Source organism: Bidens hawaiensis, unplaced genomic scaffold, assembly GCF_021521415.1.
Source record: "Bidens hawaiensis isolate Kalapana, Puna unplaced genomic scaffold, B.hawaiensis_p1.1 tig00002759_1, whole genome shotgun sequence".
Lineage (NCBI taxonomy): Eukaryota > Viridiplantae > Streptophyta > Magnoliopsida > Asterales > Asteraceae > Bidens > Bidens hawaiensis.
In genome coordinates, this window is record NW_027491149.1 from 745,713 (window position 1) to 817,801 (window position 72,089).

The 72,089-nt window shown below is 37.6% G+C and overlaps 1 protein-coding gene and 1 long non-coding RNA gene across 3 annotated transcripts; both read left to right on the forward strand.

Moving 5' to 3' along the window:
- Positions 1–16,280: 16,280 nt before the first annotated feature.
- LOC143620999 (alcohol acyltransferase 9-like) lies at positions 16,281–37,016 on the forward strand. The gene is made up of 2 exons (XM_077092540.1): positions 16,281–16,748; positions 36,066–37,016. Exons 1-2 carry the CDS (start codon positions 16,281–16,283, stop codon positions 36,999–37,001), a joined length of 1,404 nt encoding a protein of 467 aa, XP_076948655.1. The 3' UTR covers positions 37,002–37,016.
- A 3,128-nt stretch (positions 37,017–40,144) lies between these two features.
- On the forward strand, positions 40,145–42,183 carry LOC143621000 (uncharacterized). Of its 2 annotated transcripts, none has more exons than XR_013151435.1 (3): positions 40,145–40,467; positions 41,143–41,232; positions 42,149–42,183. It is a non-coding gene; the product is annotated as an uncharacterized LOC143621000 (long non-coding RNA). The 2 variants fall into 2 exon arrangements; XR_013151436.1 differs by lacking the exon at positions 40,145–40,467 and adding an exon at positions 40,812–40,862.
- Positions 42,184–72,089: the final 29,906 nt, after the last annotated feature.

The following is a 72,089-nucleotide window of genomic DNA, read 5'->3' on the forward strand; positions in this document are numbered from 1 at the left end:
TCGGTTTATGAGTTATATGGTTTGGTTATGATTTTAAAAACTAAAAACCATTACTAACGGTTTGGTCCGTGGTTTAAACCAAAAACCACGAAAACCAGAAGATGAGCACCCATAAATGGAACGCATGACCACTTACTAAGTGTGCACATTAGATTTTGTCACTTGTTAAACTGTGGGGAGTGGTTAAGGGGAGAAGGGGAATGATGTCCTATGTGGACAAAATGATGTAGAATGGTAGTGGTGGTAAATGGGTTGTGTTGGGTCGAAACGGGTTAGGGTCGAAACAAGTTAAGGTCAGAATAGGTCAATTAAAAAAATGGTTGTTTTGGTTCGGGTCGGAATGAGTTAGGTCAACAGGTTTGGGTCAAAACTGGTCCGGGTCGAAACGAGTCAAAGTGGGTTTCGAATCTTTTTTATTGAAAGAAGACAATAGACGAAACATTAATTTTTTTTATATATTTTGTATTATGATTTTTTTATTAGATTTTTTTAAAAAATATTTTGAGGGTTTTATTAAAATCAGAAACCCCTCAAAAAAAATTTCAAAAAAAAAACAATAAAAAAATCATAACTCAAAATTTAAATAAAAATAAAAAAAAACTAAAATGTTTCCTCCGTTGTCCTTGTTCATGAAAAAAAATCATGTGAAATTAACTGAAAACGAAAAGTCAACGAAAACGAAGCAAAAAAACCAAAACTAAACCAAATTGATCGAAATTGAAAATTGATCAAACCGAAACTAAAAAACTGAAACCGAGCAGAAATGAAACTGAAAAACCCGACCAAAACGAAACAAAAAACCTAAAACAAATCCAAAATCGACCCGTCCGGTGCGAAAATTTGAAAGAAACCGAAACTCAACCCGTCTTGTGCGAAAACTCGTGTCGGCACGAAACCTAATCTGAGCCAAAACCTAAACCGATCGCGTTCCAATCCAAAACCCGTTTCAACCCGAACCTGCCACTTTTACGTAAGACACTAACCAATGTCGATCCATATCTTTTAATTTGTATACCTATTTTGACCCGAAAATAAGAATGTGGAATTTCAAGGACCCATACAGTTAAAACCTATAACCCAAATCAAAACATATAATTTCTAAAACAACCTAAATTGATCCATTTGAAATGGTTTGGGTCAAAAGTGTCACCCCTAGAGAATGGTATCATGGAAGATACCCCCCCCCCCCCTCCCCTCTCATCACCCTTTCACGTGTGACATGATAGACCTGATCACCATCATGTACACCTTTCCCATCTTCTTATCGTTATGTAAACACTAGAAGTTAAAAACAAATTAATTCACATGTATTACACGTGCGCGCGCGCACACACAAATATATATAAACAACTCTCAATGGCACCAAACCATTCTATACCATTCAAAAATCTTTCAATGTTCTTACAAAAATCAATTATGGATGGAATTAACGTTCGAGTTATATTCATCCGATGACACAAATTTGTTTCTTCATTCGACAACACAAATTTTTTCATCACATAATGGAATTAACGTTCTAGTTATTATTTGATGATGAGTAAACATCGCGGCGTAGAAAAAGAAAAGCTCGTTTAAATTGAGATCGTAAGAGTGCACACCAGCGTTTGGTTACCTACTATTTTACCGAAAACGCAACTTTCACTGATGAACACTTTTTCAACATTTTCGAATGAGTATACGGTTGTTTTAAGGATGGTCGAATATATAGAGAGTACAAATTCATGGTTTGAATTAAGTATGGATGCGAGAGGGAGAAGAGGTTTTACTTCTCTACAAAAGTGTACCACGACGCTTCGACATATGGCATTCGGGGTGGTATATGATGCTCTTGACGAGTATCTTCAAATGTCCGAATGAATGGTCTGTGATAGTGTTTATAAATTTTGCAAAACTATAATTAAGCTGTATAGCAAGAGATACATGCGTAGTCCAAGTAGGAGTGATATTTAAAAACTTTATGATTGTCATGAAACGTAACATGGATTCCCGAGAATGCTTTGTAACGTTGATTGCATGCATTGGGAGTGAGCAAATTGTCCCAATGCTTGGCCGAGTCAGTACTTGCAAGGTGATCATGCACACCCAAGTATGTCACTACAAGTAGTTGGTTAACAGAATTTATGGATTTCGCGTGCCTTCTTTAGTGTTGCCAGGACAAATAATGATTTACCTTTAATTTCCTCCATCAGTTGGGTTCCCTAAATGACATTCTAGAAGGTATGGATCAAGACTCTACTTTTCAAGTTTCAGGAGTAGAATGCAAACATGGTTATTACCTATGTGACGGTATATATCCCGAGTGGTCCTTGTTTGTTAAATAATTCACATGTCCACATGTGATAAACTAAAGAAATTTAAGGTGGCTTAAGAGGCGGAAAAAGGACATCTAATGCACTTTCGGTGTCCTAAAGTCAAAGTGACACGTAGTGAGCTATCCCAACAAGAGCATGGTAACCCAAAACAATTAGATAAATGATGTTTGCAATAGTAATAACACAAAACATGATTATTAAAGATAAGGGAAATGCAGTTTGTGAGTACAACAAGGATGATATAAACATTGAATATGAACCGGTCGACGGAACACATATAGAGAATATAGGTCGGCTTTGGAGAACAAAGAAACGCATGATGCATGATGTTCTGATTTGTTCGAACGTATATGGAGTCTACCGCTTCCGTCCAACGTAGAATAAAAACTTTAATATTTTTAGGTTTAATTTTTAAGTTTTAATGTATTTTTTATTTTAATTTTTATATACTTCTTATTTATTATCCAAAATTAAATATAATTCAATTTATAAAAAAAGAGAGAGAAAATGGTGAACGATAGAGATTGGTCCACACCCTTTAAAAAATTAATTTGAGTGACGGAGTTAAATAATGGATAAAAAATGTTGAGTAGCGCTGATATAACAAATGATGGTAAATGATTATACAGAACCATACCGCACCACATTCATTCTTAGCATTTTCTATTACACCTAGTATGTTTTGAATTTCTATTACGATTGTTAATAACTTTTAGAATAATCACATTACATTTAGATTATTAACTCTACTCATTTATGGTATATTCAAAGTTTTCAAATAAATATTAAAACATTTTTTTAACAATTATAACTTATTAAATTTTGAAAATTTTAAAGAAATATTCTTTCATTATTTATGAATAACACATACAATCTCTGCCAGGATCCCGAATCTTGTTAAGTTATTACGTTTAATGAAGGATAATACTTGTGTTTCTATGAATTGAATGAATGCTTCTACTTCAAACCATTTGGACAAATAGTTTGTCATTGCTAAAATAAATACTTTTCCTTCTAGAGCCTTTAGTAGTTTTCCTACTATATCTATTCCTCACTTCATGAAAGGCCATTGCGAGATAAACGGATGCACGGGCCCCGGTGGTTGCTGCAGGATGTTGCTATGTCTTTGACATGCATCACATTTTTTAGCATAAATCATTGCGTCTTTACTCATAGTTGGCTAGTAGTAACCAGTTCTGAGAATCTTAAAGAACAACGATCTGCCCCCGGTTTGATTCCCGCAATCACCTTCGTGGATATCCTTCAGTACATCTTGGGCTTCAAGATCCTCTAAGCATCGTAAGTATGGACCTGCAATAGATTCCCTCTACAGAATTTTCACACCCCAACCTAAGGCAGAAATGTCGGGGCACGAGCTTTGGTTAACCGCTCACAACGTACTATCATGCAATATTAAAGGTAAAAATATCTATTTATTTAATCTAATAATAAATAACTTACAGGTACATCAAGTACAAAGAATTTACAAAATAGAATCAGACAGTCTTGTATGTGTTTTTGTTGCACTAGGCTTATTAGTTGGTTTACAATTGGTCTTATTGGGCCAAATATATGTATATGTAACACCGAAAACATCTTGTCTTCGGTGGGCTTATGTTTTGGGCTTGGGCTTTAGTATGTAGCCTATATACACACACACACACACATATATATATATACTCTATATCAGGTCATTAGTAGGGGTCAATCATTAACAAAGTGTGTGGTAGTTAGTAGGTTACAGGGGTTTGCATTCCAATCATATTGTAATCGTTTATTTGAGGGCTTAAGCACTCAACGTTAATATAATGTGTGTTTTGAAGCATATCGTGTGTTAATTGGTGTTTATTCTTTATTATTCTTGAATCACTTTGTTGTTAGTTTCCGCCTAACAATGAATTTGTTGATATCACATTGAAAGATCATGATTTGGGACTTACAATTGGTATCAGAGCCTATAGACCTATTATAGGCTCGGTTTGGTGATATCAAAGATTCAAGATCGTATTTTGGTTGATAATCAGTGGGAATTTTCCAGAAATCAAGATTACGGGTATTCTTGTGTTCTTCGAGTTCTTCGAGTTCTTTAGGAAAAGTTAACACATTAGGGATAAAATCGTTTCAAAACTTGAAAAATTTTTAAATCCCTGACTTTCCGGGATAAAATTTGTAACTAAGTTTACCAAGTCAAAGATCAAGAGTTCTTAAGCAACAATTAGGGTTCTCGTCAACAATTGATCGTTCTCGAGCAACAATTAGGGTTCTCGGCAAACATTTGATCGTTCTTGGGCAACAATTCAGGGATTTCGGCAATAAGTCAAAGTTCTCGGGTTTAATTTAGTGATCTTTTTCTTGGGTTCTCGGCTACCATTGTTCTCAGATTCAGGGTTCTCAGTATCAATCTAGTGTTTTCTGGTCTTGGGTTCTCGGCTACTGAGTTCTCGGCTACCATTGTTCTCATGTTTTTCAGGTTGATTTTGGGCCTTGATATATTGGGCAGTGTTGATTGGATTATTATTTGAACTCTTGATTGAAATGGACCAGTTAAGAAACATATCATCCAATGTTGCATTACATCAAGAGTTGGATTCCATTATGGGAACTGCCACTCGTGTACCTCGTCTACTGTCTGATGAGGGGTTTGCTGAGTGGAAGTTCAGGTTCGAAAAGTACGTGAAGATGAAGGATGCATAGATTTGGAGAAACATTTTCAGGGGTCCCCAACCTATCACGTATGAGATTGAAAATGGTGAAGTGGCTGTAAAGCCCGTCTAAATGTACTGCGACAAGGAATTTGAAAAGATTGAGTAGGATAAGAAGGCTCTTTCCACTCTAACAATGGCACTTTCACCTGAAATCGCTCAAGGATTCAGACAACTACAGTCTGCAAAAAGGTTGTGGGAAGCCCTTATTGAGGTATATGAGGGAAATGAGGATATGAGAAGGAGTCGACAGCATCTGTTGCGACAAAATTTTAACATGTTCAATCATGATATGGGAGAGTCTTTTGAGACACAGCTTCAAAGATTTGTTACTTTGGTCATTAAGATGCGAGCTAAAAATATTAATCCGGCTCTTATTGAGACAAATAACAAGCTTGCCAAATCTCTGCCTCAAAGCTGAGACATGAATGTTGCAGTGATCAAAAAGACAAAGGCCCAAGCCAGATAAACTTTGTCAGAGGTGATGGCAATCAATAAGTCATGTGACATTGATGACAAGCAACATGCCATTAATCATGCTAACTCCTACAATGCGGCTTGCTAGTTTTCAATGTTTAACTCATCTCAAGGTTAGTACGGCTTGCTACAGTACTGCTTATAAGTAAATCCAACGTAAAAGTAGGGCACCGGGACTAGGACCATACATATTTGATCTCATATTCCTCAAATTTGCATTTCTTCTTCTGTGTTTCTTGATTTATTGTACACATTAATAACCTGAAACATGTAACATTAATATGTATAGTTTCCAGTACGGATACGTGTCGCTAGTACACATCGTATTGCTGTTGGTACACATATGATTTTGAACTCAGTCACATATATTTATCTCAGTTCTTTTTCTGTTATATATTTTTTTGTTTATTTTGAGGCTGCATATATGCATCTAAGTTCTTTTCTCTACATTTTTTTTTATTTTGAGGTCACATATATGTAACTTGATAGTTGATACAGAGATCTCTATCTTTATGTACCCTAAATAAAAAATCCAACTCATGCATACATGTAAGTATTAGAATTGTTTTTGTATATTCATTACATTAACAATATCTATTGTTGGTACAATATGAACGAATGTGATACACATACGTAACTTATTTGTCAAACATGAAATAGTTTTTTTAGTTCATTTGTTTACAATTTATTTTAGATTGTAATATTAGGTTTAGATTTAACATCATCTGCTAGAAATTATATGATTTTTTTCTTTTGAAAATGTTGGATTGTAGGAAAAAGTAGAGTAATTCTAAAAATTATAGGAGAGAGAAGAGATTGAAATGATTTTATATACCAGAATTGCCCTTTTACCTATTAATTAACTCTATTTAATTACAAGATTGTTATTGTGATCGTCACCATTGATTTATATAATCAATGGTCAATATTTAGTTGGATGGTTTTAAAGAAAATCATGGTTCTCATTTATATATATATATATATATATATATATATATATATACTTAAAAGAAATAGTTTCCTAGGAAGACTGGAATAAATCATAGTTATTGGATCATGTTAATCAGTGGTTGAGATTTAAAATTACCAAAAACCGACATAGTTTCCTATAATTACTCTTTCACCACTATAACCGACGTAGTTTCTTAGAATTGTTCTTTCACCATATATTGTAATGCCACTAGTCAAAAATCTATTGGTTCTTACCATTCTTATGAAACTCTTTCTTTTTTATTTGAACCATTTTCTATATATATATATATATGGTGAGTTTATTCTAAAAATTTAAGAGCGTCCAAAAAGTGTAGAAAGAAATCTGAAGCATTGGATCTTAGCAATCAATGGTTATGATGGAAAGTTGAAATAATTGGGGGTGTGTTTAATTTTAAAGGCCATGAAAGATTTGATAAAGGGCATAATAGTCTCATGAGTTATATTATATATGGAAATATTTATTAAAACTTCAATTATCATATTTTCATCCAAATTTAAAACCTAATACTAAGAACATCAATGAACTACATCATGACACCAATAATTAACACAGTTACATGAATACACACTATACATGAACCTTAATAAATTTCCAGTAAAACATATGATGTAAAACACACTAAAACATCAAGAACACATAACGTAAAGCCTTGCTGAATTACAGTGTGTTTTTAAACAGAACACCAAATTTTAGTCCACATTTACAAAAAAAAACACCAAGAATTCAAGAATAAAAACACACTATGTTATATTTTATTTTGAAATAACACCAATAACAGAAATACACCAATAATAAACACCAACATATTTTACATAATATAATACCAATAACATAAACACGTCAATAACAACAAAAAAAAAACAATAACGAAGTTAACACATCACTGTCTATCCACATGAACTAAAACACGCCTTGAACAACGTTATGTTACAAAAGCTATACACTCTATTAATTAGTAAGATAATTATATAACACATTGAGACGAAAACAAAGAGTGTTCATAATACGAAACATTTATGTATGTTTTAAGTAATGGTTATAATTGATATGACGCAATCACCCTGCAATACAAAGCAATGGAATAATTATAAAAGAGAAGAAGATTGATTTATTGCATATAGCAAATGATTAAAATTTTTTGATTGATTTACTACATAGTATGTAAAAGAAGAAAAAGAAAAAAATATTACAAACAAATAATTCATGCATATTGATGGGTTAATGGATTCATAATGCGATCAGTTTTTAATATTACTAGCAAAAGTGTCCGCACGTTGTTGCGGGTTCACGCATGTTATCGACTCGTACTGGTTTGTGGCGTTTGGCGTGGTGTGTAACGGGTTATCAGTGCGAGCGAGCCGCCACCACATGTGATTATGGTTTGTTAGATGTTTTTTTGTTTTTTATTGGTGTGGGGTGTCGGGGGGTTCACACAAAAGTATTAACATATGCATATATATATATATATATATATATATTGGATACACCGTGTTTTGTGATATATTTGTTGATAAAGTACGTTTGTGGGTTATGTAAATTTCAATCAAAAAAAAGAATTAATGTGTGTTATTTAGTGAGTAGTTATGGGTGAAATTTGATAAGGAGATGAAAGAAATGCTTAAACTAAATCCAATAAGTGTTATGAATTGTAAAAAAGGTAAAACGGTGGGCATACATGACTTGATTTTGCACATGCATAGTCGCGTACGCATATATATTGGATCGATGGTGTTATGAAGTATCTGGTACTTAACTTGAAGAAACAAAAAGTTTTTATTTGGGGCATTACAAACTGACAAGTACGAATTAGACTTAAATAGCAGAAGAGACATTATCGATGATGAAGCACTGAATGTGTGTTTAATTCTGGAATAATGACTGGCCTTACACGAAGTATGCGTTGAGTATGGTGTACATAGATTTATAGTGAGATTTATATTGGATTTCTATTGCAAAAGTTGTGTCGAATTCGGTTGTTTATTTTTTTATGTACATAAAGCATTGAATTGATGTGTTAGTGAGAAGTAAGAACATTTTTTAGCAATTGATCATGTGATGATTCTATTTTATGAGTTCCATGTAGGTTGTATATAATTAAAAATCTGAATGTCTTGGAATCATAGAAGTAATAGTAATGACGTGTTAGGTATATTTATTGGTTCGGATCAACTATAAAGATAACAAAATAGATTGCATCTGTCACACCCCAACCTACGGCGGAAATGCCGGAGCGAACTGATTGCTCACAGCTTTTCAAATGTTACTATCATGCAATATTAAATGTGACAATATCTATTAAATTTAATTAAATAATCAAGTACATCAAACTTATAAATAAACAAGTACAACAAACATTCAACATTAAATTCTTGTATCTTCTTCTCTAATATGCATCCTAAGTTGCTTTAAACAATCTTGATAATCACGTCACACGATAACCTGCATAGGTGTTAAAAATACAAATAGGTTTTATCAACACAAGGTTGAGTGAGTAAATCACCAGATTTAAGACACTATATAATAATAAGTAAAAGTGCAAACTGTTCCTGTGAGATATACAGATAAGCCATAGCACATAACAGTCAAACAATTATAAAGAAAGCTAACCATAAAGAAAGAAACCATAAAGAAAGGGCTCAACCAATCCATATAAATGGACATTGGTTACCAAGTAAGGACTAAACCGTGCCATAAAAATGGACATTGGTTGCCGAAATAAGCAATAGCATACAAATAAAGCAAGTAAGCAAATAGCAAGTTAGGCAAACTGATAAACACACAAGGATAAACAGTTGCGGTTGAACACTATATAATATAAAAATATATACGAACGCATATGCCCCCAAAATGGTTAAAATAAGTAAAAGAGGGGAGTGAAATACTCACCTTAGTAATGAGTGAGAGTAAAAGTAAGCAATAGGAATGATGGTATAATAGACGTCAAGCACGTTGAGACGTAACAAGGACAAATCCTAACAAGTAATAACGAAGAATACGGCAAGTCAAAGAATAAACTAATAATGAAACGAGATGTGAACGAGTTTTAAGGATGCAAAGTAATTTATTTAAAGTTTATTATTAATAAGGTTTCTTATAAATTATTATTGTAGAAAAATATAATTGTTTATAAATATTTGAACTTATACTATTTAAATATATATAAATATTTATAAAAATTACCATTGGTTCATAAAATTGTTTATAATAATAATAATAAGGCATATGTTTTTATTTTAATTGTGAATTTTAAATAAACAAAACCTTCTTAAATGTTTATTATATAACCTTTTAAAAATAAGAACCTTTATCAATTTTTATATAACTAATATACATATACATATACATATACATAAAGATATATATGGCTTTAACCAAGATTGGGAAAACGGACTACTTTAAATGTCGGTTTTAATAAAATACAAATTAATTATGAGTTTATATATATTTACAATATTATTCAATGTTAAAAAATTATGATTAGAGAAATAAATAAAAAAATGTTTCTAAAAAAAAGGGCCTGGCCGGGACTCGAACCCGCACCAGTGGCCAGCTCGCAAGGAAAGCACACACCCCTAGCCAACTGGGCTAGAGGTTTAGTTGGTTAAAAGCTGCAACAATTAAAACAAAACACACCGTTGCGAATCACATCTAAACCAAGAACCCTAGATCCAACAATCCGTCAAAAAGATTGTTAATTGGACAATAGAACATAGGGTTAATGACGAGTGAGACCAGACGAACATAACTATATACCTCTAACAACGCAGATTGAAGGGTTAATTGCTCGATATAGTGGACGACGACGGGCAGACGAAGAACTTGCATCAAACTGTTAAATTAACACAATTGTTTATAGGACTTCGGTTGGCGATGATGGTGTAATGCTCCAGACGCGTCTAATTGAATTATAAAGCTCGTTAAAAAAGAAGTGTCGGCTTAGCTTAATTAGGAAAACGAATCAATTTGATTGTTATAACTTAATTGAAAACATCAGTGAACCGAAAATGGTAAGAATAGTACAATCTATGATTCAATTGCCAAATTTGGTGCGAGAATTATGGTCCAAGTCACGAATTTGTATAAACGGGTATCACAAACGGGTCACGGGTTTGGATTAGGTGAAAAGGATCTGGGAATGGGTTATGGTTAAAGGGTTATGATCTCAATTTGCACTTTAGTCCCTATAAATTGAGGGTGGAAACATAATAAGGTAAGAGTTTGGTTTGGGGTTAAAATTGTCATACTTTTAAAGTTATAAGCATATGTTATATAAATATTTAAGCAATAATATTATAATGGGTCGGGTATTTAATAAAAATATTGATTCGGAAAACCATAGTTGTTACAGCATCCGTCATTAAACCAAGTAAAACATATAAAACAAAAAAGAAATGAAAAATAGAGGGATAATTTGAGAACACAAAGTTCTAAGTTTGCATGATTAAAATAAAGGGGATGATAAAGCTAGAAAGTCAAAGTTTGTAAGGAAATAAAATCTTAATTATGGGGTTGCTAGAGTCTCGGCATAAATAATGACGTGTTGTCCTTGATAGTACAGCAAAGGATAGTACAATTCGTCGCCATTCTTACTCGTGTATATCTCATTAGTAAATCCATCATCTAATACGACCATAAACATGCCGATTGTATTGATTTATGTTATGGTTAACCCTAATAGTATAGGAATTATCGGGGTGGGGGGGTTAGTCATATTTTTGTCCATGTGTGACGTGTCATCTTCTATAAATCTAAGGTTTAATACGATAAACTGTGAGTAACATATATGTGGAGGTCGTTGTGAATGACAACCAAGAGTCCATCCGAGGGTTTTGTTGGAAGTTTTAGGAAGGTCGTGTTAATAAACTTCTCTGTGTGAGTATCAAAAGCCAACAGCTGAACACGTCACCTTAAATATGTGGTTTCATAACAATGTACATAACTCCGTTATTGAAAGTTTCACTTTTTCATTGATGGTCCTTTGTTGCCAATTGATATTTGTTTCGGTACCAACTATTTTCAAGATCCATGGTTTTGATAAGTGCTTGTATAATTTTATTTTCTCATGGTCGCGCTTCACATGTAGGAGGGTATATTCATTTAAATGTTGTAAGTACAATCAAATATCGTTAGATCGTGTGTGTGTGTGTGTGTGTGTGTGCGTGCACTAGTTAAGGGGTTCTAGACAACCAAGTTTCCAGTATTGCGACAGAAAAAACATATGAGGCCATTAAGAGTTGTATGAATGTTGAATTCATGAGGATTTGCCTCTCATGGTAGTGGAACGATAGTATCTGACGTAGGATCCGGGTATGCTGAAGTAAGCGGATAGACTATGGTTTGCCACGGTCTGAGCACTATGATTTTTTATTTTGTAAATTCATTAAAAGTGGTGACAATGCGTTGTGCTAAATTCTTTTTTTGTTGCAAGTAGTGAGAGCCATTTTTTGCATACGCTTTTACATTGGCCTACACGCCTAGCCTTAATAATATGTCGGACAAAAGTATATATGTATGGGCATCTTGAATCGAAGTCTTACAGGGTCTGTACGTAGCTTTAGTACATGTTTTTGCACTTTTAGGCATGCCTTCCATGGAGATTTGTATTTACATCACAATGTGTTATACATGAGTCATTTAGAATAAGAAGTTTTTAAAAAGCAATGTGAAACATCATTTAATCGATATGTGTATGATGTAGTTATATTATGAGCCGTATGTTACATACAAAGTATGATAGGAAATGACAAGTGTTTGGAAGGGTGTTGGGGTGATGCACAAAAATAAACATTAGACTTTATGTCGGCTTAAGTCGCGTGAAGGGAAAAAAAGGAGATAAGAAAATTAGATGTTAATTTTTCAGCTAACATTCATAATAATTTTCTAAGAATGAAGCCTTCAACAAAATATATGAATAAAAAAATGGTTTCATTTTGTGCATATTACAACTCCAATGTGCATTCCTTAAAAGGATTGTATAGATATCGGGCAGATCTCTTTCATTAAGAATAATCACAAGCCAACTGAGTTAGTGAAAAAAGGTCAAAGGGTGGCTATTAAGATATGAAGCTTCACCTAAAACCATGTAACCTAAACATGATCCCTTTAATTAAATTATATAAATGTGGAAACAACGTTGACGAGTTGGCAGATAATAACCAAGTTGTAAACATATGAATCTAGTTTGTGAGTTGTAAACCAACAGGTTAAATGGGTCATAAGCGGATTAGCGGTTTGTCGTGTTGAACCCAAACAGGTCAACATGAGCACGTCGGGTTATGCAGGTTAAATAGGTCATAAGAAGCTTTGTGTCGTGTAGTTTTAGCCATGCTTCATTTCTTGTACATAATAATGCCACGTACTTTGACATAGACAATATTTTATGAAAATAATCTTACGTTTTCTAAATATGTTTATGTATTAAGTTTCTCATCATTCTTTAAATAATTTAATTTATATATTTTATTTAAATAACAATTTATTTATCATATGAGATGGATGCAGGCCTGAACAACAATCTTGAATGACCCAACTGAAAATCCACAATGGCCATGACAACTACCAGTGGCGGATCCAAGAATTTTTTCGGGTGGTGCACTACTTTAGATGTTTCAATTTCATAAAGTCGGGTAAAAAATTTCCGGGTCCGTTTGAGGTTCGGGTCGGTTCGATGGTTCGGGAAAAAATTCATTACATAACAAAAATACGATAAAATAATAAAAGAAACTAACAAAAACTAACAAACTAACAAATTAAAACCAACAATCTAACAAACTAAAACTAAATTTAGCAAATAACTTAACAATTAAGTAGTTAACACTTAACAATTAAGAACAGTTAACATTTAACAATGAATCATGAATGTAAATTTACCTTCAAAGTGGGAGGATAAGAGGATTCGAGTAAGAGTAGGCAATGGCAGGAGGACGGGGACGGCTGAGTGGCAGACAGAGACGAGGTTGACGGCGTTCCGCGATGGTAGGAGTGACGGGGACGAGTGGCTGACCTGACGGAGTGAGGCTGTCGGCGGTCAGGGGTTGAAGAGGTTCAGGGACTGGGGCGGACTGTGGAGGCTGGAGAGGGGCTCTAATTGTGGACTGGTTATGTTTGAAACCCTAACTGATGTTTGGGTAAATTATTAAAAAAAAAGAAAAAAAAAGTTTCAAAACCGGAATCGAACCTGCGACCTCTGGGTTACAAAACCAACATGTTACCATCTAGACATGCGCTTCAAATGTTTATAGAGTGGTTCTTTTCTAATTTATAAGGTGGTTCCTTTATTATGTTCTATATATAACTACACTATTATTTCAAACCTCGGGTGGTTCCAAGGAACCACACGTTAACACCGTAGATCCGCCCCTGACAACTACTCATATTATTTAGAAACTAATATGAATGAAACTACATGCATATCAGTATGCATATTGGGTTAATCATCAATTGAAATTCAAAAAGAATATTTGAAACTAATTAACTCATAAGATGTAAGAGAAAATAAAAAAAAGATTATTATTATAATTTAGTTACCCGGTGTGAAAATGAAACTAACCTGGTCATCTCGTTTCTGGTTTAGACTCGCACAACAGAAATTGTACTGAAATTCATTTTTTAGATATATATAGCAACTACATTGGATATGCATATTATCATAGTGTATAGAGAGCATGAGAAGTAGAGAATAGGAGGTTATTATTCATTGGTATGTATGTATGTATGTATGTCTAATACAAGTAGACAAAGCCACTATATATAGGCTAATAGAGTTAATACAAACATAATGAAATATGAGAGTTAAGAAATGTGAATAGTCATCATAATAACATATTTATAGCCATAATTAACATTATGTAATGAAAATAAAATAGGTTTTAAAGAAATGATGGATTAGACAATGTTCTTCTAAAATACTTCTTTGTTACAAAATGTCACCAAAACACTCAAGAAGAGTCTTATTCTAAATAGAGCAAAAATAATATGCCCAAATGTTTTATAGAGAAACAATTACAATATAATATAAGGTATACTTAAATATCTTCAATTGAAAAACATAAAGTAAATGTGAAAATTTAATCAAATATTTAGTAAAAACAAGTGTCATAACTCTGTAAGTTGGTTTATTAAATAATACTGAGAATCATTTATGGTTGATTTTGGTACACGAATTTGATAAGAGTTATTATAAAAATAAAATGGAAAAAGTAAATCCGCAAAAGGAGAATATATTATATTGTCATCCATCTACAACAAAGAGTCGCAACACGAACTGGTCTGTATACTAAACTTTTTGCAATCTTTACGTAACGCAAAAAACCATTATTTGAGACATATATGCATAGTATTACTAACAACCACATGAAAGCTAAAAATTAAATTTTATCGCATATGCTTGAAATATAAAAAAACAAAGAAAAAAGAGAGTAATAAAACAAGACATCATATGACATGATTAACATGTGAGGAATGATTATGATAAGAACAATTTATTTTTTCATTAATTTGTTCACAAGATACTTACTCCAGTTGAAACCAATAACCCTTAGGTGTAGGTGTTAGAAGAGACATTATTGCATCCGCATTGGAAACCGCAGTTGATGATGTCGACGATCTTCACCATATTTTTAATTTTACGTCGCCTCTCGACAAAACATTTACCCGCATAAAGTTTTTTTTTCCTTGTAAAAAAGCAACCTAGTCCTTATTAGTTATTAGTCAAATGGTAAAACTCATTATTTTCAATATTAAACATCGCCTTGGAGATTTCAAATGTTTTAATAATATTTATCCACTCAAGGCTTCCTTAACCCCCTAGCTAGACATCATTATAATCAAAAGCATATAAACAAATATATTTTATGAAATTAGACCTTCGGTGTGCTTTTGTGATTTATCTAATTTATGGCATATATATGTAGTTAATGTAGTTAATGTAGTTAAGAATGGTTAAAGGATATATGAGTAATTTAATAAAATATGAAGTTTCATCAAGTTGTACTGAAAGCTTTAAAAACGGGTGGAGACAATGGTAAATTACTTTTCTTGCCCAATTAGGTAATGACTATTTTGTCTTTGTCATGTAATTATGAAATTACTTTGTTACCCATCACTCTTCATTTATATATTAAATAGATATAGATAATTAAATCAAGCAAAAAAAAAGGAGTAAGTATTAATACAATTTTATTTCTAAAATTAAAGAATTTCAAGTTTAACTATAATACCCCTATGTGTTATATTAAATTCAATAGTCAATATTATTTCTTACACTCTTTATAAAATAATGTTTTTTTATTCTAATTTTGTTATATATATATATATATATATATATATTAAAGTATACGAGGAGGAAAGAAAGATGATTTTAAATAATTTTAAGAGTTAATTAGTTATAACATTTGAAAAAGATGATACATTCATTTTAAAAAGATTGTTGACTTTTAAATCAATTTTCTTCATGATTTTTAAACGGCCATAGTATTTTCATACGCTAAATGTTTTTATAAAAATACACTATAAAACGAGTATTTTATTCTCTGTAATTTGAGTATTATGTTTTTATAGTATTTTTTTTTAAATTTAAAAACAAATAACATTTTACGTGATTACCAATATCTATGTTTTCAGTTGTATCATATGTTTTCGGTTGTATTGTGTGTGCATCCTCTAGTTTATACATATATACACACACATATGTATATACATACATGTGTATTTCTATATATAAACTCTGCCGCTCTCTCCCCCTCTGGTGTTCTCTCTCTCTAGTGTCTGTGAAAGAGAGAGATTTGAAGAGGAAGTATGCAAAGCTCATGGGATGAAGAACTCCCAGATTGTTGCTACGAACATAAGCAACCAAGCTTGATCAAGTCCTGTAGTCCCACCCCAAATCACACACTTTATCTCTCCAATCTTGATGATCAAAAGTTCCTTAGATTCTCAATCAAATATCTTTATCTTTTTCAAAAGTGTGTGCCCATCATTCTCCTGAAACATTCTCTCTCTAGGGTTCTTGTTGATTACTATCCATTAGCAGGGAGACTTAAAAACCTGCAATCATGTCATGACGATGATACTAACAATAACAATAATGATGATAAGCTTCAGGTTGACTGTAACGGTGAAGGTGCTGTGTTTGCGGAAGCATTCATGGATCTAAGTGCTCAAGAGTTTCTTCAGGTTTCCAAGAAGCCATGTAAGTCATGGAGGAAACTGCTTTTTAAGGTTGATGCTCCTGCTTTTGTAGATACTCCTCCTCTTGTTGTTCAAGTAAGTTCCCTTTTATTTCTAGTAATATCAAGAATTATGAAATATCATAACTCAAATCTGTGAAAATATTTTTATTAAACTTCATTTCAATTTAAGTTTCATACAAGAAAACATTGAAAGTTAATTTTTCTTTTTGATTCATTTAGTTTGGGAATTTGAAAGGAATTTCGTTTAAATCCTTACGAATTTTTTTAACAGCCAACTAAAACTCATTTGTATATATACACATATATATAACTGGTCATCTCAACCAACTTTACAGACCATCATAACACCAAAACACCTCAAACACCAAGTTTTACAAGATTACACATTAAAACCACACCAACACTTCCATGATAGACCGAGTATTGGATGTTACCTATATTATTATATATTTTTAATTATTATAATTATAATTATATTTTAAAACTGGTATTACATATTTAAGCCACATGCTGTTCAAAAAGAAAAAAATAAAAACATATTTAAGCCAAAATATATATATTTAAGCCACAATAAAGTAACAATTGATAAACTTCTATAGAGCTTTTTTCATAGTGACACCTTGTACATAAATATATATATTCCTTTTGTTGTAATAGGAAAATTTTGTACATTTTTGTATTTTTTTTTTCATTTAGTACCTGTTTTGGTATTTGATCAGTTCTTCAATAAAGAGGCAAAGGTCAAGTTATTTTATAAATGAGGACAAAAATAAAAAGATTTGTATGCACATAGAAAACCTCTTCAAAAAAATAAAAAAAATTAATAAAATATTATAACTCAAAATTTAATAAATAAACGAAAAAAGTAAAAACATAAAAATATTTGCACCGTATTTCTCATTCTAAAAAACCAATGTTGAGTGTAAAAAGTTATTGTGTCTTTTTGTTTATCATTGTATTTTATGTTTATTTTCGTCATTATTGTGTCTTTTTTATTTATGTTGTGTTATATTAATCAACATTGTGTTATATTGTGTTTGGCGTTATGTTATATTTTGCTATCTATTGTGTATTTTTAAGTTACAATTGTCTCTTTTATTCATTTTTGTAATTGTGTCTTTAATCTCGACATTGTGTCTTTTCGTCAAATATTTTTCATTTGTTTTTTGAACAGGAATGTTGGCGGAAATATTTTAGTTATTTAAATTTTTTTGTTTTTATTTATATTTTGAGTTATGATTTTTTTATTATGTTTTTTAATTTTTTAAGGGGTTTTGTATGTGGTCAAAAATTCTTCTCACATTTTTCATTTGTATTTTAACTTTACCTTAAGAGGCAATGTTATTATTTTTAAATTAACTTCATCGGTAATATCATTAAACAAATTATTTTTAATCATATATACTCTTTTATGATACGAAAAGAAAACACCTAGCTATTGGGGTTATGGTCCAATGGTAGAGGTAAAGCTTCTAATACAGTAAAATTTGGAGAGGTTGTGGGTACTTCCAACAAGGATTAAGAAATTCATGTTTCATAAAAAAAAAGTAAAGAAAACACCTTCGTATATACGTGCAAGAAAAACGATGATCGCACGAAACCCAATGCCGTTATTCTTTTTGCAAAATGTTCTTTTTACCTGCATTGATCATGTGCATTTTAACTAGATTACTATTTCTTTTTTCCACAAATAATATTTTTTTATTTTTTAAAACGATTAAACAAAATTATCATTAAACACCGAAACACAACCAGCAAAAAGCTGGAAATATACACCCTCCAAATTAAAATATAAAATGCCTCAATCAAATAAAAGAAGGATTACAAATTAATTGAACATATTAGCCAATTCTTCCAATTGAAAGTTTTCTTCTTCGATATATTCTTCACCCAATAATACACTTGACTTTTTGTTTCCTCCACTAATCCATTCAAACGAACTGGTTTGCCTTCGAATACCAACTAATTCCTTGTCTTCCACAAACATTAAATTGACACCAAGATAATCACATGGAGCTTCTTTACCTTCTCTTCAGGAAATTTAGAGTATTTGTGTAGGTCCAAACTATCACGTAAGCATAAAACAAAGAAGTTCAGCAACTTACACCATTGCGAAATGATTCACCTCAAGGTTTGGGCCAGCCCAAATAAAACGACCAGATGTTTACAGTGACGGATTAGAAATTTTTTTCACAAAAGTTAGAAATTTTTGGGTTAGCACTAAGTTATATAAAAAAAATTGTTCTAGTACGACCATTCAGGTCGGGTCAAATCGGTATACAATTTTTTTTTGTCCGTTTCAGCCGTTTCGTTTGACTCAAGGCATACAAAAAAACTATATATGTAAAATATAATTCCTACTTTGATAAATGTATATATAACATTTATTTTTTTCGTTGATATGCAACCACTTGACCGATTTAAGCTGCTAACTCTAAACTAAATATTTATACCAATCAATATTTATTATAAGGTTCTTTTAATGAAGTAAGCTATATAAAAGATATATATCATCTAACAAATAGAAAAGATGATAAATGAAAGTTAAATAAAATGTAAACAATAAAGAACCAATGGAATTAATATATTTTAATACTAGATCAAACAACATAATAAATAAATAAGTTATAGTTAAAGAGTTCTTATATATATATATATATATATATATATATATATATATATATATATATATATATATATATATATATGGAGAGGATCATGAGAGAACTTCATTTTATGGAGAGAACTAAAGAAATAATAATGAAGTATTTTTAATTTAATTAAAAAAATATTTTTAAATTTTTTTTTCTTTCATCCTTCTTATATGTTGTTATTCTTCATCACAAAAAAAATAAAACTAAAAAAAATAATAAATAAATAAAAAATTAACGAGTAATGCATATATGCAATACACCGACTTTTTTTATAATGCATATGTACAATAGTGTGCATTTTGATATTTGAAATAGTGTTGAATAGCATATATATAGTTGTTTGTATTGTTTATTTGCAATAGTGTTATATTATATACAAAAATTAAAAAAAAAATCGATATAGTGCATATGTGCATTAGTGTTGTATTACATATATGCGATAATGTGTTTTGCATAAAATTATTAGTGTCGTATTTGCATATATTCAATAGTGTGTATTGGATAATGCAATTGTGTTGTATTATATGCAATAAAACACTATTGTATATATGCAATAGGCATTAGTGCACATATGCACTACAGTACTACACCGACAAGTTTTTTTTTTTTTTAGTATCAATATCATCTTATTAGAATGAGGGAAGAAAATAAATCACAAAATAATTTTTTTAAAATAGTTAAAAATAATTTTTTACTAGTTCTCTATTTCTCTCTTTAAAATGAGTTCTCTCTAAATCTCACCCCTATATATATATATATATATATATATATATATATATATATATATATATATATATGTTAAGTTTGCACAAAGAAAAAGAAAGGAAGATGAAGACCCAAATAAACCCTCCATTGCTACTTTGAATAAATTAGAGTTCTTTTGTTAGTTTTTTTAACTAGGCCACAATTAAATCTTAGTTTTTTTTACTGGGTCATAAAGTAAATCTTAAAAAGCCCATAAAAGTTAGAAAGAACTAGGACATAAACACTTAGCAGGGTTCTCTTTCTTCATCTTCTTCTTTAAACAATCACTGCCACACCAGATGGAGTTTTTCTAATCATGTTACATTCTTTCTTTCTAATTTTTCTTTCATTGCTCTTTGGATTTCAAAATTTCACAAGGGTCGATGTCAAAATCTCACAAGGGTTGGTTAAGATTTTGACACTATACTAACACTAATTTTAGTTTTTTCATAGGGGACGGACGACCCTCGCACCATATGGGTAGGTCCGCCCCTGGATGTTTAGCCGACTCATCCATCTCCCCGCAAATTGGGCACGAAATAATCGGACCGCCCACGTTTAGCTGCCAAAGCAACCTGGGTAGGAAGCCTTTTCAGTTCCGCCCGCCAAGCAACAAAAGACATTTTAAATGGAACCCAATTATTCCCTAAATAACAAACAAAATATTCTTTTTAATTTAATTATTTAACTTTCCTTGAAGAAAGTTTGATCTATCATTATTTTTTTAGTCTTCTAATTATCCTATTTTTGGTTCGTATAATTTTCATACTCAATTTAAACAAAACACGCAGACACAAACATATCTTTATATTTGTTGTGTTTATAAACCAGACGTCTAAGGCTCCAATGCTGGTGTCCTACACTGGACGTTGGATTTACTCATAAACGCGGTTCTATATATCAGAGTTAATAAAAACTTTCGCGGAATATTATAACTTTCATTAAACATTACATAATAATTCATAACTTGCCTTTAACAAACATTTCGTCTTTCAAGTTAAACATCAATAAACATAAAACATCTTGAGTCTTCAGATGCCAGCCTCTTATTCACCTGCCATGTGCCTTGCTCAAGCTAGCTGCCTCATCTTACGCACCTGCGTGCATACTAAAAGTCAGCTACGCTGAGTGAGTTCTAGTTAATCATACATCATACAATACATACACTTACCTTCATATATGCATCCGAAGATACACATTAAGTACTTTACTTATTACTTTCATTTCATACATTCATACATACGTTCATGCTTTCGTACTTTTATACTATATACTTATTATCTTTTCTATCTCAAATATTATTAGAGTCTAATCCTTTCCTTTTCTATCTCAGATATTATTATGGTCTGATCCCTCTCCTTTTCTATCTCAGATATTATTAGGGTCTGATCCCTCTTTCCTTGTCTATCTAAGATATTTTTAGGCTCTGATCCATTTCCTCTCTATCTCAGATATTATTAGGGTATGATCCCTTTCTTCTTCCACATTCATGCATACTTTCTTTACATACCCATATCATAGTGTACCTTTATATATATATATATATATATATATATATATATATATATATATATATATATACTTCCTTTAACATTCATACATACTCGCATGTCATACATATACCTTTCATACACATTCATATTTCATATACTTACCTTCCTTGTTAATACGTGCAATATCAGAAGATCGTTCACGCACCGACAAGCTTTCGTTCAAATTCAATATATATTATATATCACATAAATCATACACGGCATACACTTACCATTTAAGGTAAGCGTATTAACTATCACATCGAATATGCACATAGCCCGAAAACATAACAATGAGATGGCGCTAGAAACTCACCTGAACTCGGTTACGTTCATCGTTAATGGTTATTCCTTTCTTTAGTTACGCGCGACTAACTGTATAACAATTATACATATAAATTTATAACTATTAATACCCAAGTTGTATTTCTAGTTATTATAACCCTCGACGAACAGGGGTCCGGGGACAGCGCCCTTGACAGCAGGGTTCTAGGGGCGGCAGCCCCTAGTAGGGTCCAAGGGGTAGAGCTCCTGCCTCGGGTCGAGCTACCAGGTCAGCTTGGAAAAATTTTATTTCCATTACTGTCTTAACACATTTTTCATTAGGATTTTAAATTATTATCTAATTCGCTAACTCATTCGCTATAACGAGTGGCTTGATTCATTATCCGATTCGTTATCTTATAATAACCTGATTCGTTATCTGATTCGTTATCTTATCTTATCATACCCTGATTCGTTATCTTATCATAACGAATGGGGAAGTAACGAATGACCTGATTCGTTATCTTATCTTATCATAACCTGATTCGTTATCTTATCTTATCATAACCTGATGCGTTATCTTATCATAACGAATGGGCATATAACGAACGAGAAGGGTTCATTCGTTATGAAGACACGCGAATGTATCCAACTAGCAATGGTTTTCTAACGAATGACCAGCGATAATGAATGAGCAACTGTTCTTATCCAATACTTTGACTCAAAGGTCAAAGTCAAAATCAATAAGAACACAGAACAGTCAACAGGTATTGGATTTCCAATTAATCCTCATTTCGTGATGAAACAACACAAATTTTGTGTCATTGGGTTCGTATACCCAGCGCCTACAAACCCCAATCAATCAAACATCCAAACATCGGGTTTTAAAAGGCGTATTTAGCCGATACATAGCTAAGACTAACCCTTGATTAATTAACCCTGCAGTTGTTGACGAATTTCAACTAGATTCATTACTTTTTGATTCGTTTTTACCATTCGTATACAAATCTAAGATTACTTGAACAAATCCGGACCTAAATGAACAAGTTTCTATATAAACGTACCTTAAACGAGTCGGTTTACGAACACAAGCTAGTCTTGATGTAGGTTTGGCTCGTTACGACGTTCTAGCACCAACAATCTCCGGTTTTCACCTACGGATCTTGGTTCGGGATATAGGATGGTGTGTGTGTGTGTTTTGGAAGGTGTAGGCTATGGTGTAGATATGGATAAAAATGGAAAAGTTTAAGGTTTAAGGGGTATTTATACTCCCTTAAGCCCATGGACCTAAGGCTCATTCCATCATATATTCCATCTTTTAAAATCCAAGCCCACCTTCTTATAGATTATTATCTAAATCGATACACGGTATTTTTTTGAATAAACGAAATTCTCTTTTGTTATTATAACCGAAAGTAGGATGTTACAAGACGTGTAGTTAGCGACTAAGATACGGCATGCAGTTTAGTGCTTGAAAATATATCCGTCATGATAGATCATAGTACGCACATAGTTAAGTAATTACATCCAATACTACACAACATATATAAATAGTTATATAAAATATTACATAGTGCATATAATAATTATTCAGCGTCTATAAAAATACATAAAATATTATCTAATATCTTTATGCAGTACTTATGCAAAGTATATAAATAATTACGTACACAATGCACTTATATTTATGCACAATTACGTATTTAAAAATACGAACTGTTCATTAATTTGTTATTTTTTTTATAGAAGTGTGGTTTTTATATATGGAAGAAAATATAATATTTAATTAGTTTATCCTGAAATTATTAAAGACAATCAAATTCTTGACGCATAACATAATTAATCTAAATAAAATAAAGCAGATAAAGAATTATTCAAGTTTATAATTGCGGAAATAATTGACATATTTCTAATTTTACTTTTTCATTTCAACGGTACTAATGTGTTGGAAATAGTTACCTGTCTAAGTGGTGATGGCTTCAGTCCCAATGTAAGTAAATTGTGAGATTTAATATTAGGTTTAAGGGTATGTGAGTTTGTTTTTCGAAAAAAAGGTCCTGATTACATGCGACATTTTGAGGTTAAAATCTGTGTGTGTTTCTTTATTTCATCTTACTCATCTTTGTGGCTTTGTGTAATTGTGTGTCCTTGAATTCAAAGGCCAATCAATAACGAGGTTAGCTAGTTATGTATTTACTTTAACTCGATAGGGGAGTGACCCCAAGTCCTAACCAATTGGGTGATCAGAATTCAGAAGTTTACTCACTTCTAGCATGTACTTTTCCTTATTATTGATACATTCTCAAAAGATAACACAAATGACATGTTACTCCATGTGTCAAATATTCTAAGCACACAAAATTTTTTTAAATATGTGAACATTTGCCCTTTCACATTCTCACATTATAAGTAAATCATGCATGCGCTCGTGCATGCGCTCGTGCATGCCGGCAAACTTATCCAACGACACCCCTAAATGGTTGCCTTTAAAAGTACGAGCGACAAACATTTTAACCTATCACAAGCAAACATTTATTTTTTTGTTAAAAAATGTGTTGCCCCACACCATAGAGAACAATTTTATAATCCAATTTCAGCCTCTAGTAACCCCAAATGAAGCATGTAACAACCACGATATCATGTCACCCCACTTAACAATCCCCAAATTATGATCTTTGAAGAAACACTAACCGGACCCCGGACGGATTACTGGTAACCTGGGGGTTGGAGAGATGTTTCCCACGAGGGGTTAGACCCTTGGAAGATGGTTCTTCTGATAACCTGCAAAACAGACACCGTGAGCTCGTCACTGAGAAGGGGGGGGTTCCTCCTTGTGACCACCCTCCGGCGTGAGAATCAGACTAGATTGCTCTTTAAATATAAAAGTATATTAAGAGATTGCTAGAGCAGATATCAGGTATAATATGATGATAATGTAGTAAGATATGATAAAATGAGATGGTCATACCATTTGTGGTATTTATAGCCGAAGGTAGGTTTCCAAAGAGGTATGGCCGGCTGCAACAGTGTTCCTGTTCCACCAACAGTAGCCTACGCACGTGCCCTGCTGGTAGTTGGTGGGTAGGTAGCGGCTGATAGTGACCAGGCCTGCTGTATACTATTCCTGTTCCACCAACTGACGGCTACGCACGTGGTATGGCAGTAGTTGGTGAGTAGGCAGCGGCTAATAGTGACATACAGTGCAGGAGCATGCTGCTCGCCATACTGTTGTCAATAAGCTGTCGTATCTTTAGTCAGATCTTTTTCCCATACCTCGTCAGGTACAGTACAGAAGATCTTCCTGTATCGTACGGACTGGCTTATTTGGGCGGGAGTATTCCCCCTCCCGCCCTTGTGCGGGATAGTTCCCGGCTTCACTCATTCCTTCAGGTGACACTGAGTGATTGAGAGCTAAGTGCCTTGTGCGTGTAGCCCTGCTGCGCGGGTGGCCTTCCCTGATGGCTTGTATCCGAGGCTGCGGGGACAGGCGGAGTCCTTCACCATCGGGAGGCATATCCTGCGGGACCAGCTTGCGTACTGCGCGTAAGGACGTCACGTCTCTGAGCATGGTTGGTCCTGCGGATCCAGTTGGTTTCTGCGCAGACGTCCCTCTTCAAGGTGAGTCTTGCGGGTCCAACTAGGCTCTGCTGGGACCTACCTCTTCAAGTCCCCCCAGTCCAATGTTCTTCTCATGAGTGTTTAATAAAGTGAGGTGAACTTTTGGACTTTAAGCAGAGGGTTTTGAAAAGGGTTTTTTAAGGTTTTCCATGGGGATTCTTCCCGCGGAAGTCCTTGTCACTTGCAGAAATTCCCGAGTTTCCTGCTTGGTCTTTGGGTATGATGCGGGTAGGCTGTAACCTCCTCGCAAGTCAGGAGCGTTGAGTCCCACTTGTGTGGATTCTCCATGAGGTTTTGGTAGTTTTGAACATAGTGATCAATTATGTTAAAACCACCAATTCCATCCTGGAGCTTCAAACAACGTAGTTCTCGACGTTCCCGCTATGCGGGGATGTTATTTCCGTTTCCGCAAGCATTGCCCAGAAGATCCTTCTTGGTTTCAATTCCCAGCGGAGCGCTAGGTATGTGAAGGGTTTTGCCTTAACACTGTACCTGCGCTCGTCTTACGGTTACTTTACTTCCAAGGTATTCCTGGCGTCAATTCCCTGCGGGTGCTAGGTATGTGAAGGGTTTTGCCTTTACACTGTACCCGCACCCGTCTTATAGTTACTTGGTTGCCGAGGTACTTGGCTTCAATTCCCTGCGGGTGCTAGGTATGTGAAGGGTTTTGCCTTAACACTGTACCCGCATCCGTCTTACGGTTACTTGTTCGACAAGGTTTTCTTGGCTTCAATTCCCTGCGGGTGCTAGGTATGTGAAGGGTTTTGCCTTTACACTGTACCCGCATTCGTCTTACGGTTACTTGTTTGCCAAGGTTTACTTGGCTTCAATTCCCTGCGGGTGCTAGGTATGTGAAGGATTTTGCCTTAACACTGTACCCGCATCCGTCTTACGGTTACTTGTTTGCCAAGGTAAGGGGGTATTTTCCCGCTTACTTTTTAATATTTTTAAATTTTGAATTTTGAAATTCGAAAGGTTGGTGGAAAGATAGGAACAGTCCAAACCTCTGAAACGTCGTGCGACAGTTTCTTCTGACTGTGTCAGGACGTGCAGGAAGTTATGGTGACGTGACATTATATGGTCATTCCAGACGCTTTTTACGGCGCGTGGGCGCGATTTTTCGGGCGCGTGGCCGCGAAATTACTGGCACACGTCCTGTCAACAGCTGTTGCCAGCCTGCTTTTTGCCAAGTGTCATAGTTTCATTGCACCTTCGATTTCTCTCTCCTCCGCATTAAATTCACCGCATTAATTGCGATTAGTATATAAAGGGGGAGAGGCCTCTGTAATCCACACTTTCACCTTTCTTCTTCTTCTTAGTGATTTCCGGCAAATACTCCCCTTTTCAGGCAAGCATTTTCCCGAAATCACTTTCTTCTTTCTGCAAAATGTCTTCCCATGATGCTGAAGCTGTAGCCGATGATAGGAGTACTGCTGGCGAGTGCCAGTGTGCTCTACCTGTCGATCAGTACCAGTACATCGTCAGGAAGTTCATGCTTGAGTCTCTTGAGCCTGAGTTTCCTGAATCCCACCAGACTGTGTACGATGCCCCCAGTGGCAAGATCGGGGTATATGCTGCATTCTTTGTCTATGGGAACCTTAGGTTTCCTTTGACAAAGTTTATGTACCGTGTCCTGGAGAGGCACGGTGTGCACCTGACCGAGGTGCATCCGATGGCGATTGCCAAGATCCGACACTTCGAGTGGGTGTGCCGGATTCTGGGTATTGAGCCCTACGTGGACCGCCTGATGACCTTCTATACTTGGAGGTGCGTCCAGGGGTGGTACACCCTGACAACCCGTATTAAGGGTTTGAAGATCTGCGTGACCGAGCGCAGTCTCCGATCGTGGAAGCGGGAGTTCTTCTACATCTCTGCCCGCGCCATCCCCATTGCCATGAAGTTCAAGAAGGGTCAAGCGCTTCCGAGCCTTCACGCTTCCAGCTACCAGGAGGCGGAATGGTTCGCGAAGATATCCCGGGTCCAATCTCCGGTTTACCGGTTTGCGGAGTCCGGGATGGTGCTGCTGGGGATGAGCCGGGTATGGAAGGTGGCGTCTCGGTTTCCTATCCTTCTCGAATACGGTTTGAACTCTATTCCTTATGGTATGTCTTGTCTTTCTTGCTGATATTAGTTTATTTTCTAACTGTTTCTTTTCTTTCAGAGGGGAATGACTTGGAGTCGCTCCTGTTCCCGCGGGAAGCTGACGGTCCCGTGCGGGTGGGCACTCGTGCTCTGGACGACAATGAGTTGCCCATCCTGGAGCAAACGGCGGATCGGTTTGTGGAGGTCTATCCGCCGGGCCAAGAGATCCTGAGCCACCGGCGGCCAGGTAAGGCGATATTCTATCCTCAACCCCTCAATGTTGTACCCGCTGCTGGAAATCCTTACATCCTGTCTTCTTCTGAGGAATCCGCAGATGGTCCTCCCCTTGTGCGGAAGAAGAAGGCTGCCGGAGGGAAGGGAAAGGAGAAGGTGGCCTCCACGGCTGATCCGGTGCTTCTATCTGACACCGAGTCAGATAGTGAAGAGGTGGCAGGGAACCCCGGTGGTGAGAAGACCACTACTCCGGAGGCTACGACTGTTACCTCCGGAGAACCAATGACGACGACGGTGACCGGCGTCAAGAGACCGGCCCCATCGGGCTTGTCCCCGCCCCTCCGTACGTTCAGGCTCAAGAAAACCCGTAAGTACAAACATTCTTTTTGTAGATTTATCACTTCATAAATTAATTAACACTTATCTTCTTGTGTAGGCGTGGATGTTGACGCATTCCAGGGTGAAGTACCGAGTAGTACCTCTCCGCCGATGACGGTAGGCTTGGTCAGCCTTCCTGAGGCGTCGACCCAGGCGCCTGCGCCTGGTCCCGCTGGTTCAGTTGCTCATTCTGAGCCGACTGTTCCAGCCGAGTTTACGCCATCGCCGGCCGTGAGTGCGATTTTTACGGCGTCCTTCACCGAGCCGGCGGTTACGATTGCTGCAGATTCTGCGGCAGCGACTGCGGCGGCTGCCACCATGCCCCCGCCACCGGCACCGATGGCCGGCCCATCAGGTACGCATGGGAGTACTCGCCAGTCTTTGCCACCTTCCCATCTGCCTGACCTTTTGGATGGGTTTCCTTTGGGTTCAGGTGATGGGTTCGGCGGTTATCGGCCTGTTATAGACCCTACAGGTGCGTAGGGTTCCTTTGGCCCCTTTTCACTTAAAATTTTTTTTTTTTTTTTTTTTCTTTCCTAACTGCTTTTTTGTTTTTTGCAGTGTCGGATTCCAATGAAGTGTATGTTCCGCGATGGAACATACGCCGAGGAACAACCCTTCGTACCCCTGTGGAGTGCGTGGACTGGGCTCGCCACGCTGCTCCTCATGGTGCGTTGGGGGAAGCCATGGCTAGCTACCAGGAGGGTAGGCTAACCAATGAGCTTCGGGTTCTCCAGGCCCGGATGCAGCCGCGCGTCGAGCTGCTTTGTCGTGAAAACGATAAGTTGAAAGCAGCTCGCGCCAAGGACGTATCTCAGGCGCGTGCTCTTCGGGAGGAGAACCAACGATTGACCGCAGCTGCTGCGGAGAAGGAGAAGGCCTTCAAGGCCCTCGAGGTTGAAGTTCAAGCGCGACTCGAGGCCCGCTCCAAGGCTGCCCAAGCTGTTAACGAACAGCTTCGGCTGGCTAAGGAGACTGCGAGGAACGCGACTGAGAGGGCTACCAAGGCTGAAGCCGTTGCTGAGCCTTTACGCATGGAGAACGAGGAGCTCAAGGCCCAATTAGAGGCTCTCCAACGTGCTCATGATGCCTTGGCCATGGAAGATGCCAAGAAGCTCCAAGAGATCCTGGACCAGAGGGGCGTGCTTGACCACACAGAGCGGAAGCTTAAGGGCGTTGAAGAGGCTGCTGCAAAGGAAGTGCAACTTGCCAACCTCAATAAAAGCGAAGCCGAACGCGCCTGCACCCAAGCCCTGGTTTCCAAGGAATGGCTTCTTCGAGAAGCGTTGCCTCAGGTATTTTAGCTTTACGTCTTCACGCTTTCCTTTGTACATAGAAAAGGTGTTTTGACACTTGTATTTTCTTTGTAGGTTGTGCATCGGGTCTTCTCAGAGACATCCTACGACGATGCTATGAGCGCAGCCCTCAACGCTTCTCACGAGGATGGGGAACGGGCTGGCTTCCTGCTTGGTCTAGGGTTCGTTGAGAAAGGCTTCCCGCCTTCCAACTTCCCTTTGTACAATGTTGACACTGAAGCCATATATGACCAAGCAGTAAATCAATATGCTGCCTTCCCGCATCCAGTGGTGGAGAAGGTGAACCAAGTAGCTGCTGCTGATGATGGGTTAGCCGTCCTTAAAGCCTTCCTCGAACCGCCCCGTTCTTCTGATGGAGCGGGTCCAAGTGGAGGCGGCCCTGAGGCTTGATCCGAAGATCCCTTCCCATTGCTAGGATAGTCTTGTACGGATGTATTTATTTTCTTTTCGTAGGCGGGTAGTTACCCGGCCATTCTTGTAATAATTCATGTGAAATATTAATCTTTTTGCGTATAAGATCGTTATTTCCTTCTTTGGGTTCCTTGCTTTATAAACTTATGACTTGCATACTTAGTTTAAATTAGCAATTTTCCAAGTGTTTAGAATAAGTTAACCTGTTGAACGTGGTTGATAATGGGTTAAAGTTTTGCTTCCTCTTTCGTGATTGTGCGGGTAGAACCGTCACTTGCACTTAGTAGGATGGCAAAACTTTACCCTTATCTGACCTGCGTGTAGGTTTTCCTCATCCTTTGAGGATAAGTTAACCTTTGAACGTGGTTGATAATAGGTGTGAAGTTTTGCTTCCTCTTTCGTGATTGTGCGGGTAGAACCGTCACTTGCACTTAGTAGGATGGCAAAACTTTACCCTTATCTGACCTGCGTGTAGGTTTTCCTCATCCTTTGAGGATAAGTTAACCTTTGAACGTGGTTGATAATAGGTGTGAAGTTTTGCTTCCTCTTTCGTGATTGTGCGGGTAGAACCGTCACTTGCACTTAGTAGGATGGCAAAACTTTACCCTTATCTGACCTGCGTGTAGGTTTTCCTCATCCTTTGAGGATAAGTTAACCTTTGAACGTGGTTGATAATAGGTGTGAAGTTTTGCTTCCTCTTTCGTGATTGTGCGGGTAGAACCGTCACTTGCACTTAGTAGGATGGCAAAACTTTACCCTTATCTGACCTGCGTGTAGGTTTTCCTCATCCTTTTAAGAATTTTGTTTTGAACCGTTCGACGCGCGGTTGTCAATAGGTTAGTGTTCAGTTTCCTTTAATGATTCATGCGGATAGACCGGCACTTTCATTTAATGGGATAATTGAACTCTTCCCCTTCAACTGACCTGCGTGAAGGTTTGTCACGTTATTGGGTTCGTGCAGGTAGGACCGCCTTCCCACGCAACGACTTCACGTAATGTGAATGCCGTCACCAGTGTTGCATAGTTTAACCGTTCGACGCGCGGTTGTTGATAGGTTATTATTCAGTTTCCTCGTTATGATTGGTGCGGATAGACCGGCACTTTCATTTTTGGGTGCTGAACTTTTTCCTCTTCAACTGACCTGCGTGAAGGTTTGTCACGTTATTGGGTTCGTGCGGGTAGGACCGCCTTCCCACGCAATGACTTCACGTAATTATGCGGTGAAAACCGGCATATTAGTGTTCAGAAAAGTATAAATGTAAAATCATCAGCTTCGATGTTCTTAAAGAGAATCATTTCCATTAGAAGTGGCTCTTGGCCTTTTCTTTACAAATTGGAATTGATTTACATGCAAACTGTGTAAATGAGCTCCCTTCCATCATGTTGGGATGGGAGTGCCATCGAGCCGATACGCACCTGGTTCGGGATCTCGTTCTTTACGCAGCATGTAGTCTCGATATTGAAGCTGGAATTTTGATTCGTGTTTTCCCCAGCTGGGGTTCTACACGCACCCGCCTGCTCAGCTTTTATTGCGCCACGAGGTGCGCGAGCGTCCCATCTCTGACAAATGCTTCGACCATGTCTTTTACGTCTGTGCATTCTTCAGTGTTGCGGCCTTTTGTCTTGTGAAAGTCACAGTATTTGCTCCGATCAGCATCGTGACGATGTCGGATTATTGGAGGCTTTGGCCACGGGAGCTCTTCGGTGGCGAATATCTCAGTGACGCTTTTGCTGAGCGGCGTCCATCTGGAGTTCCGGTGCGGGTGTGCATTATCCCTTCCGCCCAATCGATGTTGCAAGCCGGATGAGGTGTCAAAGTTTACCCTTGACTGCCAAATGCCTTGCTTCCGCTTTTTATTTAGTCGGGCGGTGAGGACGTTGTCTTCTCTCGTCTTCTGAGTGTAGAGGTTTGTGCTCTGTGGCAGATCTCTACCCAGTTGCTTCTCCTTTTCCGCATAGCGTTTTGCTGCTGTCATGATGGCATCCCATGTGGATGGCATGCCATCTTTACCCGTTAGGGTGCGGATGAGCTCTGGGTCGTGCGCGCCCTGGATGAAGGCGGCGCGAACAAGATCTTCGCTGATATTGCCCAAACTTAGCTTCTTTGAGTTGAAGCGAGTGATGAAGTTTGGCAGAGATTCATCTTCTTCTCGTATGCATTTGAGGATTGTCCATTGCTCCTCGGTATACTTCCGTTGCTGGCTGAAGTGTTGGCTAAACTTCTGCTGGAAGTCTGCCCAGTAGTATATGTGGTTGACCGGTAGACGATTAAACCAAGCTCTTGCAGCCCCAACAAGCGTCATTTGGAACATGTAGCACCACGTGGGTTCCGTCCAATTGCTGACGGTTGCCCCCGCTATGAACCTATTCAAATGATCGTCTGGATCGGATATACCGTCATATGTGCCTATGTTAGGCATTTGTTTGGCACTCTTTGGGGCGATTGCTTCCGCAATGTCCCTTGCAAACTTGGACGTTCCTGCATTTGCAATGTTTGGTCTGAACGTTTTGGAGAAGTCTCGTGGACTTCCACCTATGCTTTTTGGTTTGAAGGCTTGTCCAAAATGCATTTTCGGTTGGGATTCCATTTCCTTACGCTTCCCTTTTGCACTATGGCGAGGGTTTGCGTCGGAGTCGGATTCCTCCGAGTCATCCAAGTAATCTTCGAATTCGTCAGCCTGTTGGACGGAACGCAGGCGTTCGTCCAACTCAGCCTGGAATTCCTTTTGTCGTGCCTCCGCCCATGCCTTGACTTCATCGAGAGTTTGGCGGGGGAGTCTTCGTTTCTCAACCTGGGTATCAGTGGATCCTAGTAGGCGATCATTTACTGCACTTGCCCCAGCCTGAGTAACTGGGGTAGTGTTCGTAAAATTTACTTCACTTGCCCCGGCTTGGGTAACCGGGGTAGTGTTTGTAAAAACTGTGTTACCGGTGTTCATCCCAGTAGCTGGGGTTGTGGTTACCGGAATTTCTCTAACCATCTTTTGTAGAAAGTTTGAAAAAACTGGAGATAAAGTTCTAGCTTTATGCACGGATGGCGCCAATGAAGAAACACTAACCGGACCCCGGACGGATTACTGGTAACCTGGGGGTTGGAGAGATGTTTCCCACGAGGGGTTAGACCCTTGGAAGATGGTTCTTCTGATAACCTGCAAAACAAACACCGTGAGCTCGTCACTGAGAAGGGGGGGGGGGTTCCTCCTTGTGACCACCCTCCGGCGTGAGAATCAGACTAGATTGCTCTTTAAATATAAAAGTATATTAAGAGATTGCTAGAGCAGATATCAGGTATAATATGATGATAATGTAGTAAGATATGATAAAATGAGATGGTCATACCATTTGTGGTATTTATAGCCGAAGGTAGGTTTCCAAAGAGGTATGGCTGGCTGCAACAGTGTTCCTGGTCCACCAACAGTAGCCTACGCACGTGCCCTGCTGGTAGTTGGTGGGTAGGTAGCGGCTGATAGTGACCAGGCCTGCTGTATACTATTCCTGTTCCACCAACTGACGGCTACGCACGTGGTATGGCAGTAGTTGGTGAGTAGGCAGCGGCTAATAGTGACATACAGTGCAGGAGCATGCTGCTCGCCATACTGTTGTCAATAAGCTGTCGTAACTTTAGTCAGATCTTTTTCCCATACCTCGTCAGGTACAGTACAGAAGATCTTCCTGTATCGTACGGACTGGCTTATTTGGGCGGGAGTATTCCCCCTCCCGCCCTTGTGCGGGATAGTTCCCGGCTTCGCTCATTCCTTCAGGTGACACTGAGTGATTGAGAGCTAAGTGCCTTGTGCGTGTAGCCCTGCTGCGCGGGTGGCCTTCCCTGATGGCTTGTATCCGAGGCTGCGGGGACAGGCGGAGTCCTTCACCATCGGGAGGCATATCCTGCGGGACCATTTTGCGTACTGCGCGTAAGGACGTCACGTCTCTGAGCATGGTTGGTCCTGCGGATCCAGTTGGTTTCTGCGCAGACGTCCCTCTTCAAGGTGAGTCTTGCGGGTCCAACTAGGCTCTGCTGGGACCTACCTCTTCAATCTTGCATACTTAGTATGCAACTAGCTCCTTTGGTTTGGTCCATTAACCTTTTGGCATGGATGCCTCTAAGATCTCATTATGCTAGATGTTCATACATGGGCCCACTTAGATGGCACTTCAAGCATTGTTGCACAATGGAAAAAGTGTGGGTTCAAGTCCCGTAGTTTTCATGTAATTTAGGAGCATGCAAATCCAACTAAACCATATTTAATTTTTAAAGAACAAATTTTTCAATCTGAAATTTCTCTAACATTGCATTTGCAAAAACTCAAACCCATCATCTCATTTTTAGAGAGGCAAATACCATACTAGTATCCAGATCAACTTGCCTAATTTCCCACTCATGAAAGTATGCAACAATAAATGTTGTATCAAGAGTACGTTGACTAAACTAAAGTTTTAAATTTTAATTCTAATAAACACCCTCACTATGAGAAAAACCTTAGCAAAACAATTACCCTAGACTGATAGTTCCATCAGGATGTGTTCTTTAACTCTTGTAATAAACACTCATTTGCAACCAATTATATTTACTTAGACAGGGAGAGGTCCAACACCATGTATGAATTATGATTGGACTAGAGAGCAAGAAGTTCGAATTAAAAAAACATACTAACATTGTTATGACCATGATTTATAGGTCTTAAATACGAAGGAAACACAACATGGTGCGTCATGGTTTTACATGGAATTAAACATAAATAATTCAAACTTAATTTAGGGGAGGTGACATGATCTTAGATTCTTAGTGGCTCAAATAAGATACCCCTGCCCCCACACCGTTGCTTTCAAAACGCTGGAACCCCACGGCATGTTGAATCACCCTAGGCGTATTGATGTTTGAGTGTGTTTTGGCCTTTGGGTGAGTTGGACGTGGGCAACGCCCCCACTACGCATACTTTTAAGAGACATCTTATAGGAAGCATAATTTCTTGGGAACGAGAAGAAACATTAGAACAAGAAACTTTTAAGAAATGTAAAGAAGATGTAGTAAGTGATATGAGATTCCAAAAACAAAATATAAACAACGTACATGACAATTTGAATCGTAAAAATGATTAATGAATATGAACATGACGACATGTATACATTTTGAAGTGAAATGATTAAAGTAAATATATATATCTAATAGTCATGAGCATACGTACTCGAAGATATTTTTTTTTTGTGGATTAGTTGATTGATTAGAATTTAAGTGGTTTTAGGTAATTTGTTATCTGAGATAGCGGATTACCTGTATACGTCATATTATTTTCCATGTGTCTCTCCACGTCATCCAGTTGTTCAACAGGTGTCGTCAGTGTCTCTCCACGTCATCCAGTTATTCAACAAGTGTCGTCCACGTCAGCGGAGTGTGATATGTGGAATCCGTTATTTGAGATAGTGGATTACACTAACTCCTTTTAGCAAATTACACAACCCCAAGAATCCTTTATATTCTTTATTTCAGATAGCGGATTCCACTTGTCACACCCCGCTAACGTGGACGACACTTGTTGAACAACTGGATAAGGTGTAGAGACACGTGAAAAATAAGCTAACGTGTACTTGTAATCCACTATATGAGATATCAAATTACCTAAACCCATTTAAATTCTAGGCAACCACCTAAAACCACTTTCTTTTTCTTTAAATCATCACCAAAAAATTCCATTCACTCGAAGAAAAGTTGAAACTAAAGCTCAAGGGTTTGTGAGGCCAAAGATAACCATATTAGGGAGAAAAGGAACTCAGCACGATGAGTCCGTAGAGGTGTTTGTTACACCTTAGGCAAATCCAGGATGAATATAATTAAGAGGATGGGATCGTAATTTGTTAAGTAAATCCAACATTAACCGTGGATATAAAGGATTGGTTTATTTCATTCTCAAGTATAATCATCACGTTTTTTATGCATTGGTTACTTGTGAATGAGATGGAAGATCCACAACTAAGTGGGTTCCGGTGGAAGTAATCAAAATAGGTTGGGCAACCTCATGAAAAATCTTCACTGCACAACTAACAACAAATCTGTTATCATGAAAAACAGATCATTGATTGGTATTAATTAAATTATATACATAAAATGCATATATATATATATATATATGAATTTGTTTTTTGTCTTCAACCATTATAGGTGACGAAACTTCGTTGTGGAGGAATGATTATATGCACGGCCATCAACCATTGTTTATGTGATGGCATTGGTACATCTCAGTTCCTACATGCTTGGGCTCATTTTACCACCAAACCAACTTCAAGTTTACCCATAACGCCATTCCATTCTCGCCATGTGTTTAAGCCAAGGTCTCCCTCTTCACATTTACCATCAATTCATCCCGCATTTACCAAAAGTGTCGATAACCCTACCACTGGATACCATAGCTTGTCACTTAGCCAGTATTTACACTCTCAGCCACTCGTTCCCGTGTCATTAACCTACACAGCTTCAAATATAGTTCGGCTCAAAAGCCAATGTGTGCCCCCAATAAAATGCACCACTTTTGAGGTGTTAGCATCTCATACATGGCGTTCATGGGCTAAATCACTAGATCTTGAACTAACACTTGAGGTGAAGCTCCTGTTTTCGATGAACATTCGAAATAAAATCAATCCAGAAATTCCAAAAGGATATTATGCCAATGGATTTGTGTTGGCGTGTGCAAAAACAAATGTAAAAGAGTTGACTGATGATAATAATCTGCACCATGTAGTGAAACTAATCCAGGAGGCTAAGTCATCCCTCACGGAGGATCACGTGAGTGGAATCTTATCATTATTGGGGGATAAAAATGTAAGAACTGATCTTGCTACAAGTTTAGTTATATCGCAATGGTCTAAACTTGGACTAGAGAGCTTAGATTTTGGAGAAGGAATGCCTTTGCATATGGGTCCTCTTACTAGTGACATTTATTGCTTATTTTTGCCCGTTGTAGGTGATTCTAACGCCATTCGAGTGCTTGTATCATTACCCAAAAGCGTCGTTAGCAAATTCGAGTATTACATGAATAAGTTTCTTGATCCGACTAATGGAGTAGCAACCAATAATGGTGAGAATGGTGACTTTGCATAATTTGTGTTAGTTTTACTGAGGGTTGGATATGTTTCATTACTCCCGTTGTTATGTTTTTTAAAATACCTAGAAACACTTCAAATCTCGATCGTTTTATTTCACTTTTAGTTAAATTATTATAAAACTTTTACCGACTTTTAGCATATTAAATACTATTAACATAATAAAACCAGCATTTACCAAACAGAACAAACATATATGGAATTAGTAGTAGGATTCTACTTTACTAACTATTATGGCGGGTCACTCCAACTTTCGGACTAAAGTTTCTAAAATTAATGGGGTCACGTAGGTGATCTCTATCATCTGAATATCATATAACTGAAAATAAGTTTGGTTAAACAAAATTTAAGTGAAATTTTGGATGTAAATAGTTTACACTTGTTTCAAAAAAGTGTCGTACGTACCCCTCTTATTTTACCTAGAACAACTTTCCCTACTAAATAAGTCAAATCATCTCTTTGTTTTACTCACCATATGAGAAGTTTAACACACAAAAGGTACTTTTAACTAGTATGGCTGTGGTTTCATACAAACTATAATTTAACGATCGTTGCTGGCGAAGAAACAAGGTGCTGTATCAGAACCAGGTCTCTTCTCCAACCTTTGTAATTATTATTCTTTTGACTGACTTTGTGGCATATCTGGTGGACTGGTGGTAATAGATGTGAACAAGTAATCCACTATACTAGGCAACTTTATAAACCAACATGAGAATATATTATTGTCAAGCCTTCCTTCACCAAATCATATTTTCCCAACAAGATCCACTGCAATTATTATTTAAGTAGTGGGATTTAACCTGCACGTTAGAGCGGGGACGGAATTTGGTCAACATCAGTATCGGTTTTGTATCAGCGCTCATTATAACAACCAAAAGAGAGATCCAAAAAATATAGTAGCAATACGGAGATCCATACATGTTCTTTTTGTTGGTTTTCTTAATTACATTTAAATTAATAGAATTAAAAATAAGACAGGAAAAAAATTAAAAAGATAAGACAAAAAAGAGAAAACAAAATAATAATAATAATAATAATAATAATAAAGGAGCACTGTATCTACCATCTACCAAGAAGTTTGTAGTCTTGTAGAATTGGAACCCGCGTTTTGAGTGTTGCAACAAATAACTGTTGGCAACAAATATGTTATTTGTTTGCTCTTAATTTTTTATTATGTATAAAAGAACCTAATTACAAGGTAGTTGATATCAACCATCAGACCTATAATCTATATATAATAAATAAAACTTATTAAGTGATACATGTTATCACCAAATTAACTCTTACAAAAAATTTCTCTCCTCTCTCTCATATTAAATACTTTGACAATTCCCTTTCTTATTAATAATTTTGTATTTCATTTTTTACTTTTTAATCTTTCATTTTCACTTTTTGATCATTCTTTTTTATTAATAATTTTGTATTTCATTTTTAATTTTTTAATCTTTCATTTCCTTATTTTAATATTCTTTTTCCTGATTTAAACAATTTAATACCAACATAAATGTGTTATTTTTTTATATAAATATATTATATTAGTTATTAGTATTAGGGTTTTTTATAAGTAACCAATTTTCACGTTGATATTAAATAATGTTTTCAAATATGAAGGTTTTGAATATATTATATTAATTAAGGTTTTATAAGAAATGATATTATTGGATGAAGAGGCAAGACTAATTTTAAAATTAAATTTCAATAAACTTTAACTTATAAAATATATAGATTATTTACTAAATTACAAGTTTTTTTCTTTTAAACCCTGAAAAGACAAATTCACTATTGATGTATTCTTAGTGTTTGTGTTAACTTAAACAAGTGGGTTTCTTTAACCGGTTAAAATAACAAATATTGTTCAAGTCAAAACAATTTACGATTAAAATGAGTTCGGTCCATTGGTTGGTTTGAAAAAAAGCCATTTACAATTTCTTTTTTTAATTAACTATTTAATTAACCCATTATTTATGTTAAGTTAATCATCTTAAAAATCCATAAAAATATAAATACTAGACTTTATATTTTGGTTTTTCAGGTGGATAAAACAACTTATCTTTGGAATACACGTGTTAGACATTAGCACACTATAAATCTTATGATAAATTGACTTTGCGTATTCTTCTATTATTGAATATTTTAAAAACACAGATTTCTTTAGTGAGCGAGTTATACTTGCACCGAAAAATGAGGTCGTTCAAGAAATTAGCAAGTGTTCGCTGTCCATGTTCTATCAGTCATAAAATGATACGTTACAAGAAATTATTAGCTTCCTGATGCTTTAAATGACCTCAAAATCTAAGGTTGTCAAGTTATAGATTAGTCCTGAAAGTCAACGTTGAAGTAATGTTGCTTAAAATATTAACTAGAAAATTGGTCTATGCAATGAAACTAAACTATATGCGAAAATACAATATGATAACCGTGTTATAGAAGCCAAAATCATATCCGAAAGTAATATTGGAACTCACACTTTTATTCTTAAAAAAACATATACCTTTAGATAAAATGATTAATTTCAAATGATGAAATTTTCACTTTATTTTTGTTTTGAATTGAAGATTAATAAAAGCTAAGGTTAATCTTTATAGAAGATCGGTTTGTTTTTTAGACAATTTATTTTAACTCATGACAATAATGTGTTGCATATCTAGAGTTATAAACATAAATAATGTAAAAATATTAAGTTTGATATAGAAAGTAAAGTTACATATAAAACTACAATACCATTTACAAAGATATATTTAGAGATTTATGAATTTTCTAACAACTTTTATTTTCATATTGTGTAATGTGTAATTTATTCTATTATATAATATATCTTTATATTTTTGAACATATTTTTTGTATTTAAAATGTGTTATTATTTAAATGTATTTATTTATTATAACCCGTGTGCTACACGGGTAGCTAACCTAGTAATAATATATATAAACTAAAACCCAAACATCATACGTGTCGCGATGTGGTCGCTCTCCTTTTTTTGGAGCCATCAAATTTGCTTGATTTTAAAATGGTGACTTCTCATTGATTTAACCCGGTTTTAACCCGTTTAAAGTTTAAATTTCACGAATCATGATTCTTACCAAACCCGGATACACTTGAATGGGTCATAACAGCTCCTTAATCCTTTCTCTACCTAACCCTCCCTCTCAGCCACCCTATCACCCCAAATTAACAAAACCCTAGACCTCAATTCCGGCCAAAACTACTACTCTCATCAATTTGGTGAGAATAGAAACTGTGATTGTGATACAGATCCGATGGCCACCAGATTGGTCGATTTATTAATCATACAATAACCCTAATTCCCAATTAAGCGGTCGCAAAGGATACTGAATCTTCGTAACTAGGTGCCTACTCGGTTTTCAGTTTTTCGGGTTTTGACGTTAATTTGTATTGGGGTTCGTTTCTGATTTGTGCAGCTCCATCATTTGCACAGGATATCTGAAGGGGCTCAATCGCATGTGGTACATTGCTTGCCTTTTTGCTTAACCGTTTACAGGATCTCAGGTCATGATTGACTTTTTTTCGGCCTTGTAATGTCACTGTTTGTAAAAAAAAAAGTATGTTATAAGGCCTGCTCATGCTGAACACCGTTTAGATGTTGCATGTAGCGGCACATGGTGAACCGGTGTTTAAGTTGCAAACGGAAGGTCGAATTGATCGGATTCAGACGACTTCTTTATCCCCTCTGATTTTTGATATATAAAATTGTGTTAGAATATGTTAGCTTCCTTTCGGTCTACAGGGGAACAAATTGGTATTCTAATACATAATATAGTATCTGAATTCTTTACTTTTTGTTGTTTTTGTTTTCCAGATTTTACGGTGGTCAATGCAGCTTCAAATCGTTGATTCTAAGGTTAATTTTCATCCTTTTAGTTATTTGGATGCTTCATATGTAGTTAATCGGTAGGTTTTGTTATTCTTTGATTTGTTGGTTGGTTGAATGTTTCTCAATTTTAAAAAAGTATTGATTTAGGATACCATATAGAATTGCTGGGTTGTACTAAGCTAAAGCTTTGCCACCATTGTCATGACACAGAGATTCATCTTTTGTGTCTTTTGTTGCTTTGGTGGTCTAATAGTTCATTATGTGAAGATTTACAGCACAAATGATGCCAAGTATTGCATACATGCAGGAAATAGTTTCAATATACCCGTTTCTATCACCGTCCGGTTTAACTTCAGCTCAGTCAAACAGAGTTTGCAATGCACTTGCACTTCTTCAGGTGCGCCTTTTTGTAATTTATACCGTTTTTTTATTTCTTTCAGGTGTTCATAGATTGATAATCTTGATTGGATAGTAACTGTTGTGGTTGTGTCATTTTGTTCATGTTTAATTTTAAAAGTCATTATTATGCAAGATCATGCATCATAATGACACAACTCAACAAGTCATAAGCAGTTTGACAATTGGTTATGATAATTGAGATCAGGGATGCTAAATCAATATTTACTAAATCATAAGTTGTTGTTGTTGTTATTATTATTATTATTATTCAAATGGGTCAGTTTTAATGAGGTAGTCTTCGAAATCTGAAATGATTCGGTATCAAAACCTGATTTGGTTTTAAAAATAACGCAAGTTCATTCGATTACAGGTGACATATATATGTATTTAAGAGTATTTTGGTATGGGTTTGTTTCGTTACAACCGACAGGTTTATTCGGTTAGGTTATTTGGATACGGGTTTATTCGTCACACAAAAAGAGTTTTTCGGTTGCGGGTTTTTGGGTACAGGTTTATTCGGTTGCGGGTGATGAGTTTATCTGGGCATTCATAAGATCAGTGGGTATGGGTTTACTCAAATATGATATATCCGGGTAATTGGATAGATCTTTCTTGACGGTCCAAAGCCAATTTATGGTATAAATGTTAATGCCAATATCTATCTAAAAGACAAACATACAATGCTAAGAATCACTATTTATCTGGATACAAGTTTACTAACGGGCTTATGGATAAACACGAGATCGGGTCGGACATTTTATTCGGATAAGCATGTGGTGACTAACCATACTTGGCATTTGATAACCAAAAGTCAAGTTTAGTTATTTGGCTTCTAAAAGTCTTTTCTTCCTGATAACCAAAAGTCAAGTTTAGTTATTTGGCTTCTAAAAGTCTTTTTTTCCTGGTTCTTGCAGAAAATAATTGAACAAAACAGGGACTTCATACCCACTGAAGGTGTTCATATGGTCCACTTGATAATAATACAAGTGAGGAACTTATAGACCCATTGAAGAGTTCCACATTACGGTTGGTGGAAGGTAAATTTATGTCCATATTGAAGAATACTGCTTGATTATTTATATTGTATTTTTTTACACACTTAGAATTGTATACATTTGAGCAGTTTGGAGTGACAATGCCACATGCAAGTTGTTATAAACCTATCTTTCGGTTTTTTAATACTGTTCGGTTTGGTGGGTTCAGTTTGCTCTCAGTTTGTATGTTTATGTTTTTTAATATTGGCCCGGAAAACATAATGAATTTTGACCTTGAAACTTTTGGCCTAAAACTTTTTGTAATTGATGATGATTATAACACGTGTTTTATATTATAATTTTTTTTTTCTGAAAAAGGTTGTAAGATGGATTGATGGTCAGAGGCTTATTCCAAGTTTTAAGGGGTTGTTGGTCAAGGAGCTGTCGTGCAATGCATGAAGGGGGCTTATTCCAAGTTTTAACCTCGGGGAAGAGCTCATGAATGATCGCCACCTCTTCCAACTCATGACTTGACACCAAAATCGTTTATGTTAATATACGAATGATAAAGCATGTTATTAAGGACCAAAACGATACACATATGCGTTCATGTTTGTTCATTTAAAAATGAATGTGTTCGTGTTCGTTTATGTTTGTTTGTTAAAGATCTAAAAAAACTACGCATCACAATTGAAATATCTCAAACATTAAAATATAATGAATATTACAAACTATATGTCCTAAATCAAAATGAAATAAAACAAGCCACTACAAAAAATAAAATAGCAATATGATTAAAAACAAAAACCTAAATAAACCCCTGTAACACGGGGAGCCAAAAACTAGTTTAATATAAAATATAATTGTATATGTTACAAATTTCTTTATATTGTGTTTTGTACTCGGTTACTTGTTTTATTTTCTTTATATGTTTGGCTTCTTGTTTTTTGTTAGTTGTTCTTTTTGTTTTTAATATAATTGGTTAATAAAAAAAAGATATGTGGTTACAGTTAGACGTGCACAAATCGGGTTCACCTGGAAAACCCGAACCGGTTCGGAACCGGTTTTTTCACACCGGGTTGTAAAATGGCACCGGTTCCAGTCAAGAACCGGTTCGGTTCCCGACCCGAACCGATGCCCAGATATGCTAACTTTTAGGAACCGGGTAGGGTATGAACCGGGACCGGTTTTTACGTAAAAACCGGTTCCACCGGTTTTTTTTGAAATTCAAATATTATAGACGTTAGGAACCGGTTCCAACGGCTATATAGCCGTTTTTGACCGTTGGAACCGGTTTTTTAACTATAAATAGGTTATTTTTTTACTCTAAATAGCAAGGTTTGTTTGTGTACTTGTTAAACCACTTCCAAAACTATAAAACACACTCCAAACCACAATTAACCTTAAACCGACAACAAATGACAACTAATGATGACGTTGTTATGGTGATCGAAACAACAAGATGCCCCGATTTTTGGGTTCATTACGATTTGTGTCTCATGACCGACTCACATGAGATGACACGTTGCAAATATTGCTCGAAGTTTCTTAAAGCAGGGTCCAACTCGACATTACGAAAACATACGAATAAGTATTGTCGAGAGAAAAGAAGTTTGGATGCTAAAAAAACGGAAGTGGGAGAGTCGTCCGGCTCTACAACCCAAAAATAAGTATTCCCGGATTAAAACGACGGACTTTGTTTTTTAAGTTTTAGTTGTTATGTTTAGTATCGTTTATGTTTTAATAATGTTTGTAATAGTTATTGTTTAAATAAATAAAATGTTCGTCGTTATTAAAAAAGTAACAAAAAATTAATCATGAGTAACAAAAGTAATTATAATAAAACAAATCAAAACTAAATATTAGTTAAACAAGTTACAAATAATTTTACTAAAACAAATAATTACAACTCTTCTTCGTCTTCATTCTCGTCTTCACCCTCGTCTTCGTTATCGGAAGAAACCCCGTTCTCCGCCTCCTCATCATGAATATGACGCTCTATTGGTATTTCGTCTTCAAAGTTCGCCTTGTGTTGTACACGATCCACCGCATCCAAATGGTCCTTTAGGCAAATGCAAACCTCTAGAGACTCGGGAGTTAATTTTGTTCTTCGCATAGATAACACCCTCCCACTAAGAGAAAAAACCGATTCGGAAGCAACCGTTGAGGCTTGTACGGCAAGCAAATCACGAGCCATGGCGGATAGAATGGAAAATTCGTTTTGTTTACCTTTCCACCAAGCCACCAAATCAATATTGCGAATTTCGTCGACCGTTGCGCCCTCAACATAGTTTGTTCCACTATATCGACCAAGTTCGCTAGTTGGTGTGTTTCCTCTTTGCCTCTTAGATGCCGATTCACGAATCCCATTCATCAAGTTTATAAGTGTGTCATTGCACGACCTACTAGTTGTTGTTTTTTTCACAAAAGACGATCTCGTGCTTGGACCATACATTTGAAAATAATGGTCATAAAGGTCTTGAAGGTTTTTGTTGAACTTGTCCTTCGCTTCCGTCGACAACTTCGGGTCGATCTCGTGCATACCTAAGTTGTCGAATATTTCCTCAATCGTTGTTTCAACCCCATTAACATTCCAATAGGGGTTTAATGCGGCAGCACAAGTAAAGACCGGCGGTATGTTTTCAAAATATTTTATGAACTTTTCTTTCATCACCGCAACAATATTCTTGAAGAGTTTGTTCTTCTCCGCAAAGTTTTTAAAAACACAAGACATATAGTACAATTCTTGCAAAACCCAACAACTAGTAGGGTAATAGACTCCCGATAATTTTGTTGTTGACTTTTTGAACACGTCAAGATACTCCAACAAATAACCGACTTGGACCCAAACACTTTCCAGAAACATATCGGCCTCGCGTTCTTCAACAAGATTGTTATGAAAAGCTTGTAAAGTTTGGCGTTGGGCAAAAGCACACTTTAACATATGACAAGTTGAGTTCCAACGGGTTGGAACGTCCTAATTCGGCCCCAAATACTTTCTTTCAACTGACTTGCAATAGTTCTTATATTCAAGATGTCTTCTTTTACCACTTTTGAAGACATCTTGTAACATAAGTCTAAAGTATTTTAAATCATCACAAATGTTTTCATTGTCAAGACCCATTTGAACAACCAAGTTGATGATATGTGCAACACATCGAACATGAAAAAAATTCCCGAAACAAGGTGGTGAATATTTAATGATAATTTTTTCAGCCGCCTTAGTATTGTTTGAAGCGTTGTCAAACGAAATCGAAAATATTTTATTTCTCAAGTTGTAAGTCGTTATAACTTCATCAAGTAATTCAAACAATTTTTCGGCGGTATGTGGGAATGAGAAGTTTTCAAAAGCGATGGTGCGTTTCATCAATTGCTATGTCACCGAATCAACCCAATGAGCGGTGACACATATGTATGATTCGGGCAACCCGTGTGGTGCCGACCAAACATCGGTAGTTAAACTAACCATGGCTTCTAAAGAATGAAAAGACTCGATTAACTCTTTTTTAGCACACTCCCACAACCTGATACAATGACGTCTTAAAGGTGGTACGACTTACATGTGTGTATCTCGGTTGTAGAGTTTCGCGAATCAAAGACGTCAAATCCGGGTCATCAAAGTGGTTAAACGGCAAACCTCGTTGAATAACGAACTTTGCCATTCTGAACTTGAGTCGTGTTGTAACTAAATAGTGTACCATCTTTACCCAAGTCAATTTGATCGGTCGCGCCAATCCCTTTCAACGCCTTGCAATATGGCTTCTCGATGTGCTTTCTCAAAGTAGAGTTGGAATCGTGCTTTAATATTGAACCACATAGTTTGCAACGAGCCTTTTGATAACCTTCGTCATCCACAATCAAATCCCAATTCTTCCATATGTCTTCGTTGCAGTTATGGTTGACTACCGTAACAACCCTTGGGTCCTTCGTAACAGGAACGGGGCAACAAAAACACTCTTCTTAGCCTTCTTGTTAGTTTTTTTGATGGGTGCCATAATAATATTTAGTTGGATGGTCGGGTAACGGAACGGGTTTGCTAAAGGAGTAGTATTTTAGTTTGTTTTTGAGTTTGGTGGTGAAACAAGTGGTGGAAAACAAGATACATATAGGTTTCGGGCATCAAAAATCGGTTCCAACGGCTATATTACCGTTGGAACCGGTTACAACGACTCTATTGTCTCTCAAAAACCGGTTCCAACGGCTATATTACCGTTGGAACCAGTTACAACGGCTATTTGGTGTCTCAAAAACCGGTTCCAACGGCTATATTACCGTTGGAACCGGTTCCAACGACTAGTCTGACTTTTGTTTGACTCTTCAAAAAAAACCCGCCGGAACCGGTTTTTTCGGGTACGAACCGAACCGGTTACAATTAAGAACCGGGTATTGGACCAACCGGGTAGGAACTGAAACCGGTTCCGGTTCGGTTCCACCTGTTAGGTTCCGGAACCGGTTTTTTTGTGCACGTCTAGTTACAGTACTAAATTAGTAAATTATGTTGGGGAATGTATGGTTTGTGGTTGTTGAATCAAATGGAGACGAAAAGTTTGGTTGCTTGTCACTAAGGAATCATTCAAAGAGAATGTTTGACCCAAACGACATTAGGATAATTGAAGTCACACTTGTGCTTTAGACATATATAAGAGCATCTCTATTGGCGGTTTCTGTTTGGTTCAAACCAACCTAAAAACCAAGAAATCATTGGAGAGTTTGGTTTGAACCAAAAACCAATGTTTCAAGTTTGGTTTTTCAAACCACCAAAAACCATCAATCGTGGCCCCCCCAACATCACATCTTTCACCACACACACACACACACACACACATATATATATACACCATATTTATATTTATAAAATATATTAAAATATTATACATATATACAAATATGTATTTTTTGTATTTCTATTTTTTACTTAACGGCAAGTTTAACGGTTAAATATTTTCTTGTGAATCGCTAGTCTCTTCGGGTTCATATGCGAGCGATCCGCAAAAAATATATTCATATCTTGATTATATATTTTATAGTATTGTGAAATTTTTATTTAAAAATAAACGTAAAAATAATTGATGATGTGGAAATGTAAAGATGGTTTGAGAATGTGTATTGTTGGAGTAAAAAAGGTGGTTTTTAAGAAAGCTGATGTGACAGTAATGTGGCTGGTTTGAACCAAAAATTGTTGGAGATGGTCTAAGCATAAGGGCGGATGGGGCGGTGCGTGGTGGCCTCCCCGTCACGCGTGATGAGGTATCCCACACCGCCGCTGCTCCCATGGTCACACGAAAATAGGAAGTTTGCGTGATGGCCATCACGCTTGGTGGGGGTGTTTTCCAAGAAGAAATAGCCATTGGGGGGGGGGGGGGGGGGGTAATGTAGCCGTTGGAATTGAAAGAAAAAAAAAACATTAAAACCAAACACAATAAAAACATTATAAATATATCTTCAAAACATACACAAATCCAACTCAAAATCTTCTATTACACACATCATTTTTAACATATCAAATGGATGGTTCTAAGAAACGTAGGTCGGGTTCAGAGAAAACCCAAACCCGACCAAAGGTTCGACAAAATCTAGGCGAACCGACGAGATTTCGCTTACAAGACGAACCCGACACAAACCAACCTTCCGGACAACAACCTTATTATCCCCAACCTTTTCAACCGTCCCAAAACCAACAACAACGTTATTATCAACCGTCCCAAAACCAATCGTATCAAAACCAACCTTTTATACCCCCTTTTTCTAACCAAAATTACCCAAATAATGCTTTTCAAACTTTTGGATCTCAACCGTCTCAATTGTCTCAAATGTTTTGCTCTCAACCGTCTCAATTGTTTGGCTCTCAACCGTCTCAAATGTCCTTCGATCCCCTAGACAATAATGATGTTATACATCAATTTGTAAGTGCTTTTCGTCACGATGTGCAAACTTTGGATGAAGATGAATCCGAGGATGAGGAGCCGCATCAAATAGGTGCTCGGCGTTGGTTGGCTGATGAGGAGGTCTCCTTGACCAAGGCTTATTTACATTGCTCCGAATAAAAAAAAACGCTCAAACCAACAAAAAAAAGACGCGTTATGGAAACGTATTAAAGAACATTTCTCGCAACTTCCCGGCGCAACCGAACGAAACAAGGATCAAATGATTGGCAAGTGGTGAGATTTGAATCGAAAAATGTCAAAATTTAACGCTTGTTACGTCTAAGAGGTAACTATTTTAGTTTATTTATTTTATAATCTAGTACTTTATTTTTACAATTTGTTATAAATATATTTTTTCTAAATGTTTTGTAGACCCGAACTCCACAAAGCGGAGCGAGCGAGGCGACTATGATAACGAACGCTTTGCGTGAATATGTCTCAGTTTACAAAGTTAAGGATTTTCCCCACTTGGATGCGTGGCAGATTGCGAGACGTCACGTGAAGTGGGTACCGATTCCATTGGTCGATTTGAAGGGACCAACGACTCCAAGGAAGAAAGGATCTTGTTCAAAAAGATCAAAAACTTCCGAGTTCGGGGACTACACGACGTCTACCGGCGGCTTGCCATGCAACATGCCGAACATGAACTTGAACGAAGAACCCGAAGACAATCCTGACGAAGACATACCCACACCCACACGGCCGAATCGCAAGAAAAGTGGGGAACCGTCAAAACTTGGAAAGGAAGCGGTGGCTGAACACTTCGCCGAATACAAGTCGGCTAGGATGGGGGAAATGGCCGAGAAGAAGGAGTTTAGGAAAGAGGCTCATATTTTAAAAATGAAGCGTGAGGAGGCGTATATCAACCATTTGAAAGAAAAACAAAAAAACGCCGATCTACAAATCCTCCTACAACCGCACGACCATCTTGATGAACCTGTCAAATCGCTCCTACTTCAACGAAAACGCGAGATATGCGACAAGTGGGGTTGGGAAGGGCCGTAGGTTTTTTTTGTCGGTTTTTTTTTGTTAGGACATGAAATGTCACATGTATGTCCCCAGTTCTATCAGGTTGGTTCAACATGAAACCAACGATCGTGAAACCAAGTTAACGTACTGAAAATGGTAAACGAAGCTGATTCGATCGAATCAGTGACTGATTCGATCGAACCAGATCTCATTCGATCGAATGAGTATCTCATTCGATCGAATGAGTCTTCGGTATATAAACGTTACTTGGGAAATTTCACAAGGGAATAGAACAGAATACACACTCACGAACCAGCAGCCTACAGAAACACTCTCAATCGTTCTTCGTGTTCTTGGTCGTTTCCTCCAATCCTAGGCGTCAAACCCCTTTAGGAATCGTACCTACGTGCCCGTTGATCACCACCGAATCGCCGTGTTAGAGGATTCCGCACTCTAACACGTTGCCCCGTGAATCGTTGGGAAACCGAGTCCCGAATCGGTCCTACAAAGTGGCATCAGAGCTTTAGGTTCTTGATTAACGAAAGATTCGTGGTGATATTCGTGTTTTTCTCGTGAAAATCATATATTTTGCTTGAAAATTTTTCGAAAACAAGTGTTTTTGTTCTTGGTGTTCTTTGTGTTCTTATCAAAAACTCATAAAAAGTCATATATTTTGGTTTTTGATCTCAAGATTTGGTGTTAAAATTTCGGGTTTTATCAAGAACATTCATCGTGTTCTTCGTTTTTTAAACGTTTGATCCATATTTGTGTGTTTGCTTATTTGTTTAAGTGTTAAAACAATTAAAAGAGTCCTATTTTGCTTCTAGATCAATTAGGATTCGTGTTAGTGAGTTTAAAACCGAAAATCTGGTCAAATCTTCTAAGTTTGGAAATTCCATAAATCCCGATCGAACAAGTCGTATTTTTGGAACTCATTCGATCGAATAAGCCTTTTATTCGATCGAACCAGTTTGAATTTTGACCGAATCAGTTTTTCCCACCGTGATTTGCGCCAAGTCCATTCGATCGAATAAGTTCATCCTTTCGATCGAACCTGCTTCCAGTCGATCGAACAAGTCTCAGATTCGATCCACCCATTCGATCTCTTTCTTATTCGACTGCCAGAACCCTTTCGATCGAACTAGACACCCATTCGATCGAACCTGTCACCTCATTCGATCGAACAAGATCGTATTCGATCGGATAAGCTTCAGAAGACCAGAACAGTGAATCAGTCAGTCATTCGATTGAATCAACACACATTCGATCGAATAAAGAATACATTCGATCGAATCAGAACACATTCGATTAAAAGATCAAAGATTAAAGCAAAGAAGCAAACATGTCTGCCAGTTCAAGTACAAACAAAAGGATCCAATCGATCCTTGAGAGTGATTCAGAATCTGGAAGCTTCAACAAGCCTCCAAAGTTGATGGCACTCAATGAGTTTACTACCTGGAAGACAAGATTCCAGATTCATATCACAGGTGTGAATCCTGGATTATGGGAAGCGGTTCAGACAACGTGGGTGCATCCTACAAACGATGATGGTGAAAGTCTGAGCTACTTTAGGCTGTCAGAAGAACAAAAGATAGCCTTTGATGCTGAGAAGAAAGCCTTCTCCTTACTGTCTCAAGCTCTCTCCAGCGATCTCTTCCATCAGTTTAACCAGTTCACAACAGCATCAACTCTTTGGAACGCACTGGTAGAACGATGCGAAGGATCTGAGTCACTTAAAGAAATTCACGCACGGGAGCTAAAGCGTGAATTTGATTTGTTTAGTCCAGAATCCGGCGAAGACATTGAATCGTTGCTGTCAAGATTCTATCATCTTATGTCAGAGCTAAAGTCTTATAATGTCAAAACAACAGGGACTGAAAAGGTTAGATGTCTCGCTCAAGGACTCCCAACAAGCTGGAACACCTTCCTGACTGTGATGAGAAGAAGTCATCAATTGGAGACGATTCTTCTTTCTGACTTTATAAAAGAAATCAGACAGGAAGACGCTGAATTAAGAGCATCCTCCAGGAAACCCAGAGCAACATCTGACAAGTCGCTGTACATGTCAAAATCACCAATGTCAGATTCAAATGACCATGCTCCAATGAAGACTGCGTTTGTCTCCTCAATGTCAAATCAATCAAAGGGGACCGAAACGAGATCTTCTGCACCACCAACATCAAATTCCGGAAATTCAAGTTCTAACTCCGGACCCAAGTCAACTGAAAAGGCAACGTTAAACACTGAAGGCTTGGGAAAGGTAACGGTGGAAGTTGCCAAAGAACATATGGCAACGTTAGGCACAATAATTGAATCATACAGCTTAATGGTGGCTGGTAAACTTGGCAACAGTCATCTGGACAGCGATGACTATGAACAGCTAGATGAAGACGATATGGAACGCATCGACATAATGTAGGCACTTGGCAGCGCGTTCCGTAGGGCTAGAAAGTGGGCTAAGAAAACAGGCCAAGCTCTTTCAATCAACAATAAATCCAAGTTTGGTTTTGATAAAACAAAAGTTAAATGCTACAACTGTGGCGAACTTGGTCATTTTGCCAAGGAGTGCTCTAAACCAAAGAGGGAAGGTCACCAATATCCCTTCCGAACTACTTCAACTTCATCTACTCCTGCTGCAGCCGCTGCAAATGTCAACTATGAGAGACAACTGGTCCCTCAGAATCAAACAGCAGCAAACAACGCAAACATCAACAATGAAACTGCTCTTGCTGTTCAAGGTGATGAAGGCGAGTCCTGGAACTTCAGCATTAACATGGCTGACATCACCATTGTGGATGGAGACTCAGAATCTGGGTCTGATGATTCCTCAACTGATGAAGAATACATTGTCGAGGAGACAGCTACTGAAATAAATGAAGGAGAGCATGAAGCTGAAGTGTCATCAGTGGAGATTAAGGAGGATCAAGCAAAAGAGTCAAATGTTCCTCAATCATCTCCAAGTTCAACAATTCCTGCAGAAGCTGCTACTGTTGAAGAAGTCAACAAGGTACTGTCAAAAGCAACGTCTGCATCTTTTCTGGAAAGAGCAGGGAATCTTTATTTTGCGTTCATGGCAGAGACGTCAAATGATGCCAAGGTAAGTTCTAACCCTACTACTCCCAAACCAGAAAATACCAAATGTTTAAAATGTGAAATGTCTGAACAAGAAATTCATTCTCTGAAAGAGAGAATTGAAGATCTCGAGGCTTATAAACAAGCAGCCTCAATATCTTTAATTGAACTGACTGACGCTCTTGCTCAAAACAAGGCTTGGAAGCAGAAAGAGTCTGCTTTTAAAGAAAAAGTTGATAGCCTTAAGCGTCAGAACAAGGAATTGGAGATATGTGTTCTAAATCAACAAGACTCTATAAACTTTCATATCAATAAAAATAATGTCTTGAAAAAGGAAATGGAGAACACAAAAGCTGATCTTGAATCATTGACTTTCAAGTTAAAAAGTTACTCCAATTCCTCTTATTTACTAGAACACATTATCCCCGAGTTCCGGTGCAAAAAGGAAAGAGGTGTGGGATATCACAATGTCCCACCCCCAGTGCTGAACCAATTTGTGAGCACACCAGGAGCTGTGCCAGAAGATGACTCAAATGATAAAACACCCGAGGACACAAACCAAATTTCAAAGTCCAAGGGTAAAGAAGTCATTGACCCGGCTCCTGAGACCAAACCAAATGTTGTTGCCACAGACTTAGGTTCCACAACTAAGTCAGGCCCATCCACATCTAAATCAAAGGCAACAACAAGTAATTCTCAGAAGAACAAGTTTAATAATAAATCTGAGAAAGTGCATGTGGAACATAGTACCCAGTTTGTCAAGGAGGGTAACTTTAATGAAAAACATAATTTTCCAAAACCCCCTCCCAGACAAACTTCACCCCAAAATGTCAAATCCAAGGGGTACTATGGTAACAAACAACAACAAAGTCGTTACTCTCCACCACGTCAAAGGGGGAGAAACTACTGTTTCTCATGTGGAGAGGTTGGCCATATAGCAAGATTTTGCTACAAGTACACGGATCCTAAGCAATACATATCAACTCCGGATCCTAGATATGTCAAGTCATCTCCTATGAGGCGACCGACCGTTGACATTCAAAGTCAAACTCGGTCTCACACACCGCGGTCGGTTTCTCCTAGGAAACCTCAGTCAACCTCACCACACAGATCACCGAATCCCTCAAACCCAAGTGTTTCCACTTCAACAAGTGAAAGTCAGTCTTCAACCAGCTATGTCAAACATGTTGAGAAGAAGACTGACAGTTGGAAACAAAAGAAAAACAACACTGTTGATAACAATGTCAAACCAGAAAACAGTGTTAATGAGGGTAAATGGATTGAACTGTTAATTCGTGATGATAATGGAAAACCCAAGACCATAAAGGCTTGGGTTTCCAATGATATTTAAACCTTTTGTTTTTTGTGTGCAGGTTGCTCTTTATGATCCAAGATTCAACATGTGGATCATCGACTCAGGAGCTTCCAGGCACATGACTGGAAACATGAATCTCCTATCCAGTGTCAGACAGATAAAAGGAGGTGCAGTTTCCTTTGCAGGAACTCAAGGTGGTTACATCACGGCCCAAGGAATTGTTTCAAATGGGCGAATTTCGTTTGATAAGGTTAATTTCATCAAGGAGTTGGAGAACAACCTGTTGTCGATAAGTCAAATCTGCGACAAGGGTTTCAAAGTTATGTTTGATGACCAAGACTGCCACATCTTGGCTAAGGATTTCACCATTCCTGAAGACAAGGTTTTAATGTCAGCCGCACGCCAGAGTGACCTCTACATTCTGGATATGGCTAAGGCAGGGTCATCGTCTCCAACGGCGACATGTTTTGTGTCCAAGGCATCTGAACGTGATACTGTCATATGGCATAAACGGATGGGACACATTAATGTCAGGAACATGAACAAGCTTGTGCACAACAGGCTAGTTGAGGGAGTTAATCTGAGAAGTTTCCGTCTCTCTGACTCGTGTGTGCAGTGCAAAGCGGGAAAGCAAGTAAAAAGGTCCCACAAGTCTAAGAGTTTCCACTCGATTGATATACCAATGGAACTCCTTCATATGGATCTTTTTGGCCCAATAAGCGTAAAAAGTATCTCTGGGCACTCATACTGTCTAGTGGTTACTGATGAATATTCGAGATTCTCTTGGGTGTTTTTCTTGAAAGCAAAGTCCGAGACATTTGGGTGTATAAATCTGCTAGTTACAACTCTTGAGTCACAGTACAATCTGAAGGTTCGGAGAATGCGTTCAGATAACGGGACAGAGTTTAAGAATGCGAATGTTGAAAACTTCTGCAAAGAAAGAGGAACGATCGACTGCACGTTATTTACAAAGGAGAAAGAAGGAGATCTCATTATGGTACAAGTGTACGTGGACGACATCATCTTCGGGTCCACGAATAAAACACTATGCAAGGAGTTTGAACAAGTGATGCAAGAAAAATTTGAAATGAGCTCCATGGGTGAGATGAAGTTCTTCTTAGGACTTCAGGTTGATCAAACAGACTCCAGTGTCTTCATTCACCAGACAAAATATGTCAATGACATCTTGAAACGGTTCGAGATGTTGAGTTCCTCTTCACAGGGAACTCCGTTAGCGGTTAATCACGGGATTAATCCTGACGAGAAGGGTGAATTGATCAATCCAACTCACTATAGAGGGATCATCGGATCTCTAATGTACCTGACTGCTTCTCGGCCGGACATAATGTTTGCTACGTGTCTCTGTGCACGTTACCAGTCAAAGCCGAAGGTCTCCCATCTTATTGCAGTCAAAAGAATTTTGCGTTATCTGAAGGGTACTCCAGATTGGGGTCTTTGGTATCCTCATGATGACAACTTTGATCTACATGCGTATAGTGATTCGGACTATGGTGGTTGTAAACTCGATTACAAATCAACAACAGCAGGATGTCAGTTCTTTGGAAGTCGTTTAGTAACGTGGCAATGCAAAAAGCAGACGTCAGTTTCCACTTCAACAGCTGAGGCGGAATATATTGCGGCTGCCAGTTGCTGTTCTCAAGTTATTTGGATTCAGCAACAGATGCGTGACTACGGTATTGAATGTTCTACTACTCCCATATATCTTGATAATTCTGTTGCTATTTCAATTACCAAAAATCCTGTCCAATTTAGCAAAACGAAGCACATCGAAATTCGATATCACTTCCTTCGTGACTGTTACGAAAAGAAGTTAATCGATGTGGTAAAAATCCCCACTCAGGAACAACGCGCTGATCTCTTCACTAAATCATTTGACAAACCACGGTTTTTATATTTGCTAGAGATCAACGGCGTTAAACGTCAATCAGATGATGTTCCTGAAGATATTATTTAAATTGTTTTTCATTTTTTCTTTTCTTAAAAATTTGAAAAATCCAAAAAGATTTTGTTTTTATAATTTTTAGGGGGAGAAAGGTTTCAAGAAAAACCAAAAACAATATAAAATACAAAAACCCAAAAACATCAAAATTTTTAAAATTTTGAGAAGTTGATCTTGTTACAAGAAAGATGATAGTACACAGACGCTATCATACTGAGACATCAAAAGATTTTTATTTCTGTATAGCTTATTCTCATTTTTCCTTATATTAAAAAAAAAAAAAAAAAAAAAAACCGTCACTATCGCTTAGAATTATGTCGGTTGCTTCAGTTTGAAGGACATATCTTCGGATATGTTTGGTCCTTACTTCTACTAGTAGATTATGAGGATAACCATTAACTAGATGACTGAAAGTGACCGGGGCGGTTTATGATGGGTTTTTATTCTTTCGCTGAAAAATAGTCGTTCATACTTAGTTAGAAGGACACATACTCGTATGTGGTCGGTCCAGCTGATCCATTGGATCGTCAGGATAGCCGTTTACCTGAAGACTTTGACTTGATCGGGGCGAAATAATTTAAATTTTTTTTTATCCAAAAACATTCATATATTCAGAAAATGAGAAATTGTATCCAACCTTTGGGAAGTGATGGCACACTGACAGTAGCATGATGTTAAAAAGATATAAAGTGAAAAATTGGTCATGCATAGTACTAATGTGATATATTGGTAGGCTTATCTTACTGAATTGAGTCTGGATTTGACCTATCTAAATCATTTAGATTGTCAGCTATGGGTGTACATCTAAGATAAATTGACGAGACGTCACTGTCTAAAGACCAATATCAATTGAGGATATGTCTTATCACGCGTACACGAATTACCATCGGCCCAAATTGGTTCCCCCAAAAGCTAAACTCTTAAAGAATGTTAGATCTTCGTGTTGCAGGTCTGCTTTCATCGAAAGTCCCTTCTAAATCATATGCTTTAAACGTTGATTAAGGAGGAGTATTAAATATTTTATACTTCACCGGCTTTGGAATGATCTCCCTCTGTGATACGTAAGTATCGACCTGGACAGCGCTCTTCCATGCTGTGATATCTAAAGTTATTATCTCCCTCTGTGATACGTAAGTATCGACCTGGACAGCGCTGATAACTTGGATATCTGTATTAAATATCTTATGCTCCACCGGTTTTGGAATGATCTCCCTCTGTGATACGTAAGTATCGACCTGGACAGCGCTCTTCCATGCTGGTATATCTAAAGTTATTATCTCCCTCTGTGATACGTAAGTATCGACCTGGACAGCGCTGATAACTTGGATATCTCCTGAAAAAAAAAATAAAATAAATGATTTTGGGACAAGTAGATGAATACCGAACACGTATGTGAAAACATGATAAAATCATCAAGTTGCTAATTAAATTCGCAAGAATGTAAAAAGCAACAAATTTTGATGAAAAGCGAACAAAGGGGATCCTATAAGCTTATGGTCGTTTGTCAAAAATAAGATGCGCCGATTTGACTGTTCAATATGTTGTGAGGTCCTACATGAGTCAATCAAAATATGGTGGGATACATAGCTGTGATCACAAGCAATTATCAAATGGTCATTGACAGACGAGAGGATGTTTGTTTAAGTTTAAATGGACAAATATACCCATAATCGCATCGGTAATATGTATCGACCAAAAGAAATTATATTGAACTTACTGAGTGCTACAATGTCAGTACTGATCCCATGTTCGGATCTTTCTCACAAAAAGAATGTTCATTATGTCTAGTTTAATATTGTATACTCTTTTATTAAGAAAAAATCAAAAACATGTGAAAAATCTCGAAAAGTCTCAGTAGATAGTCAAATAGGTCTGTATGATTTCTTATTATAGATCATTCTCAACCAAAAATTTTGTACTTTAAATTTTGTACAGTTGCTTATTTCAGTTTGAATATTATAAAAAATTCAAAAAGATTTTTATTCTGAATTATTTTTATTTTTATTCTGCTTTAATGTTGATGAGAAATCATCCAGTGACAGGTAGTCTGATCCCTGTCCCTCCCTGTAAATATTTTAAAAAAAAAAAAAAAAAAAAGGATTTGCGTGCCCGGGGCCTAGGTGCTGTCCGGATGAGGGGGGAGGCCATGCTCGACCTCCCCCTGCCATAGATCGTGATTTCAGTGTTTAACAAGCATGTAATCTTTCGTTTTTATCAATGGAATCGTTTGTTTCGTGTTTGTTTCTATCCGTCTTTGGTTTTCAAACCTTCCGTCTCGAACCGGCTCGGATCGTCTCGGTCCCGGCTGAACCAACAATTGGTATCAGAGCCACGGTTACCGCTAGAAGGGTCTAACAACCGATCTAGCAAGCCGAGCTCTTGATTTTATGCGTTATGGACGTTAAACTGTTGGTGTGTTCTTCGTGTTCTTCGCGTTTTCTGGGCTGTCGATGAAGGAGTCGAATCTGCCATTCTATCGAATAGGCCTATTCGATTGGCTGATTCGATCGAATCAGATTGTATTCGATCGAGTTGGTCTTCCCGCTCAAAAGTGTCAAATTCAAACGCCAGTTTTCCCGCCCATTTGATTGACTTCATTCGATCGAATCAGATTGTATTCGATCGAACTGGTTTTCCCTCTCAAAGTGTCAAATTCAAACACCAGTTTTCCCGCCCATTCGATTGACTTCATTCGATCGAATCAGATTGTATTCGATCGAACTGGTTTTCCCGCTCAAAGTGTCAAATTCAAACACCAGTTTTCCCGCCCATTCGATTGACTTCATTCGATCGAATCAGATTGTATTCGATCGAACTGGTTTTCTCGCTCAAAGTGTCAAATTCAAATAGCTGATCGAACCAGTTCTTCATCCGATCGAATCTGTTCTTCATTCGACCGAATGAGCCCTATTCGATCGAACATGTTCCAGACCAAAAAAAAAAAAAAAAAAAAAAAAAAAAAAAAAAAGGTCTGGAACGCCCGCTTACACGAAAATTTGCCTAAGCCATTCTTATCAGTCGGGAAGTCTTCTGAAAAAGTTTGGCAAAAATAAAATTTTTTCGACAAAATTTCCGGGAAATTTTCGGTTAATTTTCGGGTCGGTGATGAAGATTTTTCTGGACATCCTATACAAGTTGATTACAATCCAGAAAAAGTTTGGTGACAGTGAAATTTTCACTGATATTTGCCGGCAAAGTCAGAGCGTTTAAATGTTTAATGGTTAAAGCGGCAAATTGGGGCAATGAACAAAGCACAATCACCTGAAGGAATTATCGTTTACAAGTTTAATGGATAACCCCTTGTTCATTGAGCTTCTACAGTGGTGATTGTTATAAGAACACAGAAGAACAGAGAAAAGTGATTACTGATGAGTTATTGTGGGGTAGTCAGGAGCATCTGACTATTTATGGGCCAACCAAGTTTAATTTATTTTCCGCATTCTGAAGATTCTGCTTTGTGGAGAGAATCTGAGTTTTAGTTATTGTGGGGTAGTCAGGAGCATCTGACTATTTATGGGCCAATCATGTTAAATATTTATTTTCCGCATGTGAGAATTCCGCTTTGTGGAGGGAATTCTGTTGAAGAATGGTGATTCGCAATCACGAAGTAAATGATGTGTCTTTGTCTACGATGATGAATCTGCATACAAACTAATCTGTTTAGGGGGAGTAGCTGTGGATCGGAAGCCTCATCGAAGATTGCCCAATACATTATTAAGTCAGCGGAAGACGATATGAGCTTACATGTCTATATATTGGGATACACGCCAACGTCTGAGGGGGAATTTCTATAGTTGGTTGTTTTTAAACAGATTGTTTTGTCTGAAGATGTCAGCAATGGAGAACACTTTGCACCATTAACTGAGAATTCAGTCTAAGGGGGAATCTGCTGCAATGATGGTATTCTATCACGTGATTATCAAGCCAGAGCAGAGATTGACTGAAGATTGCAAGAGGTGTTTACAGCAATTCGCAAGCAACGTCCAAGGGGGAATATGTTGGTGCATGTTTTGTGGCCGTCGCTTGGCGAATAGTTTAGATTGTTTATGTTGTATGCTGTACACCTAGATAGTGGTCCACGCCGAAAGTCATCCATTCGAAAGAGCATTTTCAAATGGATACTCATTCGATCGAACCAGTCTCTGATTCGATCGAATGAGTCTGCTATTCGATCGAATAGGACTCATTCGATCGAATGAGTCCTGATCGAATAGCAGTGGGTATAAATACCCAGCTTTCAGGCGTGGTTTGTTAAGGATTTGCGTGCCCGGAGCCCAGGTGCTGTCCGGATGAAGGGGGAGGCCATGCTCGACCTCCCCCTGCCATAGATCGTGATTTCAGTGTTTAACAAGCATGTAATCTTTCGTTTTTATCAATGGAATCGTTTGTTTCGTGTTTGTTTCTATCCGTCTTTGGTTTTCAAACCTTCCGTCTCGAACCGGCTCGGATCGTCTCGGTCCCGACTGAACCAACAATTGCGGTTACCGCTAGAAGGGTCTAACAACCGATCTAGCAAGCCGAGCTCTTGATTTTATGCGTTCTGGACGTTAAACTGTTGGTGTGTTCTTCGTGTTCTTCGCGTTTTCTGGGCTGGCGATGAAGGAGTCGAATCTGCCATTCGATCGAATAGGCCTATTCGATTGGCTGATTCGATCGAATCAGATTGTATTCGATCGAGTTGGTCTTCCCGCTCAAAAGTGTCAAATTCAAACGCCAGTTTTCCCGCCCATTCGATTGACTTCATTCGATCGAATCAGATTGTATTCGATCGAACTGGTTTTCCCGCTCAAAGTGTCAAATTCAAACACCAGTTTTCCCGCCCATTCGATTGACTTCATTTGATCGAATCAGATTGTATTCGATCGAACTGGTTTTCCCGCTCAAAGTGTCAAATTGAAACACCAGTTTTCCCGCCCATTCGATTGACTTCATTCGATCGAATCAGATTGTATCTGTGTGTTGTGTATCTTTAACCGATCGAAAATGTCGATCGGGATTCTTCACATTCTGGGCTGATATTTGAAGGAGTCGAATCAGTCTATTCGGTCGAACGAGTCTCTTGTTCGATCGAATGAGACTTATTCGGTCAAGTAGTTCGATCGAATCAGAGGTCAAAGGTGATAACTATCTCATTCGACTGTCTGTGATCGAACTAGATCTCACTCGATCGAATGAGTAGCTCATTCGATCGAATCATTACTCATTCGATTGAACCAGTCCAGAAAGTTTGAAAATGTTAAACGCATTCAGTCTTTTCGATATCTGTTCGTTCTAACACGTTTATGTTTGCAGATAAAATGGCTGAAGTTGCAGAAGTTTTTGTGCCTTTCAAAACATCAATCAAGCACAACATTGTAGCCTTTCTTGACGAAAAGGCAAGCCATGGGAAAGACTTTGCAACCATGATCAAATTTCTGAAACGGTCCAGGATTCACGGACCTATCTCTAGGGTAGTAGAACCCATCATGTCAGTTCAACAGGAATTCTGGAGGAATGCCTCGCACGACAAAACAGTTGTGCCGTCGGTAATTCGCTCCACTGTTAGAGGGCACGAAATTGTTGTATCTGCCCAAATCCTCAGGGAAGTCTGTGGGTTTGTTGATTCTGATTCAGATCCTACTGTGTTACATCCTGCTGGAACCAGAGGCTGTTTTGCCAGAATGAAGTACGACGGTGACCTAAATGCCGGTCTACTCCATAAAGCCAATCTGTGTCCAGAGTTCAAATTTCTGACACACGTGGTGATGCACTGTTTAGGGCCTCAAAGAACAAGTTTTGACAAATTGAGGGAAAGCATGCAGTTTACAATGGCTGCATTAGTGATGAACCGCCCCTACAACTTCTCGCAGATGACATTCAGCCATATGGTGGAGAATCTCACAATAAAACAAGGGGCGGGTGAGAAGTTTCTACAGTACCCGCGATTTGTGCAAATGATCGTCGATAGTCAAGCTCCGGGTTTACTGAAAGAAAATGAGGGTGATGTGGTGAAACTGGACCACATGAAGAACGAAACCCTCAACCGTTTAAAATCATACAAGGACCGCCCCACAAGACCACCACACAAAAGGTGTTTTGGGCACGTGGCAAATCCGTCTTACAAGGCTCCTCCGAAGAGGAAGTGGAGGAATGCCGCCAGTGATTCAGACGTCGAGAACTTACCTTATCAGAAAACCAGCGACGAGTCTGACACTGAGGAGGAAGCGGGTACCGGCAGACACCAGAACAGATGCCGAAAAAGAGGCTGATTCATTCTTTAACGCTGAGGATCTGGATGCTGGTGATGAAGCAAGTGCATCGGATGTGCACTTTGCTGGTGAGGTTAGGACCGAGGAGCAACTGGCCAATATAATTGCGGGCGAAGAAAGGCCTGCGAAGAGGCAAAAGAAGAAGGTTACAAGGAAGTATCGTAGTTTATTTTCTGATCTCCCACGTCCTCCAACGTTACAATCAGTTGGGACTTCGTCTGCTGCTCCTCCCGTTCAACAAGCACCGCCACCAACACAGCAACCAGCAACACATTCAGCAGCACAACCGACTACTCAACCTCAACCAGAAATGTCTATACCTCCTCAGGTTGCAACAGAACTAGCTGATCTTCACAAGGCAATGATGAAGATGTTCATGTTCAAGACTGAGCAAGAAGAGCTGAATAGACGGCAAGAAGAGCAAAATCGACTGAAAGATGAGCAGATTGCCAAACTTCAAGCCGAAAACGACATGCTCAGAATTGAAAACACTCAGCTGAATGCGACTGTCGCCGAACAGGGCTCTTCTATCAAGGAACTACGAGAGTCGAATCTAAGCCTTGAGGCGAAAGTAACAGAATTGAAAGGAGATGTTCTACGTTTGGAAGGTCCAACAAATGTTGATGTGGACACAGACGAACTTGACTCTTCAGATGATGGAGGTGAAGGTATTAAAGAGTGAATTGAGTGAATGTAGTGAGGATTTAAATGTTAAATCTTGTTAAATGATGATTTTTGTATAAACTCAGTTTCATATGTAATGATATTGTATTTCATGTTTATGATATTACATATGTTTACTTAAAATTGTTGTTACATTGTGGTTGTTTAATCAAACAGGTGATGATGATCCGTTTAATGTCCAACCGCTGCAATCAAAAACAGCAGCAGAATTTTTCACGTTTCTACTGGACAATCCAAATGAGCAGCGAAACTTCGCAAGTGGAGACTTGGAAGAAGGTGAAATTTCTCATAATTTCACAGAAGAAGAATTGGAACAAATGTTTGAGTTATCCAACGTAGAAACAGGCAAGTATCTGGCTTTGCCTCCAACAGAACAAACGTCTTCTTCTGCTGCTACACCTGATTCATCATCATCTACGGCCACTGATCCCTCACACGTCGATCCCTCTCAATTTGATGACGTTGAAATGGAAGACTTGTCAAAGGAAGAGTATCCTGAATACTATACGTCTCAAAATGACGATCTTCCTAACTCTGCAAGTTTCTTCCAAAATGTAACAGAGGAAGAAATACAGAAAAAGGCTGAAGAAAGGTCAAACAATATGGAACAGCCTTCTGAAGCGGATCAAGCCGAATTTTTAGAGAAAACCGAGGAATGTAAGAAAGCATTCAATGCTATTCTTGAGAAGATAAGATCCAGACAACAAGCGAAGCCGACCATTCCTCATACAACGTCATATAAAATGAAGGGTCGTAGAACTTCAGGAGAAATTATCGCTTGGGCATGTCTGAAGGATCTTAACTGCGTAGCTGTCAAGAGAGAAAGGGGGGTTGAATACTTTCAACGTATTACTGATTTGAAGACCCTTCCTACTCATGATCTGAACCGTCTGAATTATCTTGATCTGCTATACGCCAACTCATCTCCATTTGCCACGTATTATCAGAGTGTATTGCGAAAAGAGTACAACACAAAATGGAAGATGATCACACCACAAAGGCCGAAGAGATATCTAAGCAAAAAGGAGATCGGTCCGATCACCAACAGGCCAAAAGTTATTTTGAAGTACATGCCACCACTCACAATGAAGAAGATTCCTCTTAGAAAGATGAAGCAGGACTTCTACAAATCATTCAGGCATTGGTAATATGATGGAAGACTGCATGAGGCAGTTATTGTGCTCAATGACTATGGAAACTGGAGCACAATTCGTATTTTTGATCCAATGTGGCTCACAAATTTGTCAAGGGAGGATGTCTATACGTTGTACAAGACAGAGATTCTTTATGCTCCCGAAGACATAGAGCAAGCGTTAGCGTACAGAAATGTCATTAGGATTTGCTTTGCCTATGACATACATGCAGGATCAAATTGGAAAGAACAACAGAAGAAGTATGCCCAAGAAACTAAAGTTTAATTGTCATGTCTATCGTTTATCTTGTTTCTTGTTGTAATTCAAAGTTAAATCTTCTGATTGTAATTGTTTTGAATTGAATGAAATATGATTTGGAATATTGTGATAGATTATGCTTTAAATGTCAATTTTGCAAATCTAATACAATTGTGCTTAAATGTTAATCCAAAATTCCAATTGACAGTGTCTCAGGATATGCGGAACCTATGGTAAGTCTGACTGACTGTACCATTTGATCAAGAGAGAACTCCATGATGAAAGGAGTTTGTGGATGCAACGTATGCACCACTAGTTTTGAGAAAAGAGAGAGTGAGATAACTCCAAGGGGGAGTTACGGTCGAGCAAGAGAACTCGATTGGTTACAAGCAAATAGAACTGGCTCCAAGGGGGAGTTTGTTAGGACATGAAATGTCACATGTATGTCCCCAGTTCTATCAGGTTGGTTCAACATGAAACCAACGATCGTGAAACCAAGTTAACGTACTGAAAATGGCAAACGAAGCTGATTCGATCGAATCAGTGACTGATTCGATCGAACCAGATCTCATTCGATCGAATGAGTATCTCATTCGATCGAATGAGTCTTCGGTATATAAACGTTACTTGGGAAATTTCACAAGGGGATAGAACAGAATACACACTCACGAACCAGCAGCCTACAGAAACACTCTCAATCGTTCTTCGTGTTCTTGGTCGTTTCCTCCAATCCTAGGCGTCAAACCCTTTAGGAATCGTACCTACGTGCCCGTTGATCACCACCGAATCGCCGTGTTAGAGGATTCCGCACTCTAACACGTTGCCCCGTGAATCGTTGGGAAACCGAGTCTCGAATCGGTCCTACATTTTTAATTTAGTTGTCTTTATTTAATGTAATTTTGTTTTATTTTTTAGTTAATGTAAAATATTGTTTTCTTTTTATTTAATTTAGTATTTATTAAAAAAAACCATCACACCACACCACCACCCCTAGTAAAAAACCATCACATGTGATGGATTTGGGGTGGGTGATGTGACACCATTTGATTGGGTGGGTTGTGTGATGAGTGATCACACCGTCATATAAAATGAAGGGTCGTAGAACTTCAGGAGAAATTATCGCTTGGGCATGTCTGAAGGATCTTAACTGCGTAGCTGTCAAGAGAGAAAGGGGGGTTGAATACTTTCAACGTATTACTGATTTGAAGACCCTTCCTACTCATGATCTGAACCGTCTGAATTATCTTGATCTGCTATACGCCAACTCATCTCCATTTGCCACGTATTATCAGAGTGTATTGCGAAAAGAGTACAACACAAAATGGAAGATGATCACACCACAAAGGCCGAAGAGATATCTAAGCAAAAAGGAGATCGATCCGATCACCAACAGGCCAAAAGTTATTTTGAAGTACATGCCACCACTCACAATGAAGAAGATTCCTCTTAGAAAGATGAAGCAGGACTTCTACAAATCATTCAGGCATTGGTAATATGATGGAAGACTGCATGAGGCAGTTATTGTGCTCAATGACTATGGAAACTGGAGCACAATTCGTATTTTTGATCCAATGTGGCTCACAAATTTGTCAAGGGAGGATGTCTATACGTTGTACAAGACAGAGATTCTTTATGCTCCCGAAGACATAGAGCAAGCGTTAGCGTACAGAAATGTCATTAGGATTTGCTTTGCCTATGACATACATGCAGGATCAAATTGGAAAGAACAACAGAAGAAGTATGCCCAAGAAACTAAAGTTTAATTGTCATGTCTATCGTTTATCTTGTTTCTTGTTGTAATTCAAAGTTAAATCTTCTGATTGTAATTGTTTTGAATTGAATGAAATATGATTTGGAATATTGTGATAGATTATGCTTTAAATGTCAATTTTGCAAATCTAATACAATTGTGCTTAAATGTTAATCCAAAATTCCAATTGACAGTGTCTCAGGATATGCGGAACCTATGGTAAGTCTGACTGACTGTACCATTTGATCAAGAGAGAACTCCATGATGAAAGGAGTTTGTGGATGCAACGTATGCACCACTAGTTTTGAGAAAAGAGAGAGTGAGATAACTCCAAGGGGGAGTTACGGTCGAGCAAGAGAACTCGATTGGTTACAAGCAAATAGAACTGGCTCCAAGGGGGAGTTTGTTAGGACATGAAATGTCACATGTATGTCCCCAGTTCTATCAGGTTGGTTCAACATGAAACCAACGATCGTGAAACCAAGTTAACGTACTGAAAATGGCAAACGAAGCTGATTCGATCGAATCAGTGACTGATTCGATCGAACCAGATCTCATTCGATCGAATGAGTATCTCATTCGATCGAATGAGTCTTCGGTATATAAACGTTACTTGGGAAATTTCACAAGGGGATAGAACAGAATACACACTCACGAACCAGCAGCCTACAGAAACACTCTCAATCGTTCTTCGTGTTCTTGGTCGTTTCCTCCAATCCTAGGCGTCAAACCCTTTAGGAATCGTACCTACGTGCCCGTTGATCACCACCGAATCGCCGTGTTAGAGGATTCCGCACTCTAACACGTTGCCCCGTGAATCGTTGGGAAACCGAGTCTCGAATCGGTCCTACATTTTTAATTTAGTTGTCTTTATTTAATGTAATTTTGTTTTATTTTTTAGTTAATGTAAAATATTGTTTTCTTTTTATTTAATTTAGTATTTATTAAAAAAAACCATCACACCACACCACCACCCCTAGTAAAAAACCATCACATGTGATGGATTTGGGGTGGGTGATGTGACACCATTTGATTGGGTGGGTTGTGTGATGAGTGATCACACCGCATCCTCCCCCCCCCCCCCCCCCCTCCTCTAAGAGTTGAAACCCCCCCCCCCCCCCCCCTCCTCTAAGAGTTGAAACATAGAGAAGTTCTAAGTTCTAACTATGTTTGTATAGAAATTAGATAATTAAGCTGTTACAATATTTTATGTATGAATTGAACTACAATTTTCCCAATATATCCTAGACCAACATTCAACAAATGTACATTAATGATGTACTTTTTGTAAACCGGTAAAAGTTTTCATGAAAAGTTATTTGACCAATAGAAATTACAAACTTTAACAAAAGTTGGTGACAAAACCATACGTTTCCCAACACAAGATGAAATCTGACCTAAACAAAAAAAGACCTAACCAGACAATCATAGTGATGACAGTCATTACAATTGTTGATATTTTACAAAGAACAAAAAAAAACCTTCATATTTGACTCTAGTTATGTCATTCATATGAGAGAAATCTTGTGTGTAAAAGTAATTGCATCGATAATTGTAATTAGAATAGGGTTACAAAAGGGGTTCTATTCGTAACCCATTATATATATTAATTAGAAACTAACAGTAACTCACAAAATGATACTGTTCTACCCCTACACATTTAGGAGCGTGACGTACAAGTGAGTACAACAGATAATTAAGCTACTGTTCATCAACACTAGGTAAGGTGAATCTCTTAGCTTTTTACACATCTCCAAAACAGCACGAATCTCGATGTTGGCAGTTACGGTTTATTTACATATACAGTCCATTAAAGGCAAAATATTACTCAAAGCATCCCTCATATGAGAACTGTCTCATAATCATCACCTTCGTAATCATAACTGTCATCTTAAAGAAACTCTAAAAGGAGGATTAAGAGTGGTTCAGCGGAAACGATTCATGGTGGTGAATCGCCATCGGCGGATTTACAGAAGGGTAACTTGGCCCTCCGGCCGACCAAACCACTGTATGTCGAATTACTCCATGGAAACTTTTTTACCGTTTGACCCTCTTGATTATCCTTTACGACATAGCATTTAAAGTTAAAAGAGAAAGTAGAAGTTTATAAGGCTGAGGGGTGTGGGGGGCTCCAACGGGGGCGCGAGTGGGGGCTCCAGCCAATAATATTGTGACGTGTGGCAGAGAGAGAAACTGGATAAGGTGGGTGTTAGAGCCCCCGCTGGAGCCCCTGGCCCTGGTGTGGAGGGGCTCCAGCGGATTTTTTTTTATTTTTTTATAAATATATTCAAAAAACGTATTATTAAAAAAACTCATAAATTATTAAAAAAAACACACATTAAAAAAAAAAACACATTAATATCTAAAAATAAAAAAAAAATTAAAGTACTAAAAAAACATTATTCTTATTCTTCGGCTTGGTCTTCTTCGATCAACCTCTTTCGGATACGTTCCTTTTGCTTTTCCATCAGCATTTGATCGACCGGATTTAGGTTACTGAAGTCTCTTGTAAGGAAGTCCAAATCTCTCATTCGACTTTTTTCCTTTTTGTCATTAGAGACCACCTCCATGGTTTTGTTGAATTTATTGAGGGATTCAACAAGATCGACGATGTTTACGGCCCCCCCCCCCTCAGCCGGTTTTTTCCCCTTGGCGTCCCGTCCCAATGGCCGCCTCCTCGGCGGTGAAAACGTTTCCTCCCCCGCAATGTTTAGGTCGAATCCAACGCGGCAATCCGACGCGGCAGAAGTGCTATACGCTCCAGACGAACTAGTTTTAGTCCGTTTCGGCCCTAATTCCGCATCATGGTCCGGCGCCACCAGCTCAACCCACTTGGAACACCTTTTCAACCTCTCCCACAACTTTACATCGTCCCACGTCTTCACCGTCCCATACCTTTCGCAAACACTCCTGCTTCCACTCTTCGACAGTGAAATTGTAAACCGCCAAATCATCACTGCCACTTGGTCTCATACGACCGGCGTTCCTGTTGAAAAGATTAGTAAACAAGCCGACAAATTTTCTGATTTTGGACCACCGACCCGAAATCATATCGGCGTTTCGCTCTGTACTCCCAACGAGCGTATAGAACGTCTCCCTAACCTTTGTCCAAAAAACCTTGCTTTTTTGGTAGTCGGCTGCAAAATGAATAATTAAATTAGATTTCCAGTTAACTTTTTTATTTAACTTTTTTATTAAAAATCATTTTTAAAAACGTTAAAACAATTACCGCAACGCCGATCCTCAGAAATGACTATCCAAGCCCGACACAAGGCTTCCTTCTCATCCGATGACCACGGAGTGGTTTTCCGTTTCATCCTCGGAGTCGAAGCCGGTCCCGGCCCGTCCGTTGCAAGTTGTTTTTTCCGGTGGACGCGTCTCCTTGCTCCCGTAGCATCACCGTGTGATTCTTGTGTCTCCGGAACAACAAAGTTAGGAGACGGTTGTATGTTGGATGGTTGAAAGCCGGATGTTTCTTGCGACCCCGAAAAAAACATCGATTGGTCTGGTGACGACCATAAATCGTCGTAACTATAACCTGAATCTAGGTTTGGGTACCAATTTCCAGCCATGTTTTTAAAAAAAGGTTTGGAAGATGGGTTGATTTTGGGTTTTTTTTGAAGTTGTGGTAATTGTTTTATGTGATTTTGGGTGTGGTATGTGATTTTGGGTGTGGTAATTGGTTTAGGTTTATATATAGGAAAAACAGATTTTTTTTTAATAAAATTAAAGAGCCCAACGGCTCATTTCTCATCCCAACGGCTCTTTCACGCATTCCCATGTCCCTTTACGCCTCTTCCTTCACGCGAACAGGCTTGCGCCTGCTTTGAAAGCCGTGCTCGCGCCCCTCTCGCGCCTCGGTGGTGTGGTGCTCGCGCCTGGGGGCGCGAGCGGAGGGGCTCTCGCGCCCCCGCTGAAGCCCCACACCCCTCAGCCTAAGGCTTTGGCGGCGGACGGTGACGGCTCCATGGCTGTCTCGCAGGTTGTTCGACGACATGACACGAGAAGCAGAGAACAAGAAAGAAGTGGGCCATGTTTTTTCTAAAGAAAACTCACTCACTCAGTTCAATTAAAGCCCAAAGTATTCTACTTGTTCTTGGGCTTTTAACGTATTGCTCTTGTATCTATCTCATAGTTAATATATATTTCTTAGTTTAGAATTTATTGTTTTAGTTTGTTAAAAAAACATATCACATGTGAAAACGTTTTATTGTGGATAGATATATTGGTAAAAAAGTGAAACAAACACTTCAAAATAATTATAAAGAATCTGAGAAGAAGTTGAACTTATCGAAAGATGATATTGTTGGTCACTTGGCTTTGCTTAAACCAGTTTAACAATTTTTCAATTGATAGTCGAGAAACATGGTTTTGCAAATATTTGAAATGAAACAACTCTATGATTTAAGATATGGGAAATCGAAAGTTATTGTACCAATTGTTGGTAAAAAGTAATTGATCTACAAAAACGAATTACGAATATAAAAAAAAATTTATTACGACCCTCCACTGTAACAATTCTAGTTCCGCTAGAATCGGTGTCGATTCGAGCCACAAAAACTTATGATTTTGTTCGATTGAAAGGGTAGGTCACCGTTGGGGAAGACGGTACTCTCTTCGTTTTAGTTGCTTGCGGATTGGAATGTGCTCTTTGTTGCTTTATTATATGATTTTTAGCATGCAGAAGATTAGGGGTTGCAGTTTCTAATTTATGAGGTATGTATTGTGTGGAATTGATAATTTTGATCTCAACTCTGATTGTGATCTTTTGGTGCGCACGTTAGCAAAAATGATTCGTGACTCAGTTCAGGTTTGGTTAATATTGATTTAGCGATCAAATAGGAATTACACGATTAGCAACCTGAGATATATTTGCAATCAATGTGGTGTGTATTTTTGTCTAAATTCAGCTTGCGTAGATAATTGAGCTAAAAAAGGGACCCAATTGGGATGCTCCAAACAACATTTACTACTTTTGAAAGTAGAACTTGAAAGACTTCAACTGATGCGTTTTTGAACATACTGATTAGTTATGGTTAATTTTCCGTCTGTAAAATGGAATGTAAGACAAACAAACAAACAAACAAACAAAAAAAAGTAAACATTGAATCACTCGGTGTAGGGAATAAAGTTATAAAAGCATAATGAGATTTGGTAAGAGGGCAACTTTTGTTCCAATAGAGGACAATAACATCCCGATCTTTTACTATTTTGTAATTCTTTAGGTATTCTTTTTATAAAACTCTGCAACTGTTACACTTTGTAATGAAGCCATGCAAGTAACTATTTTGAAATGAAGCCATGAAAGCTTAGGGGGTGTTTGTTTTTTCTTCAAACATCTTCAAGGGAGCTTATGTCTGCAGGCGCGCAGACGTCACCCTTGAAGACTGTTTGTTTTTTTTTTAAACAGATCTGAACACATCTTATTTCCTCTTCAAAAATAAGACATGATCTCATTCTTATAACATCTTCACAAAACCCTACTCCCTTATATACGCACACAACATCAGACGGCGCTCCTCCTCCTCCTCCTCCGATCATTTTTCCGGTGACCTCCCTCTTCTCCTCCGACCAGCCCCTCCCATGGTGTTGATTGAAAAACAAAACCCTAAACTGAGAGATAATCAGGGCTATGTATATGTATAGTGTGGTTTTGTGGCGCACAATTGAAAAACCCTAAACACACACGCAACACCATCAAAATCAAACAAGGGGGGGTCGGGTTTAGGTTCAAATACGAAACTAGCATCTGTTGATTCATATTTGTTTGTTGGATTTTTATTTATTCGATTGCTTTTGTTCAGGCAAGTTTGTTATGTTGTTCTTTAGGGTAAATTGTATTTGGGGGTGGTTGATTTGTGTTCCTACATTGGCAAAATAGCGACTTTTAAAAAGCTTTAATTTTGGTTTGGTCAAAGGAGTTTTGAGTTTAAAAATGGTTAACCAATAACACCAACAATATGACTTTGAGCCTCATAAAAAGAAAAGACAATTTTTTTCCATCATAAGCCTGGTGGAAAGGAGCAATTATCATTCATCCAAGTAACAATCACAAACTTAAACAAAAATTGTTGAGAAAACTGGAACTATCTTGAGATGCAAAAAAAAGACATTACAATTTGAATTATAAAGAATTTCTTTTAAAACCAAATCGGCATGGCAAGCAAAGACTAAAAACTAAATTTGTACCAACAGTAATGCCTATGTAATCCAAATTTCTTATAGTGACAAGTTTTAGCGTATTTTTTTTCTTTTCAAACTAATTTGTAGGTTATTTAGTCATATAGTTGAAGCAAGAATTCTGTTTTTTATGTGATATCTAATACTTAAGAATCTTATTAGTTTATTTGATCTTTCATTATTGTGGTTAGACATTTTGGTGGCTTTATTTGGTTATTTAGTCGTATCATGTTTTCTTATTTGGTTATTTAGACACATTTATATGATAAACTCTAAACATCATAGTATGGCAGTGGTTATCCACACAATTTTATACCATTATCCATGCTATATAATATCAACAATAACAAACTTTATTAGAGCAGTTTTGCTGCATGTTTTGTGCAGT

Bases quoted from the DNA above. Each gene is read 5' to 3' on its own strand.
- LOC143620999 (XM_077092540.1), top strand. From the start codon at position 16,281: ATGCAAAGCTCATGGGATGAAGAACTCCCAGATTGTTGCTACGAACAT. The intron at 16,749-36,065 runs GTAAGTTCCCTT...CAACCATTATAG, and splicing joins CTCCTCCTCTTGTTGTTCAA to GTGACGAAACTTCGTTGTGG.